This window comes from Vipera berus (assembly GCF_964194415.1).
Source record: "Vipera berus genome assembly, chromosome: 2".
Taxonomy (NCBI): domain Eukaryota; kingdom Metazoa; phylum Chordata; class Lepidosauria; order Squamata; family Viperidae; genus Vipera; species Vipera berus.
In genome coordinates this window covers 229,177,647-229,249,735 of record NC_138203.1, presented here as the reverse complement: position 1 = coordinate 229,249,735, position 72,089 = coordinate 229,177,647, and the positions used below count along the sequence as shown (strand labels likewise).

General features: G+C 43.4%; 1 protein-coding gene across 1 annotated transcript; it reads right to left on the bottom strand.

Annotated features, from left to right (window-relative positions):
• Positions 1-43,331: 43,331 nt before the first annotated feature.
• Positions 43,332-54,099, bottom strand: BARX1 (BARX homeobox 1). The gene is made up of 4 exons (XM_081316332.1): positions 53,699-54,099; positions 46,881-47,169; positions 46,143-46,227; positions 43,332-44,008 (listed from the first exon to the last, which is right to left on the bottom strand). Exons 1-4 carry the CDS (start codon positions 53,910-53,912, stop codon positions 43,844-43,846), a joined length of 753 nt encoding a protein of 250 aa, XP_081172458.1. The 5' UTR covers positions 53,913-54,099; the 3' UTR covers positions 43,332-43,843.
• Positions 54,100-72,089: the final 17,990 nt, after the last annotated feature.

The following is a 72,089-nucleotide window of genomic DNA, read 5'->3' as shown; positions in this document are numbered from 1 at the left end:
TATTGTTTCAAAAATTACAATATTCCTGGATAAATAACCATTGCTTACAAATGCCAACCCATAGTCTGAAACTGATGAGATTTATTTGCATTAATATGCTTTCATTAAGTCCTGAAAGAATAAAACTATTGTGCAGCAATGTTAAAAGCTTGATCGCTCTGTGTAAATGTAATCTTCCCTATAAATATATAACCAAAATTATGCAAAAAATGTCGTTCACTTGAAAAAACAAACATTTATATGATTTCAACAGTGAAATACTATGGAGCATATCCCACCTAGTGAGTCATAGATGAGATACTGCCTTGATTCATACTTTGTGCTAAGCCATGGCTTGTTTAATTATTTTTTTTCACTGAATAAACCCCAACTGTCCATAATTTAGTTCTTTGTTTTATTTATTAAATTGATTATGGCTACTACTCAAATAAACCCTGGCTGTTTTAGATTATTGAAATACCCAATCAAAATAGTTAAAACTTGGACTTGAATAATAACAGTAGTCTTGACTTGAACATAATAACAAAGATGATTAGGAGGCTCGATGCTAAAACATATCATGAACATTTGCAGGAACTGGGTGCGTCTAGACCAGGGGTCTTCAAACTTGGCCCTTTTATGACTTGTGGACTTCAATTCCCAGAATTCCTCAGCCAGGCACGCTGGCTGAGGAATTCTGGGAGTTGACATCCACAAGTCATAAAAAGGCCAAGTTTGAAGACCCCTGGTCTAGACTAACAAAGAGAAGCAGTCTTCCAATATTTGAGAGAAGAAGGGTAAATCTATTCTTCAAAGCACCTGAGGGAAGGACAAGAAGTAACTTATCAAGGAGAGAACCAACCTATAATTAAGGAGAAAGTTCCCAACAATGAGAACAATTAACCAGTGGAACAGCTTGCCTTCAGAAACTGCGGGTGCTCCATCACTGGAGGTTTTTAAGAAGAGATTGGATAGCCAGTTGTCAAGAATGGTATAGGGTCTTCTATTTGAGCAGGAGGTTCTACTAGAAGAGCTTCAAGTTTCCTTCCAATTCTGTTATTTTATATTATGATATTTTCTAGACCAGAGTTTAGATTCTGAACTGAACCTGGAAATCAGAAGATTGACCATGACTGGGAACAGAGGTAAAATAGACAATCAGTTTCAGGCTGTTATCATTTCCTGCTATCTCAAGGACATTTTAGCTTAGCCAGGGAAAAGGATCAAGACTGGCAGTGCCGTGGCTGGTAGATCCACTACCTCTTCTGGCATAACCTGATGCTCTTCTAGAATGCCCTCTTCCTCTTGGTCTCCTTGTCCCACTCACCCTGTCCCAGAGTCAGAGTTTCAATCCAGGAAAACCACTGGTCATTGAAGTTGATGTGGTGAAGAACAATGCATAGATATACTGTATGCCTGGCTCGTATGCCTGCAAGTTTAATTTGAAAAAGCAGTAGCCATTCTTCCCATTCTAAATCCTTTCCAAATGAAAATTGAGGTTGGGGGTGGATTCTGAAATACCATCATCAACCAGTATTAGGTAACTTTCTCTACATAAAGAAGACCGGGAAACGGAGGAAAGCAACCCCTAACAGCCTGTCCAAATTCCCCATTGCACATCTGCTACGAGAAAAGCTTAGCTTTATATCCTTTGGGTTGCTATATAAATAACTTTTTTTGAATGAGTGAATAAAAGAGACTGTGTGTGCACGAGGGAAAATAAATGTAATGTTAAGTGTTAATTTTGACACATCTGAATTCCTTGTTTGTGTGTGTGAGACAGTGTGTATACACCCACCCACACGCATAGTGTTGAGAGTTCATGAATATGGGAAGGAGGAAAAATACCCCATGAAGCTGAGTAGAACTTGTGGCTTGGACTCTCACTCTGCAGCACATAATAAAATGGGCTGTGTTAATAAAATGGGTTGTGACAGGCCATGGTGAGTGTGGTCTAACTGTATGTATTTAATAAAAGGGTTTACAAATGTGGTAAAAACAGGGATTTACAAGTGCAAAGCAGGTTTGGGTGGATATTCTCTAAAGGTTTCTGTATGTTAACTAGCCTGCCAGGCACAGAAGTCCTTTTCAGCTGGTAACATTTGCATGCAACATGATGTAATGAGACTTCCACGAGGTTTACACTTCAACATGAAACCAGGGTTTACTGGTTTACAGGGTTTACAAATGTTTATGTTAGTTCCAGAATGGAAGCCAAAACTCCTCTCCATTCCACTGGGAAGAGATATGGGGCATAAACCAAATAACATAATAAAGCTCTCCTATGGTACTTGTTTCCATATTGGCAAACAAGATTGAAGAAAATCTAAATGCAGCCTGCATTTATACTGCAGCACTGGGTTGGATACCTTCCCCACATTTTTCAGATTATCAGCTTTGGTGATCGTTTTTTATCTGCCCTGTGAATGAAAATTTGGATTACATAGAATGTACACTGAGAGCTTAGGCATCAGAGAGACAAATTCCTTCTGTGTCCAATCTCACTTGGCCAATAAAGAATATTGTATTCTATTTAGGTCTTGAAAGACAGCCGGTTTGGTGTGGTGGTTAAGGCAGAGCTTTTCAACCTTTTCACAGATTAGAATATGACACTTTTAGGATATGACAATATTCAAGTACTACCAGTGCTTAGCAAGGTGTCAAAAACTTGACTAAAAAAAGTGTAGGGGGATTTTGGGCTTTACTGGTTAGATTCATTTGTTGTTATAGAAATGGCTAATTTATAATATTATGGAAAAGTAAAAAGTTGAGGTTCAGTTTTAATGCTTCCTTCCTACTGCAACAGTAGAAGTCAGAAGTCAATGCCTTTTCTTTTCTTTTTACCTTCTCCCCTTCACTTTTCCCTTTTTCTCTCACCCTTTAGTCGCAAAAGCTTCTCTCTCACTCTCTCATTCACTCACACTTTGCTCGCAAAAGCTTCTCTCTTGCTCTCTTTCATTCACACTTTGTTCGCAAAAGCTTCTCTCTCACTCTCTCCTTCACTCACACTTTGCTCACAAAAGCTTCTCTCCCTCTCTCATTCACTCACCCTTCGCTTGCAAAGGCCGCTCGCTCACTCTCTCCTCACTGCTTTGCTCACAAAAGCCTCTTCTCTTCTCTCTCTTTCTCTGTGTATTATTTTTCCTCTCCATCTCCCACCAATACCTGCTCCTTTTATAGCTTCTCCTCTCTCCACCCTCCTCCTCCTCCTTTTCTCTTCCAGGTGCACTGGAAGCTCCAATCAGCATGCAGCCACGTGCGCTGATCCTGGGGCTTCTGCCGAACCCTGCAGCTCCAGCTGATCTCCTCCAGGCCTGTGTGGCACTGTTTTAGCTTGTTCTTTCCCCTGCCACATTAGGCTAGGGGTGTCATACCACCTGCCAGGTGCTAAAGTACCACTGGAGGTACGGGTGCTACCGATTGAAGCCCTGGGTTAAGGAACCAAGCTGGAAACTGGGAGAGCCTGAGTTATAGTTCTGTCTTAAGCATAAAGCCAGCTAGGTGACCTTGGACCAGTCACTGTCTCTCATCCCCAGGAAGCAATCAAGAGCAAACCATTTCTGGAAAACCTTGCTAAGAAAACTGCAGGGACTTCTCTAATCACCAGGAGTCAAAAGTGACTTCAAGGCACCTACAGTAAAATAAAAATGTCTTGGAAAGGTAGGTTGAAGCCAGAGGCCCTTATGGGAATTAGTGAAAACATGGCTTTTCCATAGGACCTAATTGTAGAGCCATCAATGTTTATATCATTTGATAGATTTAATGTGTTATTATCGCTATGCCATATTGTTTATAATTGATGTTTAACTAAAGCTTAATGAAACTGCATTGAACAACTTTATCTAAATCACTCCCCAAAAAATCACATAAAACAAAAATAAAGGTCGCTAGACTTGGATGGGGGATTACCAATAGCCTAAACTGGGAAGTAAAAAAAACAAAATCTTAGAAGTTGGCAATGCCAGAGATGTTACATACTGTATCAGCAGAGAAGAAGTTGATCATAACACAGATGAAGGCAAATATATGTGTCCCAGGATAATGTTGTAGGATCCAATCTGGGTTGTTTACTGGGACCAGAGTTTTAATCTTCCAAGCTTCCAGTCTCTTGCTGGAGCCCATCCTCATGGAACTTATCTCTCACCATTTTGAATGAGGAACAGCTGCAGCATGAGTCCAAAAGCTCAGAAGACTAAACCCCTCATCCCACCTTATAGGGTGGGAGCTGTACAAATTGGGGGTGGGGGGATGCTGTTCCAGAGAGCAGATTTCTTCCTTAACAAGGTGCCCTCCAAATGTGTTGGTTTAACAAATTTCAACTTTGTTGGCCAGCTTGGTTATATAACCATGAAATGGGTCTTTATGTTAAATTAGTGGTAAGACTATTTTTCATTTCTGTTGGAATAGAGGAAGAGAATTAGGGTAGATGGTTTGGGCTTTGAGTAAAGAAATAAAGTTGGGAAGTTTGCAGAGATGGGTAGGGCAGAGAAATACCAGTAATTTCCCCTAATCTAAAAGTAAATAAGTTGTGCACCTTGTCTAACGCTTTGTAGTCAATTAGGTTCTTAAATTGCTGTTAATCCTTTACAAGGATCCTCATGAATGAATCTGGAAACTTTGATCCGAAGATCATGGGATGTACCACTGAATTACTTAATGGAATCCAGCAGAAATTCCCAGCATTGGGAATGTTGAAGGAAGACATTCTACCACAATCTCATAGAAACTCTAAAGCATTTATGTGGGTAGAAAGTTCACAAACAGGCAATAAAACATTTGCAACAACCTTTCAGACTCTATCACCAACTTTAGTCCTATTGTTACAAAGAGTGAAAGAAAGATAATCCTACTTTCCTGGATTTAGAGAAGGTCTTTTCACAGGCCTGTGTTATTGTAACAAGAAACTATCAGAAACCTATAGGATCTTTCTAATTTTTGTTTATTCAAATTCAAGAAAATTGACAGTTTGGATGCTGAGTCTTGTGGATGCATTAGAGTAACTGCTAATCCTCCAACAATCTGTCAGATGTAATAAGATGGACTTGTCCTTTTCCTCCCTGCTTGCTTCCCCAGGCTGCTTCTACTTTAACTCATTAACGAATTCCAGCTAAACTTGTAGCTTTTTGCCTAGATTCAGATGGTTTCAAGCAATCTCTCTGTCACTTTCCCAAGTACTTATGGACAAGAAAGTCTGGGGAGAAATTTCAACCTATCAAGGCCTATTTATATTATCTCCTGATGGAAAATTGGTATGGAATGGCACTATTTAGTGGGACAGAGGTCCAAATTCCTACTGATAAGGGTTGTCAAATAATACCACATTTTAAATCTTCTTTATAAGTAAGTTCTTCTATCCCAAAGACTTCACAATGCCCTCAAACAATCCATAATTGGTATGGTATAATCATTATCCAAAGACATTGTTGGGGCTCAAGGTCCACAAAATTCTATATTCAAGCTGGAGATCACAGTAAGACATGGTCAGATCCAAGAAGTCAACCTTTCAGACACAGTAATCAGGAAAGGCTAGGAAAGAGCTACAAAAAAAGTTGTCCCACATGTGGTTCTAGTATCAGATTTAATGGTGTTAGTATTAACTCAGAAAGTGGGCTGCTTGGGGGAAATGAATAATTAGACAATTAGATGATCACCTTGGATTTTTCCCAAGCAACTTCTTTCTCCCTCAGGTTTCTATTTGGCATCACTAGACATGTTCTTTTGAGCTGGTGGCTGAACCACTATGTCAGGATCAGAAACCACAATCAAGGTCCGGTGCTACAAGGACAAGTTGTGTTGTGATTCTGATTACAACTTAATTTTCCTGATAACAGGAAAGCATAACTTCATCTGGTGCACCATCTTCCTCAATGAAGAAGTTTAATAAGGTATAGGCCTGCTATATCTAAGCTTCAAAGTCAAGATGATCATGGTGCTTATTCAGAGTTTTGCAGCATGTTGGCTTTAATAATATGAGATTAGTTTCATTACTGTAGTGATTTTGTTTGTGTGTATGTATGCATATTTTAAAGAAGGCAAGAATCATAGATTATTAGATAGGTATTAAGAGAATCTTCTACTTCAATACTGCTATAACTACTGAATTTGTTGTTTTTATAACAAAGAAATGAATCCAACAAATCTGTGAAGTTGTAATCTGCCTGGTTGCTACAAAAATGGGAGAGATAGTAATTTATACCTTTTTTCCAATTCAGTAAAAGATTTTTGAGAGGCTGCCAACAGAAAGCCTGAATTTCCCAACACTCTGTACTGGAGTAGCTGAGGAATTCTTAGCCATTCTACCCAAGACTTTTTTCCTTTAGCTCAACAATGGCAAAAATAAAAGGGAAGATGCCTTGAATATTCTTGCCCAAAACTAACAGTGTGATACAAAATGCATCAAATCTTATGCCAGTCCTGAAGAATAAGGCATAGTTGTGTGATTATATAACTTTTCATGTGATGAACGTTTTAATGAAAAATTTCTTTGTTAAATCAATAAAGCAAAACATTTAGATGTAAAAATAAGTATATTCAGAAAGAGAAAAAACAGAACCATAAATTAAAGCAATATTACATACAGAGCAACAAAGGAAACTAATAATCACATACAGAATTCTAAATAAAATCAACACAATCAGCCCAATTTAATTTATAACTATCTGAAAAAGATTAGTTTGAGAATCTGTTCAGATTTCATTGTAGAAAAAGTAGAGGGAGGGAGGTTTATCTAGGCTAGGGCTTCTCAACCTTTTCACCCACTTTTGTACCACTTTTAGGATATGGCAACATCCAAGTACCACCAGTCGCCTAGCAAGGTGTCAAAAACTTGATGACCAAAAAAAAGGGAAAAAGTGATGAAGTACAGGTAGTCCTCGACTTACAACAGTTCACTTAGTGACTGTTCGAACTTACAATCTCACTGAAAAAAGTGCCCCCCAAGCCACAGCCGAGCAAGACACCTACCTGCCTGCCTGACTGGCAGCGCTCTTCCTCCTGTCCGAGGTTTTCATTGTTGTGAGTATTTCTGTTGAGGATTGGCAGCGGGGGTGGGGTGTGTTTGGTCTTTATTCCCCCCGTCTGCTGGGTGGTTGCAGCAGGTTTTGGTCACTTCACATGACCCTGGGACACTGTGACCGTCATAAATATGCTGCAACATTCCAGCTGATCGGCGCTTCTTCTGGGTTCAGCAGAAGTGCCAGGATCAGCGCCGACTCCAGCTGGAGCCTGGTGCTGATCCTGGTGCTTCCGCTGAGCCCTGACAGCTCTGCAGCTCCAGCCATCTCTCGCTCAGGCTTGTGTGGTGCTGCCACCAGTTCAGCTAATTCCCCTCCCCCACTACCACTTTTCTAGGATGGTCGCGTACCACCTGCCAGGTGCCAATGTACCACATGTGGTACCCGTACCACTGGTTGAAAAGCCCTGTTCTAGGCCTCTTGGTTGTATATGGTTTTACTGCTGTATTTCCTCCTTTGCTTTTTTTGAACACTTTGTTACATTTTATAAAATGTGGAGAACGCCTAAAAATCTGCTTTTGGGAGGATACTAACAATTGGTTTGGCCATCAAGCTAATCCCTCTATCTGTGATGTCATAGATTTAATTAGCTGAAAAGGTTCTTTGAAAGACAGATAATTCAGCATGAAGTAAAAATAATTAAGTATGCCATGTCAAGCCACTCCTTTCCCCCCAGGAAAATCCAGGGTTTGTCACACCTAGTAAATATATCATTTTTATATTTAGATTGTTTGGGGGGGTTTTAATTAGGTTTTTTGAATCCTTATTAAAAGTCATTGGGAGTCTTCCTTTCCTTTCCTTTCCTTTCCTTTCCTTTCCTTTCCTTTCCTTTCTTTTCTTCAGTTTCTCCTAAATCCCAGTGTATGCATTCAATTAATTGCTCTTGTCAATTAAAATTAAGTTGTACTTATGCAGATTCTTAAAGCAATTCAAAAGTGATTTTTTGGTTTCATTTCAGCCATAGTGAGAACATATTCTGAATCCCATCTGTAGAAAATATATTATAAACAAACTAAATGCCTGTTCATTTTTCCTGAACAATGCAACATTCTTCTGATGTTTTCAATCATTCTTCAAATATGGTGTGTGGGGTGGGTGGTAAGGGGGGGAACAATCTTTTTTCACCCCATAAAACAGAAGGGTTTTTTTTTCTTTAACCATATTACATGCAGAAAAAGAAAAATGAAATCATAGGAACTGTGGTATACATTAAATGACTCATACGCAATTGAATTATATCCCACACATGAGGAAAAATGGTCTCCACTTCTATATATGAACCACAGCTCACAAAATACCAAATGTGGCCTCAGATGGCAAATCAATGTGTTCTTCATTACTATTACATATAGTGTTTTTACTGCAGCACAGTACTAACGTGGATACTTTCCTTGGGTTTGGGAGCACAAGAAATAGACCAGTCTGGACTGGTCTAAAGTGCTGGCCTAGAAACTAGGAGACTGTGAGTTCTAGTTCCACCTTAGATATGGAAAAACTGGCTGGGTGACTTTGGGCCAGTCATTTCCTCCCAGCCCAGCTCACCTCAGAGGGTTCTTGTTATTGTTATGGGGAAAACAAAAGGAGGAAGGAATATCAGGTGTATTCACTGCCTTGAGTTACTTATTAAAATAATAAAGGTGGGGTAAAAAAAAGATCACTTATATTTTATCCTGGAAGAAAGTAGAAAAAGTGAAATGGTTGCTCAGCCTATGTAGAAGAAATTTGAAATAGTCTATTTTGTCCTTGTGGCCCTTTAAAAAAGTGGCAAAGGTCTGGTCAGATTTTCAAGATTCCTAATATAGCATGCAATAATAAAGCTGCATTCTTACACCTGCAGTCTCTCTTTCTTGACCTGGCCTACCATGAAGATCTGACAGTTCACCCTTACATAGATGGTCTATCTAAAAGGCACCACACAGAGATGATTTCAAATGCAAGTGCATGCCTGACGGAATGAAACAATGATGATGCTTAATTGGGCCCATCCTGTCCACCTTCCCCCTAAGTCGAGAACATTATGAAGCTTAGGGTGATTTTTTTTCTGATGTTGCAATGGCTCCACATAGTACGAGGGAGAGAATTTAGTAGAACTCATCTTCCTTGCTGGCAAGAAATCCTGGGATTTGAAGTCCATACATCTTAAAAATGTCTAAGTTGAGAAACATCATCCCAGAAGTTGGATCTTTCTCAGGCACTTCAAAAGTGGCAAAGGGCAGACAAAGGGAACAGCTAAGAAGAAAGCCTTAACTTTGCTTCAGCAAAAATTCAATGTTATACTAGACAATCCATTACCCATTGGGTCATCATTTCAGAAAGATTTCCTTACCTAAAACCAAGAGATGACCTTGGATGAGCAAAAAGGAGACAGGGGGAGCAACCTCCTTATAGGAAGCTGGCAGGGAGCATTCAAAATCTTCCTTCCTTCTTTTCTTTCCTTCCTTCCCTGGACATCCCTTCACATCCCCTTCCTTCCTCCCCACCTGACAGCAGTCACTTTCCCGCATGCTAGCCTTGGACTTGCAACTTCCTGCTGACTTTTTCCCAGCAAATCTCACACAACTAAAGTAAATGGATTATCTAATATAGTGTTGACTTTTGCTAAATCAAAAACAAGGCAAATAAGTGGTTGCTGCCAGATTGGAGAATGAGGAAGAGGGGTGTGGAAAGGAAGGAAGGAAGGAAGGAAGGAAGGAAGGAAGGAAGGAAGGAAGGAAGGAAGGAAGGAAGGAAGGAAGGAATCTATTTTTATTTTTATTTTAATTTATTTTAATTCCATTTATATCCCGCCCTTCTCCGAAGACTCAGGGCGGCTTACAAGCTTAGCAGTAGCCTTCATTCTATGTATATGCCTGCTTATTAGGTCTTTCACACACACCCCAAGCGGCATTATTACAAAGTCAGCTTAATTGCCCCCAACAATCTGGGTCCTCATTTTACCTACCTTGGAAGGATGGAAGGCTGAGTCAACCTTGAGCCTGGTGGGATGTGAACCTGCACTAATTGCAGGCAGCTGGTGTTACTTAAGGAGGCATTAGCCCACTGCTCCACCAAGGCTATTTAATCATTTAAGCAGATTCTTTGTGATTCATCTTGTTTGCCAATGATAATTGGACATCTTGGATATGAAAAAAATAAGCTGAGCCTTCTTTTTTACCATTGATAATGAAGATGTTCAACTTGATTTGACTGACAATCCGTTCACTAAGATGCAAATAAACAACTAAGATATGAGTACTAGAATAATTTTGCACAAAACACTGTCAAGTGAGAAGAAAATTTGGCCCAAATGTCCAAATAAATAGAAGAAAGCACCCATGAAGAAAACCCATGAAGAAAACCAAGATCATGGCATCCGGCCCTCTCAATTCCTGGCAAATAGATGGGGAAGAAATGGAGGTAGTGACAGATTTTATTTTCCTGGGCTCCAAGATCACTGCAGATGGGGACTGTAGCCAAGAAATTAAAAGACGCTTGCTCCTCGGGAGGAAAGCAATAGCAAATCTAGACAGCACACTAAAAAGCAGAGACTTCACCCTGTCAACAAAAGTGCGTATAGTCAAGGCTATGGTCTTCCCAGTTGCAATGTATGGCAGTGAAAGTTGGACCATAAGAAAGGCTGAGCGCCAAAGAATTGAGGCCTTCGAACTATGGTGCTGGGGAAGACTCCTGCGAGTCCCTTGGACTGCAAGGCGATGAAACCGGTCAGTCCTAGAGGAGATCAACCCAGACTGCTCTTTAGAAGGCCAGATCCTGAAGTTGAAACTCAAATACTTTGGCCACCTAATGAGAAGCAAGGACTCACTGGAGAAGAGCCTAATGCTGGGAAAGGTTGAGGGCAAGAGAAGAAGGGGACGACAGAGAATGAGGTGGCTGGATGGAGTTACTGAAGCAGTAGGTGTGAGCTTAAATGGACTCCAGAAGATGGTAGAAAACAGAAAGCTTGGAGGAACATTGTCCATGGGGTCGCGATGGGTTGGACACGACTTCGCAGCTAACAACAACAACCCATGAAGGAAATCTTTGATCATATAACCTAAGTTTTATAGACTAGAATGTACACATAAGACAAATTTCTTGCATGTATAACATTCAGAATTTATCCAGGTACATAGTCTATACAAAGCCTTCCACAAGTATGAACCTCCTGCTAACCAGTTCATTTAAAGGAGGGCTGAGATAGTGCATGTGTGGTTCCTGAACAAATATGTGCCCTCTTGTGGTGAAAAGAAAACCTAATAAAGGGTGAGGGGGAGAGAGCACAGATGATTTTCACGTGATTTTGAGTTTACCACATGTGGGTGTATTTAGAAAAATGAGTCACCATGAAAGAATTGCAGGAAAAAATGGAATATGCTTATGCTACCACAGCACATGACATTTTTGTTCCATTGCCAAAAAGGCAATTGCCCCACCATACACTCTTGGTCTCCATATCCATCACCTATTATAAGCAATGTTCACAATTTTAAAATTAATGACAATAGAGTGAACCTAATAACTGGCACTTAGTTAAGTGCTTTCCAGCTGCATCACATGGCCTGCAGACTTAATGTGCTTTTTTGTTGGCAGAAATTGCAAACAAACTAAGAATATTTGCTTATTAAAGTGGGAAGAAAACAGAATTTCCAAATGCTAATATGTTGCCTGATGCAAACCAGAGTCCTGTTTCACAATGAATTAGCCAGCCGTCGCTTAAACTTAACTTGTTTCCACATTGTTTTGTTTATATTGACTGCATTTATGATGCTTCAGAAGTTGCCAGTAAAATATTTATTTAGCAGTTAAAGTGTTCTGCAAATGATTTTGCTGTCTCTAAAGTGAAATATTCTCAGCATCCTCAAATGGGAGAACTAGTATGGCTGTTAAGGAAGTCCCATCCTGATCAATCCTCTCAGGTTGCAAATAGCAATCATTTTATATTTGAAGTAGCAAGACTGACTCTGTGTGTGTGGTATTTCTTATAATTAGAACTAAAATTAGAGGCATCAAATAAGGAACAAATGCAAGTCTTGTAAAGGATCCTGTAACAATTTGGCCAAATAAATGTTCCTCCTAAGGAAGTATTGGTTAAGAAGGGTGCAGTAAAAAAAAAACCCTCTCTGAAGTAGAATTTGTAAAAACAGAGCACCAAATCTAATGATGAAGGACTGCAACTAGTATGAGACAAGAGACTGTAATGGCAATAACTGCAGTCCAGAGACAGGAAAAATTAGGTCCCAAACAGCATATTGAACACACACACACACACACACACACACACACACCCCTACAACTTTTTCCTAAGGTGTGTATGCACATATGCATAAGACTTTGAGCCTGTTTTTTTGTTTGTTTTTTACTTTTGTTGACTGCCTGGACAAATCCTTGTAATTTTCTTGCAGGATTTTGGAAGTGATTTCCCATTGCCTTCTTTCTAGGGCTGAGAGACAGCGACTGGCTCAGGTCATCCAGGATGGCTTTATGTCTAAAATGGGATTTGAACTTAGGGTCTCCAATGCCTTAATCATTACACCATACGGGTTCTCTTTTTTTCTAATAAAAGTCCCCTATATGGTCCGGGAAAAACATGCGGTAACAAACTTGCTCTGACCTTGATGCAAATTTTCAGCAAAACATGTTAATGCAGGAAAACCACATCAATATAGTTTACCGCATGTTTTCCATTGGGATCCTATCCATTTGTGCCAGTGGTTCATGTCACAGAATGGCAAAATTTCACTTTCTCTAACTTTAGTGACATTGCATGCACAGGATAGGAATAACAAAATAATGGGCTATGAAAAAAGTGAATTAAAAAGAAGAGACTGCTTGATTCTCTCTTGCCCCTGTCACCCAACTTTTAACGTTGTTTGTTTATTTATTTTAGTTTTGGTGTCTGGAACAGTTTAACTGCAACTTCACTCTATGTATGTCGAAAAGAAATAGCTTCGACCTTGAGACCATGTAGTCAAAAACTCAGTCACTTCAGTATTAGTAAAATAAAGGTGGCAAATCATCATCATCATCATCATCACCTTAAGTGGTAGCCTTGAAAATAAGATTCATTAATGCCTTATTCATTAAAAGCATCATATAAACAAATAATTACTTGTGTTTTCTTAGCACAAGTACTACAAAGTGAGTTAGTACTACAAATGGCACTATTATATCTTAACCTAGTTAAGTATATGAATTTAAGTATTTCAATCCATTTGAAGAAACATCTGGTTCCCAGTGTTAAAAAATAAACATAAAGATAAGCTGAAATAGCAGCTGATCTTAAATAGCATTGTTGTTGTTAGCTGCGAAGTTGTGTCCGACCCATCGCGACCCCATGGACAACATTCCTCCAGGCCTTCCTGCCCTCTACCATCTTCTGGAGTCCATTTAGGCTCACACCTACTGCTTCAGTGACTCCATCCAGCCACCTCATTCTCTGTCGTCCCCTTCTTCTCTTGCCCTCAAGCTTTCCCAGCATTAGGCTCTTCTCCAGTGAGTCCTTCCTTCTCATTAGGTGGCCAAAGTAAATAGCATTAAAACAACAATTTATCTAAGTGATCCTTCTCCCTCCCCATCCTAATCATTCAGTTGTTCTTGGATTCAGAACTTATTTTTCTCCAGTTTTAAAAATGATTTCATTTATTTCCAGTCCAGTTCTGAACCAAAAGATGTATTATGTATAGCCATCTACTCAGGGGACCACAATGGAGGCCCAATGTCCTCAGATCTTCCATCTTCTAGAAAGTCTGCATATCTATTCATACACACACACACACACACTTACCTGACTTGCTACTCCAGTAACAGCAATTTGGGAAACAACCAGAGTTGGAATGGAAACATAGGCAAAAGGTTTAGCCTGCAGTCCTAGAAAAATTAAACTAATTTCTCCAGCTGTGATTAAAATGTTACCTAAAGAAGCATTTGGGGGTGGGGGTAATTATCACTGAAGCAAACAGTGAGATACTGACTCCCATATTTCCAAGCCGGAATAGGAGATCAAACAGCATCCATTCTACTAAATCTTGTAATGTGAAAGCAACTATTTACATGACTCCATACAACTGTTTCAGTTGAATATTGTATCGTTGAGGGCGGGCAGTTAAATGGCTAACCTGGCTCCACCAAAGGATATTTCTGTGTGAAGTGAGAAAGCATGGAGGGAATGAAAGTGCTATTTCTAACCATGTGTGATGACAGATTGTCACCAGAAGATAAATGCTACAGTCTAAGAAGGAGATAGAAGCCAGTCTTAACACAAGCATGGCTACATCCCATTTCAATATTAGAGGGCAAACAACCACAAACTGCCTTATCCTCCCCAATCTTTGCCAAGATATTTTAAGAGTTTGATCTGTTTCCCCGCAGAGGAAACAGGTTACTTAGGCACAAACTTTCTTTGGCAAAATGTGTACACAAATAAAGATCTCCTAGAGGGAGCCCACAGTTTCTGCTCAAGAAAAGCAGTGTCTTATTTCTGTCATGCATCTGACATGGGTCTCTTTGTATGGACTTTGGAGAATATTTTATATAGTGTGCTTTTAGCCATACAGCTTTCCCCCAAAGTCAATATAATCTAATAAAACCCCTCCTGGAGAGACTCTGTGGGACAGTCAAGGTCATGTTGACCAAATGCCCATTAATAAAAATATCACTGAGAAAAATAAGTTATATAAACAGCGGGTCAGAGAAAGGAACCCTTATGGTTGTTATACTAGGAAAAAAAACCAGTTTTGTGCGCTTTTAAAGTAAGGAAATATAGCCATGGGCCAAAATATCTGGCGTGAAATTGGTAGCCTCCAATTTGAGGCTTTCTGGTTTAAATAGAATCTTTATTTTAAACTGCCCTACAAGGATCTAATGAATACTCATATACCAACAATGTAACTAACTGAAGTCTTGTTTGTACTTGACACATGATAGTGCTGGGAATGGAGAAAAAGTTCTATTTGTAGAAGTAAACTGGATTTGGTGTATTTTAAGAAAAGTAGATTTAGTAACTTTTTAATTAATTAAGTCAATTTAACTCCCCTGCAGGTTAGGAAAGGACGATTTCCAAATTATCTTACAAGTTGCATCACTATATTTGGATTCTGACTTGATGATTCAGAAACAGACATTTCCCCTAAACTGGTGCTCTCCAGCTGAACTCAGTTTGCAGCCAGAATCAGCTTGGTGAAAACTAATGAAAGTGAAAGAACATTCAGCCTATATTTTGTCCTTGGTAGTGCTGGAGGTAAATCTTGAGGCATATTATCTTAACAACAGAACACCTTTCTTTGTTTATTCCAGCTGTGTATAAGCAGGTTACCTCCTTGTGCAGTGATGGTGAACCTTTTAGATATCAAGTGCCCAAACTGTGACCAAAACCCACTTATGTACCGTCAAGTGCCGGGTGGGCATGGCCCATTGGGTGGGCATGGCTGCAGTGGTAACGGCAGACTGGGTAGGACTAAAAAGTTCAATCAATCAATTCCAATTTTGCGAGATCTTTTTTTTCCGCAAGAAGTTGAAATTGATTGATTGATTGAACCTTTTTTTTTTTGCACACGGAGGAGGAGGCCTAAAGCGAAAAGGTTTTATAAAACCCAGCTGAAGGCCTAGGACTAGGGTGACAGCACGCATGCCCACAGAGAGGGCTCTGCATGCCACCTCTGGCATGCGTGCCATAGGTTCGCCACCACAGTCCTAGTGCAAAAACTGCATGGAATCAGTACAGGTAATAGAATCTTCTAGGGCAAATATTCTACAGTTCTTTTACAGGAGAAATTGAAGAAAATCCTCATGATTTCATTGTGGTGTTCCCGCAGATAGTTGAGAGGTGGGCAGTGAATATGTTTACACCTTGTGTACAATAATATGCCCAACATCAACCACTTTCCTGGCTCCCTGGTTTCTCATACTTTTTTTTTAATCCAGGGTTGTCTATATGATTGATCAAAAGATCAATATGGCAGCCATAATGATGTGATTGAAGCTGTCCAATCCTTACGGACCTTGTATATGCAAAACAGAGATTAAACAGGTGAAGATATATAGAGAGATAATTAAATAATTTTAAAAGAATAAAAATATAGATTTTTTAAAAAAAATAAAGTAAAACAAAGTAAAGTAATAAGACAAAAAGGTACAAAGAAATAGAAAAGTTATATGAAGCAGTTTCCAATCTTAACAGCAATTACAATTACAAGTGCATTTATATTTTACACTTTAAAAGTTCTGTTTTAAATTATAGCATAATGTAAATTTCAATTCTTTCAGCCACACATTTTCCCTTTGTTCGATCAGTATATTAGATCCAAAGTTCTTAGTCCATTTTATCATATTATATAGGATACTTAATAAACTTTTATTCTGGTTTGCGCGCGCGGCGCCACCGGACGTGCAGAAAGAAGCCTCTCCCCGCCATCCGGTCTTTCTTCCTCAAAGAACCCTGAAAAGGGTCAAAGGTTGCCCTGGAGGGGCAACCACCGTGAGGAGGCTCTCTCTGCAATCGCAGAAGGGCGGCAGCCCTCCGTTTAATCCAGAGCAACTCCTCTGCCCAAAGAAGAAGAGATCGGCCATCAACATCAACATGGCCGATCACTAAGCCACTCCCTGCGGAAAGCCAAAATCACTATCAAGCACAACAAAGTAATCTGGAGAATTTGGGTGAAACCTTACCTTTCTTACTTCCCTAATTACTTCCTTGTGGGACTTTCCTGAAAATATTTTCACCCCCCTTCTTGAAAGATCGGCGACTGCCTACTTGGGGAATTAAAACCTTAAAGCCTCAAAAGAAATCAAATGACTAAGCTAAATAACTAAGCAACCTTATTTGTACTTTTGAAATTTTTGGGCCACTAAAATTTTTTTATTGCTTATTTCTGCGGGGACCTACTACCCTATTTACTGCTAAAAAATAGATTAATTGGATAAAAGCCTCATATTAGTCTGGAAAAGGATTTTTTGCATGCTATTGAGGACATCTTGTGGTGAAACCTGGTATAGCAAGTAAACCTTTTTTTTTTACTCTGAGATCTGGCTGTAACAGATTTGTCCTTGACATTATCTTTAAAGATAAAAATTGGGAACACCTGGCACTGAAAACAACCTTTAGGAATAGTGGAGGTGGACATTTATTGACTTTTATTAAAATAGCCTCCACTAAAGGCCTATCTGTAAAATACTAAAGAAATGGAAGAATATATTCCACCACTTGACCATAAACTCATACTTAATACAATTTTGGCAATGACTGCAGAAATGAAAGCCAGACTTAAAGACAAATCTGACAGCATAAACTCACCTAATGAGACTCTGACTTCAGTTGATGAAGTGACAACCCAAAAACTAACAGAGGATGAGGAAATCAACAACAAAATAGGGGACTTTAAAGAACAACAAGTACAATCTACTGAGAGCCTTGATGCCCAAACTTTGATTTCAACTATAAAACCTACAATTCAACAAACAACAGAACCTGAAGAAAGCAATACTAAGATGGAGATGCCAAAGGCCTTCAAGCACAGTACATTAAGACTTTAACCAACCAAAGAATGACAACAACACCAGACATGACCTCTTACCTAAGCCAGATGGAACTGAAAAGAGAAGAAGACCAACCAGATTGAATTAATGACAACTATACTATGCCGGACATGGAGACTGGATTTATTAGAATGAAAATTTAATGACTTTAAAGGGGTCACTCTCTTTGAAAAATTGATAACTGGATGGTCTCCCTGGATTCAAACAATGTGTGCAGGAAGAAAGGGAGACACATTTGAGAAGTTAAAGGCAATGATATGGAAGCCTGCCTGGCACAAGAAGAAAGCTAGAGTTAGATTTAAAAAATGGGTTTTTTTTCTGTTGTAAATGTTGGGATTTGTAATAACAAAGCTTAAATTTTCTTTTAATGGGCCAAGGGGAACTGTTAAAAGATATAAACTGATTTTATATTTAGGATCTAGATTTTTAAGACAATAAAAATTAACTACTAGAGCATAACTCTGAATTATTTAAAGAACTTGGAAAAACATACTTTGTTAATTATACATGAATTGCAAAGATGACAAATAGAATATGTTTTTGAAATATAATAAGAATAAAAATTGCTTTTAATGGGCTAAGAGGAACTGTTAAAAGATATAAACTGATTTTATACTTAGGACCTAGATTTTTAAAGGAATGAAAATTAGCTACTAGAGCATATCTTTGAATTATATTATAGAACTTGGAATGTCACAACAAAATATACCTTGTTAATTATTGATAATTACAAAGATGATAGATAGAATATGTTTTTGAAATATAACAAGAATGCACTTAAATGAACAATGTATGTATTTCAGCTATGATAACTACTATATAATGAAATAGGGGAAATGTGGGTTACCCTAAAATTAAGTTTCTTAGACACCATAGGCTAATCTGGAGCACTGTATTGAAATTAGATAAAATTTAAAAACAGGATGTGGATATGTATCTGTGAAAATGTATTGATAATTGTTTTAGTTGACTCTGTCACAACCAGAAATGTATTAATTTGACTTTGATATTATGATTAAGGGAATTGGAGAGGGAATTTTTGTTGATCTATCTATCCTGACCTATGTACAAAAAGATTTTGTTATTGGACTTTTGATTATCCAATCACCACATTGCTTCACAAATATTTTGGATGTAAAATTAGAAAATAAAACTTTTTTAAAAAAACTTTTATTTCAAAACATGATTAAATAGCAAAATTTAATACAATCTTAACAAAAAATGGAATCGAAATGAGTAAAAATTGTCTATGAAGATTCTCAGTCTTTCAGGTCATAGTTGTCTCAAAGGTGTTTTTTTTCAAAACGCAACTGGACTGTTTTTCCTTGAAAAAGAAGAATAAGATTTTTCACTTATCCAAGAAGTTGCCTCAGTTCAGTGGTGGGATTCAGCCAGTTTGCACCACTTCAGCAGAACCGGTAGCTAATTTTTTGTTACCCAGGTCCAGAATGGACTTCCGGAAGTAGCATCCACACAGTTGTTCATATATTTGAATCCCACCACTGCCTCAGTTCATCACAAGAGATGTGAAACGTCTTCTTCTTCAAGGAAAAAACAGTGCAGTTGTCTTTTGAAAAAACACCTTTGAAAGTAAAAAAATGGAGAGAGAGAGAGAGAGAGAGAGAATCAAAAGAAAAGAATATAATAAAAGAAATACGTAAAGAAATAATTTCCAACTTTCATCCAAAGTATAAACAAATTTAATAAATCTTAACCACCACCCCCATGTTCATGGTTTGCTCATAGTTTAGTTTCAAATTCTGTCTTGTGCTGTTTACTTATAAATAGGGCTTTTTTTTGTCATAGAACGCACCAGAACAGAGTTCCGGCGCCTTTTTTTTGACGGATTTTCCAGAGTTGCGTTCTTTTCCTATTGTTTCCCTTCCTATCTTCATTGGTTTTTGAAAATGCCCCGCTGGAGGTACGGTGTGAGCAGGGTCCCCTCTAGCACTGTCTGCCTCCTCTAGGAGGAGTCATGAGGTGCCAGAGCACCACAGCTAGAGCGTGGCTTGATTGGCTGGGTCGGACCATGTGATGTGGAAGCCGATGGTGGCAGTGGGAGACACATAAATATGGAGGCCATCTTTCATGAGAGGGTGAGTGAGGTTAAAAAGAGGCAAAGCGAGAGGAAAGAAAGGCAGCTGGCATGGAAGCTTGCCTGACAGTGAAATTTGTTGTTTCGGTTCCTTGGTAGTTCAAAGGCTGGGATGTCCATGAAAATCTCTTTTTAGTCTTTTGTACTTTATATCCAAACTGCAGAGGGGAAGAATAAGAATAAAGCCAATGTCTTGTGATTTGGGGGTATTATTATTAATAATAATAATATATATTAATTATGTATTGGTCAGATGTAAAGGTAGACCTACAGGATGAGCTTTAATCAGACCAATTTATTAAATTGGGTTTAACTTAAAGGTAAGTTAAAAGTAATCTGTTCACTGACAAAGTTTCAACTTTAATTTGTTTCAAGTCAATATCCATATTAAACACCAAATGTAAATTTTTCCACCTTGTTTGACAACTTAAAAATTATTCAATCTTTTACAAGCAACCAAATTTTGTTTTATTGGGCCAATTTCATTCCACATAGAAAGCTGACATTTCCACTCATTAAACTAAATGAGTATGCCAATGGTAAATGTCCCAAAAGATTAATAAAATGCCTTCTTGTAATTTAAAGCCACACAGTGCATAGTAATATTAATAATATTAACTTACTGTTGTGATTCAGGGTCAGCCTGTGGGTTCGTCAGTTGGGTCGGATGACTCAGATGAGGGGGAGGAGGGGGGTGTTGAAGAACTTGCTGATGATGGCTTTGAGGCTCCGCAGAGCCTCCAGCCAGGCCCCTCCCACCTGGTGGAGACCCAGCTGTGTGAGCCTGACAGCGTGGATGAAGATGACCCACAGCTGGCCCTGTTCAAGGACGCCCGACGCAGGAGGCAGTCAAGTAGGAGTAAACAGAGGAAGGCAATGGGGCTTCTCGGAAGGAGGGAGAGAGAAGCCACGTCCTGAACTCTTTATAAAGGACTTGTGTGGGGAGGGCTGGTTTGCTGAAAGCAACCGCTCAGATAGTGTTTCAAAGCTCCGGTATCTTGGTTCGTGTTTTGTTTGTTTTTGTAATAAATTTGGCAGACGTATTCCAGCCTCTTGCCGTCTGTAAAGGGGTTGCCTTTTCTGCAAGGCCGGTAGCAGGCTGGTACAGAACACTTACCTTGAACAAAATCCTAGTCTTTTAGATACACTAAAAATTGAAGGGCTTTTTTTTCAACTATAAAGGTAAGCCTTGTAGGGTAGACAAGGTGGGTTATATGACGTGTGTGAGTTCCAGCACCTTTTTTTTTTTTTACAAAAAAGCACTGCTTATACAGTAAATATCCTGTTATATCTCTTAAATCTTTCTCTTAACTCTGCATATAAAAACCATTGAAAACTAAATCCAACTGCAGTCAATTAATCTCTTATTTCATCTTATATTCTCCATGCTTTTGTTGTAACAACCTGCACTAAATCAACTATCCCTCTTTGCTTGCTGTTTCTTTTCTATAAACTGTTTCTGGTGCTAAGGCGCATAAAGGCATTTTCAGGAAAAATCTGGGATTATTCCACATTCTGCAACACATATATCCTTTAATTTTCCCTAATATTTCTTTTCTTTCCAAAGGATTTGCCAGAATTATCACCTAATCATTTGCAAATGCCCTTAATTCATATGTTTCCTTTGTCATTCTCTCTCCAAAAAGTATTTTATCTTGCCTTATGTCTCTTCAATACTTCCAAAGATTAATAACAATAGTGACAAGGGGCATCCTTGTCTTGTCCCTTTCAGTATCTCTCAAACTTTTATTAATTCTCTATTTATGATTATCTGTGCCTTTTGCAAAGTATAAATTTAACAGAATGCTCACCAAAGCCCATTATCTTCCAAAATTTAAAACAAAAAAATCCAGTTCAAATTGTCAAAGGCTTTTCTTCAACTAGGAAGATCAATAGAGATTGTTTTTCTTTATGATGTTTTGTATATTCCACAATGACCAATACATTTCTAATGTTATCATTCAAATGTCTTCTGGGTAAAAACCCATGTTGATCTTTATTCATGAAGACAAAGCCTTCTTTAGAAGATAAAATAAAGTCTTCTAAAAGTATTTTTATCATCTTGGAAAACAGACAGAGCTTTGATCACAGCATTACCATTCCTTTCTTGACTTTTTTACTACACCCAGTGATGGTATTCAAATATGTGAACAACCAGTTCTCTGTGTGGATGGCGCTTCTGGAAGTCCATTCTGGGCCTGGGCAACAAACAATTAGCTATTGGTTCTGCCGAACTGGTGCAAACTGAATCCCACCACTGATTACACCCTGCAGATATCCCTGCTTAAATCACAAATGAAGATATCAAGATGATATCTTGGGCTTTTAAAAAAAAAAGAAAAGAAAACCAAAACATTACTATTACTGCTCTACAAAAATCAGTAGAAGCTATCTCCTTCTGCTGTCTTGTAAATCTCAAAGCACTTCCTCTTCCTTTACTTTTACTTTCCAGAAAACTAGGAAGGATCCTCTATAACAGGGCTTTTCAACCGGTGGTATGTGTACCACCTGTGGTACACTGGCACCTGGCAGGTGGTACGTGACCATCCTAGAAAAGTGGTAGCAGGGGAGGGGAATGAGCTGAACCGGTGGCAGCACCGCACAAGCCTGATGAGAGATGGCTGGAGCTGCAGGGCTGTCAGGGCTCAGCGGAAGCGCTAGGATCAGCACTGCTTTCCAGCTGATTGGCGCTTCTTTGGGGCTGTCAGGGCTCAGCAGAAGCACCAGAATCAGCATCACTTTCCAGCTGATCAGCACATCAGGGCTGTCAGGGCTCAGCGGAAGGGCCAGAATCAGTGCCGCTTTCCAGCTGATCGGCACTTCTTCATGGCTGTCAGGACTCAGCAGAAGCGCCAGGCTCAGCGCTGCTTTCCAGCTGATCGGTGCTTTTTCGGGACTGTCAGGGCTCAGTGGAAGAGCCAGGATCAGTGCCAGGCTCCAGCTGGAGCTCGGCTCTGATCCTAGTACTTCTGCTGAGCCCCGAAGAAGCACCAATCAGTTGGAAAGCAGCACTGATCCCGGCGCATCTACTGAGCCCAGAAGAAGTGCCAATCACCTGGAAAGCAGCACTGATCCCGGTGTGTCTGCTGAACCCAGAAGAATCACCAATCAGCTGGAATGTTGCCGCATATCCAGGGTCTTGTGATTTACATTCAGATGCTTGGTAACTGATTCATATTTATGATGGTCACAGTGTCCCAGGGTCATGTGAAATGACCAAAACCTGCTGGAACCACCCAGCAGACAGAGGGGGGGGAATTAAAACCCAAACACCCCCCCCACCCCACCTATGCTGCCAATCCTCAAAAGAAATGCTCACAATGAAAACCTCAGACAGGAGGAAGAGCTCAACCAGGTGGGGAGGCAGGTGTCTTGCTCAGCTGTGGCTTTGGGGGGGAAGGGGCCAGCTTCAACCCCCCCAAATGCTGTCCTCTCACAAAAGCAAAATGAAAACTCCAAAAAGAAAAAACAAAAGAAAAAACTTGGCTTTCTTTCATTGTAATTCAGAAGGGAGGAATGGAAGGATTGGGGCGGGGGGGGTTGTTTGTTTCAAAGGAAGGGAAAGAAGGGATTTGTGTCTGTGGGGGTGCAGCAGGCGAATGGTGATGGTGCGCAATTTCTGCTGTTGTGTGGGCTGTCTTTTTAAAAGAGCAAAACAAGGCAAAAAATAAAAATCTCTCACTCCACCCCCAAGAGCTGGATGTGGATGTGATCTTTTTTTTTCTTGTTCAGAAGAGACACTCTTCTGTTTTAGTCTTTTTTCCTGGTCATTTTTTGGAGTTTTCATCCTGCTTTCATTTGGGGGGTGGGGTGAAGCTGCCCCCTTTCCCTCCCCCAAGCCACCAGCCGAGCAAGACACCTGCCTGCCTGCCTGCCTGGCGGCGCTCTTCCTCCTGTCCGAGGTTTTCATTGTTGTGAGCATTTCTGTTGAGGATTGGTAGCAGGGGTGGGGTGGGAGGTGTTTGGGTTTTATTCCCCCCTCTGCTGGGTGGGTGCAGCAGGTTTTGGTCACTTCATGTGACCCAGGGACACTGTGACTGTCATAAATATGAATCAGTTGCCAAGCATCAGAATGTAAATCACAAGACCCTGGGGGTGCTTCAACAGTCATAAGTGTGAAAAATGGTCATAAGTCACTTTTTTCAGTGCCATTGTAACTTTGATCAGTCACTAAGTGAACTGTTGTACATCGAGGACTACCTGTACTTTATCTCTTTTTTCCTTTTTTTTGTCATCAAGTTCCGACTGATATCATTGCAGGGTTTCCATTCACCTGTAACAATGAAAGCAAAATGACCGGCCGCTTGGGACAAGTCCAGAGAGTGCAAGTATCCAACTGCAATCCACAGCCACTGGAATGTGGAATGTCTGAGGGAGAAGTTTGACAGGCTGGAGATTGGGGAAGGACAGGCCACATGCCAAGTGATCTCAGGTGGGCAAGAAGACAGGTGGTCCTGTGAGCCTCTGCCACCTTGGCAAAATCCCAGTCCCATAGTGGGGGAACGGGCCACCTCCCCATTGCCGAAGCCTGACCTAACTTCGAGCCCAGTGCACTGGCGGAGTTGTGACTGCTACCGTTGCCATGTCAGTCTGGACTGACCCCGACAACAGGTTACTCCCGATTATTACCAGCATTCTACCACCCTCGATCAATGCTGATGACCCACTAACCCAGACCAGCACTGACACCCAATAAGCCCTGACCGCTATCAGTGTCATGCCAGTCCCGAATGCCAGTGCCGCCCAGCCATTCTAGATTGCCACCAATGCCCAGCTTACCCAACCCTTACCGGCACAGTGCCAGTCCTGATCACCATCAGTGTCATGCCAGTCCAGGGGCACTGCCAAGAGTCCTCCATAGAGGGGTATTTCAGCAACCCCAATTGCCTGGCTTACTGCAGGCTCTCTGGGATCGCCATCCTGCAGATCCACCTCAAGATCTACCTCAAGCCTACTTTTGATGGAGACCCCAAGAAAGTGACTGTTTTCCTGAACCAGGTGTGGTCTCATGTAAATTGTTACGACCAGGCTTATTTAGAAGAAGCTGAAATGACTGGTTCCATAGCCACAAATTTGGAAGGGAAGGCTGCAGAGTGGATGACTGCCTTATGTGAGGAGCAGGCCCCAGAGCTATGGAATTTCAATCCATAGCTGAGAGCCAGATTTGAAGATGAATCCCAGGCAGTACAAGCCGAAAAGGACATCCACAATGTGAAGCAGAGGGGTCGGCCTGCAAGAAAGTACATAAGAGAATTTTGAAGAGTGGCAGGATGGATCAGGCAGTGGCCCGAACAGTCATTGATCCACTACTTCAAAGTGGGGTTGTACCACAATCTGTTTCAGATGTGCATCTGCAGGGGGAATCCTGATCAACTCCATGATTGGTACTGTTTGGCTACAAATTTGGACATTAAACTGACCTGGTACCACAAGCCTGTTGTTTCAGGACCCCAACCAAGGTGAGATCCAGTACGACGCCCACCGTTGCAACACCATCCACCTGCCACAGTGAGCGGATCCATTAGCGTTTCCATTGGATCTCAAATCAAGTGCTTCAGGTGTGGACAACTTGGGCATCAAGCTCCAGACTGCCCAGTTCCTTTTCCTCCACCAAAAAGTGTGACCGCAGCTCCCACAAAGCCAAAGAGTCAACCTCAGCCAGCATGAGAAAAGTTGAATTGGGTCAGCCAGGGGCAAGTTGTACAAGTCACCTTTCCTCCCCAGGAGAAAACAAGAGGAACTAGCAGAATGCCTGCCCACACCTGATCCATATGACAGTGATGATGACGACCCGATGGTGAATCAGCCTATCCCACCTTTTGCCCTTTTGGCCAAACTACTGGTGACAAAATCAGGGGCTCAAATGGATTTGAATGTTTTAGTTGATTTGGGATGTACCCGATGTTTGATCAATCTCCCTACCCTACTAAAACTGCGCATTAGGGCAAAATTGCTGCCTCTACCCATGAGGTTCAAGAAGGCTGATGGATTTCTCATAGAAGAAGCCCTGGCCACCCACTTAACTGAACTAATGCACCTAGAGATAGGGGAGCATTGGGAGCTAATCCGTTTTCTGGTGATCCCAAAAATGACAAAAGCAGTGATTCTGGGGTTGCCTTGGCTTGACAAATGGTGCCCTATGATCTGGTGGCAGAATGGAGTGAGGGCTTTAAGATTAGCATCGGGACCTTCACCTTCCTCCCCAATCTATAACCCAGTTGAGAGCCAAGGGCAACCCCTGGAGACCTCAAAATCTGCTGTGAGTTTCCTGCCAGGAGAACCAATCATCCCAAGCGAATATAGAGAGTTAGCAAAAGCATTCAGTGAGGCGGAATGTGATGTCCTGCCCCCCCCAAACCACTGACTGCGCCATTGAGATTTTACCGGGAGCCAAATTACCTAAGCCAAAAATTTATTCGATGACCCCCTGAGAACTGAAATAACTGATAAGAACATCAATAAGAACTTAGCCAGAGGATTCATCCAGCCAGCAAAATCCTGGGTAGCCACCCAGTGCTGTTTAAGGAAAAGAAAGATGGGTCGATGAGGCTGTGCATTGACTATGAAGGATTAAACTGTGCCAGCATGGAGAATATGTACCCCCTCCCCTTGATGAAGGATATGTTAGCCCATTTGGCAAAAGGAAATGTTTTTACCAAATTAGACCTAAGAGAGGTGTATTACCAAGTAAGAATCAAGGAAGGAGACAAGTGGAAAATGGCTTTTAATAGCCCCTTGGGGAGTTTCCAGTACAATGTTATGCCTTTTGGCCTGCAGGGGGCCACTGCTGTGTTCATGTAATTGATTAATCAAGTACTGCATGATCACTTGTATAAGGGAGTTTTAGTTTACCTTCATGACATCCTCATCTACACAGAAACCATGGAGGAGCATGTCAAATTAGTATGTGAAGTGCTCAGAAAACTCCTAAGCACTAAACTTTACACTAAGCTCTCAAAATGTGAGTTCCATCAGACACGCCTGGATTACTTAGGATATAGTATTTCCAGTGAAAGCATTGAGATGGATCCAGCTAAAGTGAAAGCTGTGTTAGAATGGCAGCCCCCCCATGGACCCATAAACAACTCGAGTTTTTTGGGATTCGCAAACATCTATCGTCAATTCATCCCCTCCTTTGCTGAGATTGCTTTGCAATTACTGAACTGTTAAAAATGGGGAAAAACAGGGGGAAGTCATGACCCTGCCAGCCCCTGCCATGGTCCATAGAATGCCAGACTGCTGTTGAGAACTTAAAGAAGCTTTTTGCAGCAGAACCCATTCTCAAACATCCCAATCCTGAAAAATAATTTATCATTCAAGCTGATGCCAGCGATATAGCTGTAGGGGGCATTCTTTTGCAAAAGAACGAGAATGCGGATTTGCAGCCCTGTGCCTACACCTCCAAAAAGGACACTGAATGAAGGTGAGCAGTCTGGGAGAAAGAAGCTTTTGCAGTAAGGTGGGCTCTGCTTACATGGTGTCATTTCCTTGAAGGGAGTGACTTGCCTTTTGAAGTATGGACTGATCACAAAAATTTAGAGGCACTGAAAACACCCCCTAAGTTATTTCCTAAACAAGTTTGATGGGCACAATATTTTAACCATTTCAACTTCACATGAAAAAACATCCCAGGAGGGAAAAACTTCCTAGCTGACGCCCTGTCCAGACTGTCCCAGTACAAAAGCTGTCGAGAGGAGATTGTGAACTCCATCATTTTGCAGCCAGAATCAATCTCTCAAGTAACTACAGGGGGCCCATCACAGGCAAGGTCAACTGAACCTGAAAGCCCAATATTGTTGTTGTTGTTAGTTGCGAAGTCATGTCCAACCCATTGCGACCCCATGGACAATCTTCCTCCAGGCCTTCTTGTCCTCTAGCATCTTCTGGAGTCCATTTAAGCTCATGCTTACTGCTTCAGTGACTCCATCCGGCAACCTCATTCTCTGTCGTGATAGCCTATTAATGAAGAGTTAAAAACCAATTCCTGGTTCTTGGTAAATAAAACCACACTGACTTGTCGGGACAAAATGGCTTGGAAGGGGTCAAAGCTTTATCTACCTGAGACCCTTAGAGTTCAGGCCCTCCAACACAGTCATGATAGCAAACAAGCAGGCCACTTTGGATATCTAAAGACTTTACATTTAATTTGATGGCAGTTTTTGTGGCTAGGGCTAAAGAAAGATGTTGAGAATTATGTGACAAGCTGTGCAATTTGTGCAACAATGAAAAAATGTCCAGGTAAGCCCCCTGGATTATTGCAGAAAGTCACAGATCCTTCCCAACCCTGGGAAGAGATTACCATGGATTTTATTGTGGAATTACCTGAAAGTAGGGGTAATACGGTAATATGGACTGTGATTGACCTTTTTTCTAAGCAAGCTCATTTCATTGTCTGTACCATTCTTCCTTCTGCAAAGAAACTAGCAAGAATGTTTCTCAAAGATATGTATCAGCTCCATGGAGCTTCAAAGTAGATTGTTTCAGATAGGGGGGGAATTCACTGCCAAGTTCTGGAAAGACTTTCTGAAACTTATTGGGTCCATGCAGGGATTGTCATCGGCTTTTCATCCATCTACTAATGGAGCTATTGAAAAAGCCAGCTCTACAGTGGAACAATATATTAGATGTTATGTTGACTACCAACAAACAACATGGGCTGACCTCCTCCCCTTTCCTGAGGTGGCTTACAATAGCAGAGTACATAGCAGCACTGGACTCACTCCATTTAAAATAGCTACTGGTAGGGAATTTATTCCCATGCCTGAACTTTCTCAGGACCCTCCTGTTTCTCAAATTTTAGATCAATGGGTGACTTCTTGGAAAACCGTTTGGGACAACTTTCTTCTAGGAAAGTTACAGTATCTACTGCAGTGGAAAGGTTACCCACTATCAGAGGTCACCTGCGTAAAAAGTGCTGATGTAAAGGCTGATAGATTAATGTGTAAATTTTATGATAAACATCCAAATAAGCCTAGGGGTGATTCCTGACTCTAACTCCTTTTCTACCTACAGGATTTCTCTCTTCTTTAGAGGATCCAATTATCAACTTTCAAACGATTCTTTCTGCAGCCATCTTCACTTCGTTTTTGGTTGCCACAACAATGGGAGGGGGGAGATGTATTTTTCTAGTTTAGTCATAACAATAACTTTCCTGTGGGAACTAAGGTCAAGCTACATGAGTTTTGGCGGGCTGGAGCTTCTGCTGGAAAGCCCACCAAAGTAGTTAATTGGGCATTGTGATTTATGACATATTACAGGGGTGGGAAGTTCAACTTATTACATTGTAACCTTGGGGGGGGAACTTTCAGTCTTGGTTTCACCTTTGTTCATGCCGATACTATGTAGCCATTAAATGTGTTCTTTGAGGAAAGCAAATGCCTTCTTATTTCTACTGGTCTCATCTATCAGAACCATGACACAATGATTGGAAATGGATCAAAGAGAGAAGCAACTTAGAATTAAGGAGAAACTTCCTGACAGTGAGGACAATTAACCAGTGGAACAGCTTGACTCCAGAAATCATGGGCACTCCATCACTGGAGGTTCTTAAGAAGAGACTGGACAGTCACTTGTCTGAGATGGTATAGGTTCTCCTGCTTGAGCAGGGGGCTGGACTAGAAGATCTCCAAGGTTCCTTCCAGTTCTATTCTATTCTAAAGTACAGGGACTATTTCATATAACCTAGTGTAGCTCATCAAATGCTATTTGAACATCAATAATTCCCAATGTTGAGAGTTAAAACTTATTTATGGGTCTATCTGGATAAAAGTTAAAAAGCTAGCAACTTAAAATTACCCAAATGAAGAAAGTATGAGACAGGAAAAGGCAAGTGGTTCCTTAGCCCTCCAAGCTAGCCCTATTTTTCATCTTTATCCTATCCTGCTAAAGATTTATACACAGCGTACATAACACTCACATTCCTAAACATGCATTATTGGAGACTCTGAGGGCTTGAGGAGTTATAATTCAGGAAAGGGGTTAATGGCCTTTAAGCAGTCAATTAAATTGTGGGACACTTGGGAATATATATTATGTAACTGAAAAGAGGAAAAGAGGATAAGTGAAATTAGCACTTTAATGGAATGGCTCCCTGACTACTTACAACAGAATAGATCTATGCTAACCTATGGGACCATGTCTACAACTCTGTCTAATGTTTCAGCCTCAAGGATCCCTTCCTTCACCACCACCACCACCACCATCACCTTCTTGGAAGATAAGGAATCGTCATTGGCACTTTCCTTAATCAGTTTTGTTTACTTTTACTTCTTTTTACTTTGGTGGAATTTGCATTGTATGAGGTGTGGGACATTTTGAATATTTTCTAGACTTGGTGTATAGCCAGAATGGAAACCATTGGGAAAGAAATTAATTTTGGACATTAAATACCTAACGCTTCACATAAGTGGTGCTTAGAGTTCCATTGTAGAATACAGATGGAGACAAAGAAAAAATTACAAATATTTCTTTTACTCATTTTTAATATTTTGTTTTGTTTTGTTTTTTTGCTAGTATTGCAAATATGTCCTCAACATGTGTGAATGTTTGTGATGCCTTAAAATGGCCTAATTGTTGAAGTCTGCAGCAATTACAACTATTTTTATGGAATTCACTTTATGTTGAAGCAATATTAAATAATTATTATTGAGTAGAAGAACCTTGCCTCTGCATCTACATTTCAATAATTTTCCATTTGTAGTGTGGATACATGGTATATAACCCATATATTTTTGGGAAAGGTATTCTAATTTAGCAGGGGGAAATTTAATGATCCATAATATTAGGTAACACTGGACAACAATTTTTTTCAAAAGTTTTGCTTTCTGAAACAACTTTTGGTGATTATGATAGATCTCTTCAAACTGAACATAAATATAATTTCAGAATGACTGTATCGTGTAGGAATCTTAAAAAACATGAAATTAACTTTTAATGACTATAATGTATTTAATCACATAATGTTTTCAACATGCAGCTGAATTCAACAGGGCTAAAAGTTATTTTGCTGCTGATTTTCATTTTTACCCAGTGTCCCATGCATCTCTCTACAGGATCCAATAATAGTCAACCAGTATTGATGGATTCCAGTTGCCCTGATATCCCTTTTCCCTTGTGGCAATGTCCTGGTGAAACTTTTCACCATATTCATCACTGACTGAATCCAGATTTTCAGGAAAGAAATCCAAGTACGAATGCAGAATATGAATCCTCAATGACATGTTGCACTTCAAGCTGTAAGTGGTTTATCAACCAGCTGAATGTAGTCTGGTGCTCTGTACTTGCGAAGAAAATTCTCAATGACATCCTTGAATGCTTTCCAGCCAATTTTCTCTGGCTCCACTAACAGATCTTTGACTCGCTTGTCATTGATTTCTGGACCAAAAAAATGCCTTCCTTAATCCTGGCATTAGTCATTTTTCAAAACATCTGTCTCAAATAATGAAAACCTTCAACTTCTTTGTTCATTGCTTTCCCAATTTTTTTCATTAGTTCAACTTGTACGTGAAGTGGAGACAAAAATATCTTTTTCGGATCAACAAGTGATTCACGTGCCACGTTTTTCTGCCCTAGAAACAAATTCTTCTGGAACGGCCATTTTTTAAAAATATAATGCCACTCTTTTACATGGCTGTCCCATTCATGTACATAACAACAGTGCTGGGTATACCCAAGCTGCATTCCAAGAAGCAGAGCCACTACTTTTAGATCTCCAATTGGTGTATTGAATGTGATTTAACAACAATTCCATGTTTTTATATATTTCTTTTATGTGCGGAGCATAGCCAATAGGTACTGAAGGTGTGTATTGCAAAAACAGAATTCTATACAACAGAACATGATAGGTTAAGTTATAGGTTATTTTCATGATTAGCAGCCAAGTGAGTTTAGGAAGCAAAATCTTTGTTGTCCAATGTAATCATACTAACCTCTCTTTTCTACATTTCATTCTTATAATAATAATAATAAAGTTGGAAGGGACCTTTGAGGTAATCTAAAAAGGTAAAGGTAAAGGTTCCCCCGCACATGCGTGCTAGTCGTTTCCAACTCTAGGGGCCAGTGCTCATTTCCGTTTCAAAGCCGAAGAGCCAGCGCTTGTCCGAGGACATCTCCGTGGTCATGTGGCCGGCATGACTAGACGCCAAAGGCGCACGGAACGCTGTTACCTTCCCACCATAGTGGTCCCTATTTTTCTACTTGCATTTTTACGTGCTTTCGAACTGCTAAGTTGGCAGAAGCTGGGACGAGTAACAGGCGCTCACTCTGTTACGCGGCACTCGGGATTCGACCCGCCAAACTGCCGACCTTCCGATCGACAAGCTCAGCGTCCTAACCCACTGAGCCACCGCGTCCCTTTGAGGTCATCTAGTCCAGGGCTTTTCAACCAGTGGTATGGGTACCACCTGTGGTACATTGGCACCTGGCAGGTGGTACACAACCATCCTAGAAAAGTGGTAGCGGGGGAGGGGAATGAGCTGAACCGGTGGCAGCACCGCACAAGCCTGAGTGAGAGATGGCTGGAGCTGCAGGGCTGTCAGGGCTCAGTGGAAGCATGAGGATCAGCGCCAGACTCCAGCTGGAGCTCAGCGCTGATTCTGGCGCTTCTGAGCCCAGAAGAAGTCCTGATCAGCTGGAATGTTACAGCATCTCCAGGGTCTTGTGATTTACATTCAGATGTTTGGCAACTGATTCATATTTATGACGGTCACAGTGTCCCAGGGTCATGTGAAGTGACCAAAACCTGCTGCAACCACCCAGCAGAGGGGGGAATAAAACCCAACCCCCCCCCACCCCACCCCCCGCTGCCAATCCTCAACAGAAATGCTCACAACAATGAAAACCTCGGACAGGAAGAAGAGCACCGCCGGGCGGGCAGGCAGGTGTCTTGCTCGGCTGTGGCTTGGGGGCATTTTTTCAGTGCCATTGTAACTTCAAACAGTCACTAAGTGAACTGTTATAAGTCGAGGCCTAGCTGTACTTCATCACTTCTTTCTTTCTTTTTCTCTTTCTTTCTTTCTTTCTTTCTTTCTTTCTTTCTTTCCTTCTTTCTTTCTTTCGTCATCAAGTTTTTGACACCTTGCTAGGCAACGGGTGGTACTTGGATGTTGCCATATCCTAAAAGGGGTAAAATGGGTGGAAAGGTTGAAAAGCCCTGATCTAGTCCAAACCCCTGGTCAAGCAGGAAACCCTATACCATTTCAGACAAATGGCTGTCCAGTCTCTTCTTAAAAACCTCCTGCAGACAGGTTGTTCCACTGGTTAATTGTTCTAACTGCCAGGAAATGTCTCCTTAGTCTAGATTGCTTCTCTCTTTGGTTAGTTTCCATCCGTTGCTTCTTGTCCTGCCTTCAGGCACTTTGGAGAATAGCTTGATTCCCTCTTTGTGGCAACCCCTGAGATATTGGAACACTGCTATCATGTTACCCCTTCTCCTTCTCTTCATTAAATTAGACATACCCAATTCCAGCATCTGTTCTTTATATGTTTTAGCCTCCAGTCCCCTAATCATCTTTGTTGCTCTTCTCTGTACTCTTTCTAGAGTCTCAACATCTTTTTACATCGTGGTGACCAAAACTGGATGCAGTATTCCAAGTGTGGCCTTACCAAGGCATTGTAAAGTGGTATTAACACTTCACATGATCTTGATTATATCCAGTAGTGGGATTCAAATATGTGAACAACTGGTTTTCTGTTTGGATGCTCCTTCTGGAAGTCCATTCTGGGTCTGGGCAACAAAAAATTAGCTACCATTCTGCCAAAGTGGTGCAAATTGGCTGAATCCCACCACTGATTCTATCCCTCTGTTAATGCGGCCTAGCACTGTGTTGGCTTTTTTGGCAGCTGCAGCACACTGCTGGCTCATATTTATGTGATTGTCCACTAGGACTCCAAGATCCCTCTCACAGTTGCTACTGTTTAGCAAGGTACCACCTATACTATACCTGTGCATTTGGTTTTTCTTGCCTAAATGTTGAACCTTACTTTTTCACCATTGAATTTCATTTTGTTAAATAGCTCCCAATGTTCAAGTCTGTCAAGATCCTTCTGTATCTTAAGCCTATCTGATTGGATTAGCACTAGAAATAACATTCAATTGAACTTAGTCTCAGATAAGGACTAAGAGCAGGAAATCTAGCAAAAATATTGGATATTTTTAAAATATTGAAATGCTTATGAAATTTTCTTTACAGACAGTCCTCCCTTAATGATGGCAACTCCATCATTAAGTGACATGGTTGTAAGTTGAAAATCCATATGAACATGCCGCAAAGCAATGGCAGTTTTAGCAGGCTCAGTGCTATCTTTAATTGAGGCCTTCATATGATCACAACTTGCAGTTTCCCATTGATTTTGCTGGCAAAGAAGGTCACATATCACAATCACATGACTGCAGGATGCAGAAATGTCATAATCTCAGGATGGACACTGAGCACTGTTATAAGTTCAAACAGTCACTGAATGAGTGGTTGTTAAATGAGGATTATTTGTATTAAGTCCCTATGAGCTGATATCCTCCAGCAATGTTGGGACTTCAGCTTCTAGTAATCTCAGCCAATGAAGCAGCTGGCCAGAATTATATGAGCTCTAATCCTCCAGGATACCAATTTGGAAAACATTGTTCTACATCTTGAATGATGAGGATAAAAGTACTGAGAAACAGCCACACAAAGCTACAGGGTCACCACCCAACTGCAAAGAAAACAGGAGCAAGTAAAGTGGAGCCCGGCCTATCCACATCAACCTGGAAGTAAATTTCATTCTATTTAGGAAGATTGATTCCAGTGTAATCATGTATGCTGTTGGTTTGCCTTGGATAAATGCCCTCTATATATCAGGACATTTTCTTCTTTTGGAGCAAATCCAATGGTATTTCAGTTCAGATACTTCTACATAAATATGCATGGCTCTTCAGAAAATTAAAATAAAAAAATATGCAGGGAAGAAAACAGCATACATTTCACCTACTACAGTCTCTCTCTCTCTCTCTCTCTCTCCTCTACCTAACCCACTCTCTTTCTTATTTTCCACCAAGTATGTTTCTGCTTTATTATTGTTGGTATTTTTCCTTAGACAAGGAAGATAATTGTCTGTTTCCTCAGCCACACTATAATTTCATATCGAACAGGAAAAGGGGAAAAATCCATACCCACAAAAAGACTGAAGCTGAAATACCTTCCTTGAGGCTGGAGACTTTTTTTTTGTAACCTGAGAGTAGAGGCAGAAGATAATTTCAATGAAAATGAAAGATGTGGCATTCTCCTCAAATGTCTTTCTTTCTTTCCTTTCTTTCTTTCTTTTTCTTTTTCTCTCTCTTTCTAATGTTTCTGTCTCATATTTTGTGGGGTTTGAAGGAAGCACTCCAAAGAAAACCTGCCTTAACCTGGCAAAATAAACATGATTCCTGCCACCCTTGGGGGAAGAGACCCAGGAGTGATAGGGATTATCCAGCTGTCCCTGGCAGAGGAGGTGATCTGCTTGATTCAGGTTTCCACCTAGGTGAATGACTGGTTGCTAGTGCGAACCACTTGCCTACAGACTGGAAATTCTGCTGCCCTGGAAGGTCAGCCCTACAGACATAGTACTCCTGGAAGAAAACTCAATCATTGTGTCTTTTGGGTGAAGTGGAAATTAGGTAGATAAACAATGAACCAGCGTAGACCTCTCTCCATAGCTGCTGGATACTTCAATCTCTAACCTCTTGTCACAGGGAGGAGGCCTTACCAGTTCAAAGGATAGAAGATGCAGTTCTGTGAGCCAGGTGAAACAGGAGTCTTGGGCTACAAAGGTTCCAGGCTGGCTGGAGTTGGGGAAGGGAAGGGAAGGAGCTGGGGAAATCTCGCAGCAGCCAAGGAGAGGAAGGTTTGAGACTTTGCTTAATGAGACACAGGCTCCAATTATGTTACCTATCTCTCCAGAAAGGAGAAGATGACCAGTAGCAAGGTGGATAGTTACAGAGATGATGGAAGCACCATTGGAAGATCTGAATGACCATTTAGCGACAGTCCTGGGAAAAAAGATATGTAGCTGCTAAGGGTTGATGCCAATTTGATGGCACACAATTAAAATGAATGCAACACAGCAGGCAAGCTGCAAAGGAATGGATCATCCTCATGAGTGTGATTCAAAATGTTGAAAGCAAGAGAGAAATTTCCACTGCAGCCAAAGATATGTGCAGTAAAAGTGTTTCAGGTGCCAAAATCTAATAGACCTACATGAATCTGTCAGCAGCTGCAGCGAACATTCAGCTGCATTCATGAGAGAATTCCTTAAGAACAGTTTGAACATGTTGGCATAAATGTTGCTCTTAGAAAATGTTGGCATGTAATGAGAGCAGGTCTCAAAATCACACTCAAGAAGAACGGAAAATATCTAGGAAGCATTGGCATGCCTGGCCTAAAGATGCATTGTATGCATTGGCTTCATTTGTGAGAGATGTTGGATTGGGACAAACGTATTCCTGATTTACTCAGTCCATTTTTTTTTAGTTTGCACAACACCTTCATCCTTCAACTAGCCAGCATGACCCTGTGCAATACATTCTGTGAAATCACACTTGGCTAGTTTGTGGTTTAGTATATGTGGCATACCCAGTTAAATTGTTCCCCCAAAAGTCTCTGAATTCCAGATGGGAAAAGGAGGGTATCTTTTCAATGTTTGAGATGAACCAGACTCAAATAAATAAGAGAAATATGCTCCTTCAAAAAGAGGTTTATACAGGAAGCTAGCATGTAAAGGGAAAAAAATAGTTCCCCACAATGAACTTTTAAAAGATTTAGCTGCACTTAGCAAATCAATCGTGCTGTAGCTTAATGTGTTGTGCCAACGCAGCCAGTCTGGTCAGTTTATTTTTCTGTTTTGATAATCCAAAAAATTGCACTCATTCAATAAGTCACGATTCGGATAACTATGTCCAATGAACAGAGCCATAGACTGAATTCATGCTAAAACATACTCTATAAATCTTTTTACCAGTATGACAAGCAGATTAGAAAATGATCATGCTAAATATGTGCAATTGCCCGAGAGGACTTTTCTCCAAATTAATGGGAAAGTTCTTATTCTGCCCTCAGCAAAGACAACAGCAACTTTCCTAAAGACTTTATAAAGATCAAAAATAGTCGATACATGTGGGAGGAAGGGTGGAACGTGTTCATCTTTAATATATTTATTATACTAACACAATTCTAATGTAAGTCTTGTTTTGTACATAGGATTTACCCAAGTAACCATTTTTATTTTTGGAAACAAAACAATAACAAATAGCAGCTTACTAAATAGCATTTGGAAAGTCATCAAGTCACACAGAAATCATTCTCAGATAGATGTAGTTTTGTGAAACAAAAAGCTCACTCTTTTTACATGCTGTTTTTTGCACAAGGCTACTTTGTACCTGGGACTTTCATTCCATTCTGATCAAGCTACTCTGTTGCCATAAAGGTTATTCACATATTCAAGACCTGTTCTGGGGGATGCCAAATACTGTTTCCAACCTTGTTAGTTTCCAGTTTGGTATAATGATAAAAGGCACAAGGCTAGGAGTGAGGAGGCATGAGTTCTAATCATACCCAAGCAAAAAAGCCAGCTGAATTCCCTTGGGCTTGTCACTCTCTCAAATCTAGGTAGGAGGCAAGAGCAAACCACTTTGGAAACTTGAAAACTTCAGGCAGTGGGAGTCAAGATTAACTTGACAATTAGCAACAATGAAAGTGGAAACAACAGCACTCAGACCTCTTGGTTATTGCTCTCCCTTTGGCTTCCACCAAAAGGCTTTTGTACAAGCTTGCCCTTGTTTAACTGAATCAGGATTAATTCAATTAGCCCAATAAAACAATAAGAGCCGATTTGATGTAATGGTTAAGGCATCAGGCTAGAAACCCAGAAACCGTCACTTCTAAACCACCTTAGGCACAAAGCCAGTTGGGTGACCTTGGGCCAGTCACTCTCTCTCTCTCTCAACAGAACATGATAGGTTAATTTGCATGGGCTCAATTTGCAAAGTTACTAGGCAAAACGGGCTACAGCTTGATGTGCACTTCTGGTGCAATACCTACCACATTTTATTTCTCCTTTTTGCCCTACCAAAGTCAGGAGATTTCAGTTCAAGTTACAGCAGATTAAATAATCGCCTTAGTATGCTTTATGCCAGGCTGCCTTTTTTATTTGGGGCACAAATCAATTTCAGAACTTTTCTATCACTATCTGAATATTGTAATTATTATTATTACTGATTTTATTATTCTTGTCAGCGACTTTTTTCTCCTGCCCTCTTTCCCCTGCCCTCCATTCCATTGTTTAGTTTTGAAGAACCGGTTCATAACACTTATTATTGGAAGGTGCTTCAGTTGCTTTCAATGAAAATATATTAGAATGTGCTATGCTGAATTAATTACACATACTCCATAACCGCGTCAAACTAACTTTGCTGTTTGAGCTGTTCGACCCAACCCTCCAACAAGCCTCTTGCCAAACGTCTTCCTCCGAGGGCACATTTTGCTCAGAAATCCCTTTGGACCACCACCTTTATACCAATTTGCCCCTTCCAAGTGCCACGAATCAAGTGTCACTCGGTCCGTCTCTTCTGTGGAAAGCAGGATTCCATTCTACTTTCCTCCCGGCTTTAATGTGGCGCGCCTTCTCACGCGCGGGAACCGCCGGTCTGTTCTCGCCCAGCAAATGGCTCTGTTAATAATAAAGCGCCTTTAACTGTTTCTAAATGTAGTAAAGGGAATCCAAATAAAGATTCCCACTAACTAAAATGCGACAAGACAGATGTCCTCAGACAAAATCCGTTTCCTGAATTAAGAAATGTGCCTCCAATGCGCCCGGGAACAAGCGAATCCGAAGCGCCGCGGCTTCTGGCGGGAGAAAACAGGCGCGGTCGGACCGCCATTTTTTTTCTGGGCCAATCCTGCTCTAGCGACAAGTACGAGACAAAGGGCTTCTGGGCGACCTCCCGGGTCTTAGGCGCAGGCCCTAAGTCAGGGGTCGGCAACCTCGGCTCTTTTATGACTCGTGGACTTCAACTCCCAGAATTCCTGAGCCAGCATAGCTGGCTCAGGAATTCTGGGAGTTGAAGTCCACGAGTCATAAAAGAGCCGAGGTTGCCGACCCCTGCCCTAAGTAGAGAAGGCAGGCCTTTCCCAGGGTTAAGGCAGGAAAGGTAGCGCCTGCTGCTGCGGAAGAGCGCGGCGCTTTCTGAACGTCGATCCGGCCGGCAGGACGCAGCTCCTCTGCAAGTTCAGCGGCTTCCTCTGCCCATATTGGAGAAATCCCGAGGTCAGGACAGCAACTTAACGAGGAAAAACCATCTGGAGCGGACTGAAAGTCTGAGCGGGTCCAGCGCCCTCCGAAAGCTAAAAGAGAAAGTGTAGGTCCACACTCCAAGGCCTACCGCTTCGTTGCCACTTCCCAAGTCACTCGCGCGCTTCCTTGGAGGCGATCCTCCGCTGCTTAGCTCTGACGTTCAAGTCCTCTCGGGCCAGGGACAAATACGTGTCTGGGTGGATCGCAAAGCAAATTACGCTTTTAAAGAAAGACGACGGCGGCAGCTTACTCCAGACTTGACGGTCGCCAAAACGCAAGCTTCAAAGGCGACGTCTTTCCGAACCCAGCACCATCTTAGCAGCACAAGCTGCTAAGCTTGTAAGCCGCCCTGAGTCTTCGGAGAAGGGCGGGATATAAATGGAATTAAAATAAATAAATAAAATCTCCTGTTAGTCTTCTAACGACTTATTTAGAAGAATAGCCAGCTGAGGACTGACTGACTGACTGCTAAGAGGGCTGTTCGAACCCGCCCCGCTTTTTTTCCATTCTCCTCTCTCGCCTTCAGACTGAGCCCTGAAATCCTAAATCCTCCACCGAAGGGAAAGGTTACATTGTGTAGGGCTGCAGAAATCGGAATGACCTCTAGATGGCAGCCAAGGGGATATTTTCTCTCTCCCGTTTGCTGCCCTCTAGTCGTCGCCCCCCTCTTCGCAGTCTCGCTGCTGCCGTCCCACCCAGCCCCCGCCCTCTCCAGGTCTGAGCGACCTTATCTAGAATAGAGTTGGAAGGGGTCAACTAGTCCAACCCCTTCTCCAAACTTCTTTCTCAGCTAACCTGTTTTGAAGGCTCCTGCCTGAATAAAATTGTGGAAAGAGCGGCTTAGGATCGGGATTGTCAGTAAAAGTTTATGAATACATAAATGAGAGCACCGTGAAATTAAAGTGGGACATACCCCGAATAAATATTAAGCCTCCGTGTTTAAGATTAAGGCGCAAGTCCAAACAATAACCGGGGCAGACCCAGGCTAAGAGTTGATTTCCGCAGGCCTTCGAGTCCATTCCAAGGACAGCGCTAAGAACTGAAGCCCATTTCACGTGTTTACTCCCCCGCTGGTTCCGAGAAGTCTTCTTTTCCTTCAAGATAGGCTGCTCCATATGCAAACTGGGTTTAGATATTGGAGACGGAGAACCTGCAGAATGTCTCCGGAGAGGCTTTGCCAGCTTCCCCAAAACCTGGGCTGCTGTTGGAAGGATTATTTGGGGCTGGAGGTGGGTTGTGGAATCACCCGTCGCTTAGATTACCTAGAACCAAGGATATTTCAAGCCCACCCATTTCAAAGGGGGAAGATTAGACCGGAGGGGGGGGGGGAATTTGTGCCAGTCTCAAACTTCAGGTATCCGCGGCTACCGTCCCATGTTAAAATGTTAAAGTGGATCCAGTCGTACATCATTTGATTTAAACGTTAAGCGGCAGGCTAGAAAGCGGGAGGTTCCGAGTTCGAGTCCCTTTTTAGGCATGAAGGCATTGAATTGGGGCCAGTCTCTCACAGCCCAGCCCACCTCACCTCACCGAGAGATATTGTTGTGGAGAAAGTAGGAGGAAAGAGCTATTAGGTATGTTTCTTGCCCTGAGTTATTTATAAAATATATATATATATGTAATAAAGGCGGGATAAAAATAAATTAAAATTATATTCGAGAATTAACGACACACTACGGTCCTCCGAATATGCTAGATTTCCACTCCCAAAACACTCAGCTGCCATATTGAAGTCCGGCACACCAGACCAGAGAAGTTTGGAGTTAATGAAGGATAACCAGAATAATACGAGGAACTCGGTGGGCGGCATTTTGAACGTCTGCAAAAGAGAGGGAGGGAAACCGTGAGGTTTTTGTCTCTCTCTGTCTTATCCCAGCATGCTGTCGAGTTAGGATAAGCGAGCTGGGGAGCTACAGCTGAGAAACACAACCAGGGACCGGCCATGCCTCAGGAAGGCAGTTAGAACCAGAAGCAAACTGCAGCTCCTCCGCGAACAATACCAGGGCCGACCTTCTTCTCTTCTAGGCTCAAAGACGTTCACCTCTTTGGAGTCTTTATTCTCTGATGCCTTGTTGGGAGCAAGCCCCGTTTGCTCGGGGGGGGGGAGGCTTTCTGCCAAAGTACAAAGCCTAAAGTCTCCCTGAGGGCTTAGCACAGCGAGAACTTTCGCCCAACTTAGCAGAAAATGTTTTATACCGCGATAAATCCGCTGATCTCTGGCTTACCTTGGCTACTACGAAATACTTGGAAATAAGGGCCCCCTCTTTCTATAACTATAGAACCTATATAGGATGAAAGGATCCTATGCTCACGAGAGAAGCCAGCCTGGTCCCCCTGCAATTACACTTACTCCAGGAAAATGCAAGGGTTCAGCTCAGCTGCTTTTGTGTTTGTTTTAGGATTGTCTTGCCCTAGTTCCCAAAAGACACTCTGTGCCTTTCTCGGCTTTGCCCCGTGGGAGTTGTTTTTTTTTAAGGTGGGGGTAGGTTTATTGGAAGTAAAACTCAGGGTGAGCCCTTCTCTGGGCCCATTGGGGGCACAAAAGGATGTGCAGGCTCCAATCTCTCCCAAAACTTTGCATTAGACCAACCCACAAAGAATCCAAAAGGAGAGGGAATGTTGAAAGCCACCCAGGCTGTCTTAAAATGGGAAATAGGATTCCTGCAGGTTTCAAATTAGGCTACAGGACTAGGTAATGAGATGGCTTGAGGGAATGAGTGCCTTAATTCTGCTCCTAGGAGCTGGAAAGAAGAAACGGGAACTATCCAAGCCCCACCCCATTTGTTAAAAAACAAAACAAAACCAATTGCTGCTACTTAGAATCATCCATCTGGATATACAGTTCGAGCGGCCCTGTTAAAGTTTTAGGCGGGTTGCTAGTGATCGGATACATTCATACATTGTATCCATACATTCCACTACATCATTAGTTAAACCTCTTCTATAAATTCAATTAACTTGCAGTTTATCCATTAGACCATGTCTAAATGGCTTTCCATCGTCTATAATGAACTCTGCCCCTTGGCCACGGTGTGCTCTACAGACCATGAGAGCAAAGCGCGGAGACTTGGTTTTAGTCAATTCCCCATTTTTCCCCCAATTACTGTAAGTGAAGGTGACCAAAGCAAACGAAAGAATGGGTTCACGAACGTGGAAAGATAACCGCTAAAATTTACCGCCCTGCACTTAAAATGTGAAGCACCGCTGAAGCAGATTCTGCTTTGGCTTTACGCGGAAGTTTCAAAACGCTCAAAGCAAACCAGTTTTCGGGAAACTGACCACGTTTTATTCTCGAGCCGCCTGCCTTGCTGATTTCAGTCTGATGGCCTTGGGGCGTCTTCCCTCGGAAGTCCATCTCTTTCGTTTCAGGAAAAGAGAGAGTTCTCGTGACGATTATTACCCTAAATGCATTTATTTAAGAACAGGTTCCTGAACGCTATCAAACTGGTTTCTCACTGGATCCGAAGCGATCCCTTCTTAAAACAGCGGACGCTGTTAGCTTCTACTTCTGTTTAGTGGCCTTTCGGGGTTCAGAGCTCTCACCAGGTTTAGCGGCTCCGCTCAAGGGGCAGAAGGGAAAGGTAGGTTCCCAAACCGGTGACATTTCACTGATTTTTCAGAGCTGCACTTTAGGGCGGGGGAGGGAGGGAGGGGGGGTAACAGAGATATACCGGGTGAAGGCTGCTTGGATCTTGTTCCGAGGTTGTTTCAGTGGTATGTTTTGCTGAACTGCAGCTCCGTGGGTTTAATGAGAAAAGTCAAGTCTCCCACTAGTGGAGCGCGGCTCCCTGGTCCTCCTTGGCCACGTCCCTGCGCTTTTCTTGGCAAGGAGGCAAAAGCAGGCTCTCACTGTTGTTTTCCAGTTGTTGTTGTTTTTTTAACCTGGTCTAGCTTAAAGCCTTAGAATTTTCTGAACGCATCCCAATCGGAGTCTTACCGGCCCAGCTCTGAATCAATTCGGAGCAGCGCAGAGAAAGTTGACCTTAAAGCAGCCTCTTTAAAGCAGAGAATAAATAAGGACACCAGATCAGAGCTCGGGGCTGCGCGCCTTCTTCCTTCAGCCAAACTTCCTTTCGCAACTGCTCGGCTTGCCTCTGGATTCTCGTCTTGCGATCGGGCTGGTTTCCCAAGACCAGGGGTAGGCGACCTTGGCTCTTTTAGGACTCGTGGACTTCAACTCCCAGAATTCCTGAGCCAGCTGTCCACGAATCCTAAAAGAGCCAAGGTTGCCTACCCCTGCCCAAGACGAACTTCTTGCAGGCTTACCTCGGAGAAAGCCCCCTTGAGCGCAGCGGGGCCTCCTCGCGAGGAGGCCTGCGGAGGAGGACGGTGGCATTTGGCATAATCCCAGGAAAACGAACGCACGGCACGCCTGAGGCCCATCATTCATAAAATACTTTATTGAAATAAAATCAATATCTTTACGTTAACACAAACTGGTTGTAAAATGAGTTAGCCGGACAAGTTCGGAGACGCTCCCCGCCCCCTCCCCTCTCTGACAGAGCGCAGGAACAGCCACGGCCGAACCCCCAAGAGGGAGCGGCTCTTCCTTAGGCGCACGCAGGGAGAGGGCGGAAGGGCTCAGACGCCTAGGAAATCCTACAACGGAATCAACTGGGAATCGGAGTCCACCCTCACCTCCATCCCCGGATCGTCCTCGTCGCCTTCTTCCACGCGGTAACTTTCTTAAACGGCTGCCTCTGCAACCCAGGGCTTCAGTGGACCCCCTGATGTCTGCGCTCAAGGCAGGCGACCCGCGGGATAGTATTGCAAGCCGGCGGGGCCTCGTCGCACAGTGAGGCCCGTGAGGCTGAGGTTCAGTCTTGACGGCCGCAGGTCCCAGTCACACCCTTCCGGGCCAAGCCGGGAGGTTCGGGCGCCAGCAGTCCAGCATCCGCAATCCGGGCTTCAGATCTTTAGTCTGCGGGCGTGCGGCGCTCCCTTATTATTCCTGGATGACTTGGCAGGGAGAGTCGAGGTTTTCCGCGGGCTGCTTCTCGGCTTCCCGGACTCGCTCTTGCTCGGTCAGTTGCTCGCTGGTCGGGATGGAGTTTTTTTTCGGGCGACCTTTGGGCTTGGTGGGAGACTCAAGGCCTCCGCCTTGCAAAACCTGTTTTTTTTTTTTTTAAAAAAAAAGAAAGACAAGAACCCACGCTTAAAAGTCGCAAAGGGTCTGACTTAGACCAAATCCAAACACAACAATAGTTAACGCTAGGGAGCAAAACTCTGGGAGGGTTGGGAAATGCAGAATCGCCCTCGCCCCCAATGAAAAGACACCACTGCTGCTTAGCGCTGCGCAACAGGCCCGGCCAGCCGCCTGGCCTCTATTTCCGCCTGCGCGTCTTTGGGGAGAAGGTTCCTAAGTGCTGAAGTCGAGTTTGAAAGGCAAATTGCCGAGCTGGTCAGCTTCTGCCTAGCAATACACCTTGAAGCGGAGAAAAGTCTCTTTCGTTAGACTCCTTCCCCTCCCCCCCCGCTTGCCTCCTCGCATTTCAGGCGGGTGAAAAACAAAGGCGCCGTTTCTCGTTCGCGGCGCCCTTCAGTCAAATTCACTTCCACACGGATGTGATTCGAAACTGGAGTAAATAAGCAATCTCTTTATCTGTGGCAAAGGGGCTACGAGCGGTTACTTTTAAAACGACGAGAGCACAGGTTACGCTGTGTTCAGGTTCAGGACGTGCCGGTTAAAGGAAAGTGGCTGCCTTTCCTCCTCCCTCCGAGTATGGCTTGGAAAATCAGCTGCTACTCTCTAAATCAGGGGTCTTCAAACTTGGACCTTTTATGACTTGTGGACTTCAATTCCCAGAATTCCTCAGCCAGCTTTGCTGGCTGAGGAATTCTGGGAGTTGAAGTCCACAAGTCATAAAAGGGCCAAGTTTGAAGACCCCTGCTCTAAATGCTGGGCAGCATTTTGAAGGAAACCGTCTGCCTGCACACCGCCAGGACAGACGTTGCCTTTCAAACCAGGGAATTCTCCCTGAATAGAAAGAATGCAGCCGGATTAGTTACAGACTCACCTTCCTTCCGAAAAAGCTTTCTCCAACCGCTGCCCTTCAGCAACGTTGGGCCACGACTCTCATCATCCGGAAGGCGCTTCTTCAAGAGGCGAATGGACCTTGTTTGTTTGTTTGTTTTTCTCTCTGAAGACGTTTCGCTTCTCCTCCAAGAAACTCCTTTACAGCTGAAGAAGAAGCTTCTTGGAGGAGAAGGGAAACGTCTTCAGATGTCCTCCTGCTTGAGCCGGGGACTGGACTAGAAGACCTCCAAGGTCCCTTCCAGCTCTATTCTGTTCAAAGAAAAAACAAGATTGCCTCTTGAAAAAGCGCCTTTGGGACAACCAGAACCTGGATGGCTGGGCGAATGGATGAATCTCCGTAGACAATTCTTATCATCCTCAGCCAAAGCAGAAAGGGCTGTCTGGAAAATGGGATGAGACGTGGCCTTAATAGTTCTGGTCAGAAAATGTTGGATAAAGATGCTTTGGGCCTAATCAAAAACCACTCAGTTCAGTGGAATCTTCTTTTTGCCTTCGAGGCTTGCTTGGCTCCCTTCTCTAGATGAAAGCTCCAAGGCAGGAAAGCCCGCGTTCCCTAAGTCTCCTCCTGGCCCCACGTCTGAGATTTGAGCATGCCCTGGCTTCTGCCATGGGGTGGAGTATTGTTCATAAAACCAGCCGGCTCCCAGTTTATCGAAAGGCTTCTCCCCTATTTTTGCGAGGGACTACAAGCGGCCTTTCAGTCTTGGTCCTTGAGATGAGAAAAAATAGCTCTGCCCTGCCTGGATTGGGTGGCTCAGTCATCCAGGTCCTGGTTGGCCCAAAGGTGCTTTTCAAAAGGCAGCTGGACTTTCTTAAATTTTACAAAAACCCAAGAAAGTCCGTTTGCCTTTTGAAAAGCGGATTTGGTGGGCTACTTATGGACCCCGCAAAATCTTCCACAGCTTCCATAGGCGAAGGCTGGAGGCCTGGGCCCAGGAGGGGAGAAGAAATCCTGCCTCTGTATTGTATTCCCAGAAGAACTCCTCAGGCAGTCAGCTTGCTTTTCCAATGCAGAATACCCATAGTGGTTGGCAATGATGGGAGTTGTACTCCAAAGGAAGGGATCCCTGAGAGGAAGGATTGTAGCCCTAGGTCTATTTTTCCCGAAAACATCCCATTGATAGGAGGGTAGACTTCCTCTATTTGGCTGTATAAATAAGGGCTGGGTGAAAATTTCATAGCCTGAAGTTCAAAACAGCACACTTACTATTTTCTTCCACTTCATTCTTCTATTTTGGTACCAGGTTTTCACCTGCAATTGACTCAGGCCCAGGGATTCCGCCAGGTCTATCCTACAGGGAGGAGAAAGATGCATGGATTGCTGGTCCGTCTTAAGTGTGTCTGGCGCACTGAAGGCAGAGCCCTCGGCTCTCCTTCCCTCCCGGAGCCTGAAAAGAAGAGCCGAGCCGGGAGCAGCCCTGAGAGGCCGGCTGCTTCCAGGAAAGGCAAGACCCCAGAAGACTGGAGCACAGGTTGCAGTTTGATCAGCAGCTCCCCTGGCTACATTTCCTGCTCAGGAAGTGCTTGTCAGCTTAAGATCCCAGGAAGAGGTGGGTGAGTGAGTGAGTGAGTGGTGTGTGTATGTATGTGTGTGTGGGGTGGGTGGGCAGACAAACAGACTACCTTAGCTTTTTTCGTTAAGGTTCCCTTTGAGGAACCTTAATCCTCCTGACCTCCACCGCTCCCCCCCCCCATGCGAGAGAAGGCCCCGGTTTTCACTCAGGACTCCCTTGTCGGAAGTGCGGACACACACACACACACACACACAGACTTTCTCTTCCATGATACACTACTGGACCTCCCAGGCCCTCCTCTTGCAGATCTGGAAGAAATCTCTCCTCGAGGTAACCCCTCTCGTCATCTCTCTCCTGCAAGCTCGCACATCCACACAGTAAGCCCCCCCCTTCCTCCCCCCGCGGGACTCTGACCTCCGGGGGATGCCCACCTGTCGGGGGTGGAGAGATACTTCTGCTTTTCGAAGCGCTTCTCCAGGCCCATCAGCTGCAGTTCGGTGAAGACGGTGCGGCTCCGACGGCCTTTCTTAGCTTTACCACCCCCCTCGGGGGCTCCCGGCTCCAGCTTCCCGCGGAGGTGCAGCTCCAGCGGCAGGTGCGGGGATCCGGAACCGCCTTGGAGGCTGGAGCCGGCCGCCAGGAGCGCCGAGCTCAGACCCGAGCAGCCCAACGGCGCCAGCGGGAACTTGAAGACCGCCGCCTGCTCCGCCTTCAACACCGCTGGGGAGAGAGAAAAGCAGAGAGACAGAGGGATAACACACAGGATAGACGCTGGGTAAAAACAGAGAAATCCCCACCTCACCCCCATCCCGGTGTGTGTGTGTGTGTGTGTGTGTTAGGGACAGAGAGAGAAAAGAAAGAAAGAAAGAAAGAAAGAAAGAAAGAAAGAAAGAAAGAAAGAAAGAAAGAAAGAAAGAAAGAAAGAAAGAAAGAAAGAAAGAAAGAAAGAAAGAAAGAAAGAAAGAAAGAAGTGAGAGTGTGAAGGGCAAACAAAACCTTGGAGAGGCTAGGGCAAAACGAACCCCCCGTTTTCTATTTCACTTCAGGAAGGGCGGACTCTACAGACTGCTCTGAGATACGAGATAGCTGCGATCCTGACGCTGTCTTTACTCGCCTCCAGCTTTCTCGATGGGGCTTCTACGGTAGAGAGGCTGCGAGAAGGTGCGTCAAGCCGCCTGCGTTTCCTGGGACAGACACACACACACACACTCTCAGCCCTCTGCATTCCCCCCCCCGGGGCTCTGTCAGCCCCTTAGAAACAAGCTGAAAAGGGGTGGAGTGGGGAGAAGAGGGCAACGGCACCTTCTGGACAAGTTGGACTATGGCTGCAACCCAATACATCTGGAGGGCGCTGGTTGGGACAGATGTTTTTTTCAGTTAAGTTCGGTCTGGGATTTGCTGTGACTGGCTACAGTAATGGTAGCCTCTAGCCGGATTTTTTTTTTTTAAAAAAAAGGGGGGGAAGGGGGGTTGTCCGATTTCGGCAGGACTCCCCTTTGACCTCAGAAGCCTCTGACTGGTCTAAGCAAGAGTTTAAGGAGAGGCACGCACATTCTTTTTCCAGGTTTAAGAGCTGCCCTGTAGGAAAGAAACTCAGGAACAGCGATAACAAATCCAACCCTGCGGTGCCTTTCTGGGCTCAATCTGGTGCCTTCGCATGCGCGGGGTGTCCCTTCCCATTACCCCAATCTCTACAAGTCTCAAGGTGGTGGCCTGTTTAGTCCTTCCTACTGAGGAAGGCTGACATCAGGTCGTGGGTGGGGGTGGGGGTGGGGGTGTCCCAAAGCTGCAAGCACCACTTTCTAAAGGTCTTGGCTCTGTTGGTTAAGAACAGGATTTCTTTCTGAGGAATTGTGGTTGGCTGCAAAAACAAAAAAACAAAAAACCGTGCTCATTGCACGCAAATCCCTGCGCCGGCAATCAAAGTTGCAGGGACCCAGGGGTGCGGGCAAAGGAGCACCCTTGAGCTTTGGGGTTAAACTTGAAGGGCTCTGGGTTGAAGGTGAACGGAGCCCCCTTGCGAAGCCCCCTTGCATGCTCTTCGGGGATGGGAAGCGCTTCTTCTGGAACAGGGGTGGTAAGGACAGCGCAATCCCACGGATGCTGCTTGACCGCAAATTTCGAGGATCCAAGCCTCTTCGTTGGAAGCATTTCCAAGGGACTCAGCAGCCGGTAACTTCAAGGGAGCCCTTCCATCGTAAATCAATACGGTGAAATTTTCCATTGATTATGGAAATTAATGGTACCCTTCCAGGGTTGTAAATAAACTCTTGTGATGTCAGGAAAGCCTAGTTATTTCCAGCATGGAATTGACTCTGTTTTTGTTGAGGTTTTGGGGTTTTGAAGTGCGTCTGCAAGGCATTAAGACAGCGGTCAATATTGGCTTCCTTAAAGGTATTATTTTATTAAGCTGCTCCCAGAAATCATGAAATTCTTTCTTCCTCTTTCTTTTGGTCCCAGAAGCAACAGATTAGTCTTTTGGAAAGCAAGCAAGCAAGCAAGCAAGCACTGCTGCTAAAAAAAAAGTACCAAAATAATTTTCAAAAAATGCAGCTCATTTTTTAATTAGGCAAAAATGAGATTAGATTTTACCTAGTTTGGTAATGAAATGTCTACAAGAAAACAACCAAGCTCAGAGTGCACAAAGGACCCCACAACATTAAATGTGTATTTACCAGAATTTACAATGATATATGTGGAAATAGATAATCACGTATTTTCTTTCACAGCTATATATGCAACCTATAAATTTGATATTTTAAACTGAAGCATAAATCCTTTTACTGTAGAACAAACTTACAGACACAAGCATATATCATAAATATATGACAATTATATATAGTTCCAGTTGTGAAACTTTTCAGCTGCTTGTTAAGGATAGCTTTCAATTCTATTGTATAAATAAATTTAGAAATAATCAGAGCTGTACTGTGATATTTAGGTGAAATGAGAAATAAATTGCTTTTGGGTGCAGCAGGATATAAAAAGTATATTTTTAAGAACACGCAATTGTACACTTTTTCATTCAGTTGAGGTACAACTGAAAACATACAGATTTACTTTTCAATGTTTCACAATACTGAACCCTAAAGGGGCTCAAATCTATATTATTGCATTAAACCATGTTTCCTAATTTTGCACCAACCACTGCTATAAAATAATAAGAATATTCCAAATCCTTGGGAAGGCCTTAATAGATGGATAAATATGCCAATTCAGTTGCTGACCAGGCAACTGACCATATCAGCACACTGGGTGCTATACCAAAAAAATATTGAGCAACTGTTAGAAAATCTGCACGCTGATAAAATTTCCATTAGTCAATTCAGTTCAGCTCAGTTTGTTGGATTTGTAGACTAGTGCATCCATCAGTCAATTGCAAAAGGCTTGGATATACACATATACTAGCTAGCCCATACACAATGACATCCTGGGTTCTTGGGAAGAACTTGGAGGCCAACACCAGCTAAAGAATTGGCAGCTGTGACTTCACATTGTTGTAAACACATAACATCATAATAATACAGGCTCTATTCAAGTTCTCTAATTCAGTTCACTTTTATGTGCATTTAAAATCCCTGGAACTTGGAACACATCCAGTCTGAACTCTTTTGCCCTATTACTTAGTGCTGAGTCTTCTCAGGCAAGTTTATGCAGAAGCAAATCCCACAGAACTGAACAAAATTTGAGGAATTTCCCCCCAAGACTTCATACCGTAGAAGGAAGAAACCACGTTAGCTTCTTCGCCAACTTGCTAAGCCAACAGTAACAAAAAGCAAGGACACAATAGCTCAGAATCTTTTACATCTTTTGGAAGTCGGGAGGAAAGAGATAGCTCATGGAAACATCCAATCAATATCTATTTTCTTTCTTTTATTTAAAAAAAAGGGCAAGCTCTGGAGTGCTCATTGTTTGAAGGTCTGTTTGAGGGTCAAGAAGCCTCAAGGAAAGTTGAACATTAATTCCTGAACCCTAGTTCCAAAAGTTATTCCCTTCCTTATCCAGGCGAAATCCAGTCCTAACCCCAGCCTTCTTGGCGATATATCCTAAAGAACAGGCGTAGCTTAAAATCATTTCACGAAAATAAGTCCATTTTTACTTCCCCTGAAGGCTTCTGAAAGGCGATACTCAAGTTGACAAAGGTAAATTAGCGGCCCGGGGTGGGGGGATGTAAAACGGAGCGGAGATCCAGCCGGATTTGTTCCAGTGGGCAAAATCTGCTAATGTCTTGCTCTGGAATTTCCTCTCTGGATTCTCGCCATTGATTAATCCATAGCGAGCTGGAGAATCTCCCTGTAGACCCACAATCTTTCTGCCTTCATTGCTGAAACCAGCTTACAGCAATTCTTCCTCTCGCTATCAGTCCAATCCCTCCTTACCAGCAAAGCTTGGGGGGGGGGTGTCCTTAAGTAGAGCTCCTCTGCAAGCCGAGGAGCCTGTTCGTTAATCTCCAGTTCCCCCTTTGCTCTGACATAAAGACAGGGTGGAGAATTGTTGCAAGGATTTAGGGCTATGGAGTAAGAAGAGAAAATAGGTTCTGCGTAAAGCATATCCCAAAGCAGGAATGCAAAGGCCCTCCAGAATTGCTCTCAAAGACAGAACGTTTATCTAAGCACCTCCACCTATTCTTATCTTGTTAAGCCCGGGTGGAGCAGTGGGCTAATGCCTCCTTAAGTAACACCAGCTGCCTGCAATTAGTGCAGGTTCGCATCCCACCAGGCTCAAGGTTGACTCAGCCTTCCATCCTTCCGAGGTAGGTAAAATGAGGACCCAGATTGTTGGGGGCAATTAAGCTGACTTTGTAATAATGCTGCTTGGGGGGGGCGAAAGCCCTAATAAGCAGGCATATACATAGAATGAAGGCTACTGCTAAGCTTGTAAGCCGCCCTGAGTCTTCGGAGAAGGGCGGGATATAAATGGAATTAAAATAAATTAAAAAAAATATTTCGGGAGGTGATATTTTCAAAATGGAAAAAAAAGAAGATAGAAGAACATCACTTCTTTACAGTGGGTAGTCACTTTCGCGTTTGGGTTGTACAAATAATGTCACTGGAGCTAACCTTTTGGCAATTTGGCACTGTCCCCATTACTGATATAACAACAGGGCAGTGCTACATGTATATGTTAGCCGTGAAGAAATGGCCTTTTATCTGAACGGGCTTTTTCACTTGTTTTGCAGGCTGGTTGCTCTCACTATCCTTGCTCTGAGCAAAACCCGGAGCAACCTCCTCCACTGCGCGCTCCTCCCTCTTCCCCCATCAAGCTAAAAACGTGTTCTCGATGAGCAGCCCCCTCAAGAGAAGGGGCAGGGGCCGGTTCGTGGCTGCTGCAGGGTCATTCTCCAATTAGAACAAAGCAAAAGCAGGGAACAAGCGACTCCCCAGAACTGAGCCTTGGATTTCGCTTTTTCCAACCAAGGCTGGTCGGATTTCAGCCGGTTCTGGAGCGGCCCTTGTCTCTCGCTTATGATTGGCTTTGTCGCGGAGATGTAAGCGTGCGGGGGTCCTGATTTAGAGAGGACCCACTGAAATGAAACCAGCCCTGGTTCTCGGCTCCCAGCTGAATGGAGGGTGGGAAAGAACCCGATTACTGTTGTTGCATCTCAGGCTCACCTCAGAGAAATGCAACTACCCGCCCAAAGGATCGGACCTAGGCATCCTTGTGCTTTCCGGTTTCTCCTCGAGGTACAATTCACGGTTGGGACATGGGGAGGACCGGGTGATAAGGAGCTGGCAGCCAAGGAGACCCAGCTGAGAGTCTCTTAGCATCTTAGCTTTTCCAAGGCAACAAGCAGATCCGACGGACGGGTGGGAGTGCAACGGCCAGAAGGACACACACACACACACAGAGCCTACTCTCTCTCTCCCTCTCCCCCCCCCTCTCTCTCTCCTCCAAGCCTTGGTCCGGGCCCACCGGTTGTTCTTGAGGGAATGGCCTAGTTTGCCCTAAAGTCAGGGCCACCTTCTGAGGACTCCTCCAGTTCTTGGCAGGCCTCTGGGGGCCTTTTTCTGCAGCAGTCTGGGGGGGACCCGTAGCAGAGAAGGAGGTCAAAGAGGTGTTCCTTGAGAAGAAACCGGCCCAGGAGATCACAGGACTTTCAAATACGATGACCTACTCGGCTGCCCAAGCTTCCTCAGCATTCCCTATCCCAGCCGCTGCTCCAAACGTGATTTCCTTTTGCTGGTCCAGATCAATTTGAGAAGGGACCTCGTTCCTGAGAAGCCGCTCTCAGCTCCGCGTCTCAGAACTAAGGCCCGGCCAGACCGACCTCCTCGAAGTTGCCACCCGAGGGAAGTCTGGCGCAGCTCGGCTCAATCTGGCCGCTTTCCACTCCCCAGCTGGGTCGGGGGTCCTTGGACCTCTACATAAGCTTTCTCTGTTTTTTAACCTTTTCCCTGCAAGCTTGGATAAAGCTGTCAACTTTGGAGCCGTCGCTCTATCCCGAAAGTTTTCAGATAGAGACTAGAATGATCTTATGAGAGCCCATCCTTAGTGCCTTATTCCCAACAGAACTAGCCCGAAGCCTATTTTTTTAAGGCGGTGAGGGAGAGGCCGTGAAAAAGTTCAGATTTTCCATGGGCTTTGAATCAATGGCAAGGAAAATATTACTCTCTGTGGAAAAGAGAATGCTCTGAGGAATGAGGCTGTCCTCGTTTAAACCCACTAAGCGTAATTGGTCACTCATTTTCAGAGAGAATTACTTGGACGCTTCTTGTCTGTTCCACCGCGGCAGGCGATCTAAACTAAAAAGCCTCCAGGGGTGTTACCGGATCCTCCGTCCCAGCAAGGCACTAAAGACCCCCGCGGTTTCCCAAGATCGACTCTCAGCTGACTGCAGGGTCTCAGCTGTAGCCCAGCCCTCCCAGTTGAGTCGGGGGGGGGCTCCTGAAAAGAGGGGAGCTTCCGTCTCCAGCTGCAGAGAAGATAAGATCGGGGCGACACCCCAAAGGCAGGGTGCATGGGGGAGAGAGGGAGAAGGGAGCCGCAATTCCTCTCTAGATCAATGGGAGCCAAACCACTGATTTCAGGGCTGGGTGGGAGGAGGAACGGCTGGTTGGCGGGCGAATATTCTTTCCCGCAAGCGCTGTGAGCAGCCCCATCCTCTACAAAGGATTGATCTCCGCCTTAGCCCCTCCCTCCAAGAAGATCTGGTTTTTGCCCCCTCCCGCACACACACACACACACACACACACACACAGACTGGACAGGTCCACCAAGAGAGACAGCGCACAAGCGAAGAAAGACCTACCCAAGGGGTTGTGGTAGGGTCGGGTCGACAGTAGAGCCTTCACGCCAAATTTGAGCAGCTCCCCGGCTGGTGCCGCGCTCTTGGCATCCGGGTGATCCGTCAGGATCTCCTCGATCATAAAGCTCCGATAGCGATGCGACCGGTGGTCCACGAAAGGATCTGCGGGGAAATAGTGGGCGGCAGCGGCGGCGCCCAGATCCAAAGGGTGCTGCATTGTTTCCTGTCGGGAGAGTTCCCTTCCTTCTGCCAAGTCAGCTCCGCTACTCCCGACTCAGAGGAGCCTCTCATCGGGCGCTTCGGCCGGAACACTCGGAGGCCTCGGGCAGGCCGGGGCCATCCTCGCTGCTGGAGAGCGCCGCTCCTTTGGCTAATGCTCCGGGGATCTCCACCGACCGCCCTGCCACCAGCTGGATTCCGCCGCCGCTGCCGCCGCCGCCACCACCGCTGCCGCTCTTCCACCGTCGCCAGGCCAAGCAGGGAAGCCTGCACCCTCGCTTTGCTCGAAGGCGCGGCCTCGGAGAAGCAGCTTCTTTCTCCACCCCAGCGCCACTCCAGACAACAGCCTAATATAAGAGTGACGCTGCTCGGAGCGCAGGGGGCTTGGGATGTCGACGCGGGGGGGGGGGTGTACGGCGAGGGGCGGGGAGTACCTGGCAAAGCGCTCTTGATCCGGCGCGAAACCAAGCGGATTGGTGGCTGAGCTGGCCGGCTGAAGCGCGCCCGCCCCCTTTCGCAACTCCATCTACGAAAGAAGTCCCGGGGTCTGCCCTGCCTGCGGGCCAAGCGCCCGGACAGTCTCGGAGAAGGGAAGGGAGGGGAAGGGGAGAATGCAGCGGTGGATGCCGAGGAGCTGAAGGGGGATGACCAAGTCCTCACTGCTAAGGCCATAGATGAAAAGGCAAGGAAAAAGGAAGGGAGAGATCCTTCCTTTCCCTCCTCTATCTGCTGCCTGCTTGGTTTAATCGCCTTACAGACTGCCTCTCAGGTCCCCAAAGTCCCAAATGCTAAAACCAACCCCGGGCGCTTTGAACGGGGCATTTTACTCGGGTGCCTCTGAAGTACGAGGATGCGGTGCAGATTTATTTGGACTTGCGTTTAGAGAGAGCGCTTTAAAACAAGATAATCTTTATATTCTACAACTCTGTATTCGCCCTGGTGAGGTTATTCCTTCCACCTCCTCCTTTCCTACTTTTATTGGCTATCAAGAGAAGCTTCATTTGTGAGCGATGAGATGTAAGAATATGAGGGTTTTATTTCATTTGTATTAATATCCCACCTTTATTATTTTTCAAATAGTAACATACTGAACTTAGACAATACACCTTCCTCCTATCCCCCCCCCCGCAACAACTCTGTAAGGTGGGTTGGAGAGAGAGAGAGAGAGAGAGAGAGAGAGAGAGAGAGAGAGAGAGAGAGAGAGAGAGAGAGAGTCAAAGTCTCCCAGCTGGGTTCCATGGCTAAGGATGGACTAGAATTCACATTCTACCCTTTCCTAGCCTGGGTGCCTTAACCATTGGACTTAACTGAGGATAATGAGAATGTTTCTAAATGCGTGGTTGCTCATTTGACAGTAAAAAGATTGGTCCCATGAATAATCCCCGCTGGGTTTTGGTCCACCCATCCCCACCCCGGTTGAAATAGGATTCCAGAGTCAGAAGATGCGACGTTTGAAAACCAATCATCCCTAATTAGCCTTGGGCAGCAGAAACGACCTTGCTTACAGTACAAATGTTGCAGAGCTCATTGTATCTTTTAGGTTACCTGAGAATCATTACCTAATAAAGTGTTCAGGATGGTCAACAGTATCATGTAAGATTATTTGAACTTTTTTTGGGTAATGTTTAAGAAGTTGTGTAAGGCAGCAACCTAATACTCATCTGGAAATTAGTGCTATTCGACCAGTTGGAGCTGAGTAGACTTGGACTGCCCATCTTACTGAAAACAAAATGAGCGCCCCAACAAAATTAGACACTTCTGTGCCTATTTAACCAGAAGCATCTCCCGCTGGGTTAAAAGTATACAAAAGATCGAAAGCATTGAAGCAATTATGCTAGAAATGCCTCCAGATACAACAGGGGGGGGAAAGATTGCATTCCTCTCCTTCTTAGGAGTAGGTCGTTCTTTCCCCGAGTTTTCTGAGAAATATTTTGGGAAGGAGAACCAATTTAGATAAAAATTTAGAACGAAGGAGAACCAATTTAGATAAAATTCTGCCCTGGAAATGTATTTCTTTTGATTGGTTGTTAGAAAATCTCTCTCTCTCTCTCTCTCTCTCTCTCTCTCTCTCTCTCTCTCTCTCTCTCTCTCTCTCTCTCTCTCTCTCTCTCTCTCTTTCCCTCTCTCTCTCTCTCTCTCCTTCTCCTTCTCCTTCTCCTTCTTCTCCCCCACCCCACCCCACCCCTGCTTTCTCTTAGAAAATATTTATCCCAGAGCTAGTGAGCTTTTATGAACAGGCAACATTTACGCATGTTCCCTTAATACTAAGGGAATCGCTCTATTGCAGCAGTGCCGAAGGTGTCTTTCAAATTTAGGAAGAAGGAGAGCGAGCAGGAGGCAGAAGCTGCGCTTTGTCCAAATGTAGGTTAGTGTCCCTGCAAGGGAAGCCCAGCATTTCGAGGTAGTGAAAGAAAGCAGTTGAACCAAGAGACAACTTGACTTATCACAAGCTGGCCAATTTATGATTGTGGCAACGTATTAATTTATGGCTAGATCAAGCAAGGATTTGGGCAGCTCTAGTCAGGTATATCCAAGACTTCATTCCCGGGAGTTCAGGAAGATGGATATCTGCTGGGCATGCATATGATTGCCGGGCTGAAGACGTCCTTATGCTGGAGCTGTGTAACAGATAGCTGTGTTACTTCCGAAGCAGGAGCCTGTGGGGTCTTCCCTGCTTAGGACCATGCAGCGCATCTCATTGTCTCTTTCTTCAAACTATTTAAAAGCCTTTACCTTAGGTTGGATGCTCAGGTCGTTTGATAGTTGGCGATTATATTCTGCTGCTGTTTTAGGAAAGAGGTGGGGGCTATGCTTGGTTTCGTCTGTGCTAGAAATTGGATTTGTTTCCAAACGCTGGCCAATTCATTATGTTTTAATTCAATAGAATGCTTAGCCCACTTTATGATTAAAAACAACCCCAAAACAATACCCAAAGAAGCTTCTGAAATCAGCGTGAAACAATGCCCCAAAGAAGAGCCTATCACCCTGCCCCCCCCATTGAAAATGGCACTCCCGATTGAAAACCAAACGAAACCAACCCCATACCCAAAGTAAATTGAAAGGCCAAGAAGAAATGTGTCTGCAAGGGGATCTATTTAAAAAGAAAAACAGATATAGACTGATCAGTTAGCAACATCAGAACATCCTGTTCACACCCTATCCAAGAGTAAGGGAATCCCAGAAAAAGTGCCAGTTTCTTTGTGACCAGTTAACACGAGGTTGATAGACTAGAATAATCAGCCCGTCTCGCTGCGGCATTCAACTGTACCGCATTCCACGCGGTGTTGTTCCGTAGGATCTGTCCGCATTTTGGACAGCCTGCCTTTTGGTAGGGAGAAATGTAAAAGCCAATCCAAGGTTCTGTAGGGAGGTCATCAAAAGGCACTGTTAAAAAATCACGTTTTCTGCTTTTGGCCTTTCCAAAATATTATTCATCTGAAATTTCTCCGAGCTTCCATTTTCTTATATCCCGTTTGTTTGCTCAACATTTAAGCTAGGCGGGAACTGCTGAAGTTCTCTCAACCTTCTGTTTCCCTACCCCGGACCTCCAATTGAGGAACTTTTGCTCGGGAAGTATTTGAAGAACGGAGACACCTTGGTAAGATTGGACCGACCAGCTGGCGTTTTATCTTAGGGTACCATCCTTTGAGTACCAAAACCTACTCTGCTGACAACTGGAAGAATCAAATCAGACTTTATTATTCAAAGTGAGCGCCACCCAAATATTTGGATTGGGGTTTGAATCACCAGTTTCCAAGGGGCAACAGAGAGCAGTAATAAAAGGCTATGCAGAGCATTGAACTTCTGCTATAAAAATGACCAATCTGCCCTGCGCGGAGGGCCTCCGCTTTCATTCTCACTGTCCTGCGGCTCCCCCGAGATTGGCGCAGTCCTGCAGGGCGATCCACTGCCTGCCTAGCCGGCGTTCGTTTCGCGGACATTATATCAGGTTGAGGACAGGATAGAAATGGCTTTCCGAAGACGCCCCGTTGCCGCCTCTTCATTATAGTCCACAGAAGTCTCATCCGGATCCCCTTTTTAGGAGGAAATTGATTGCAGCCCAAGTCCTCCACTTCTTTGTCTGCCAGATTCGATTCTCAGAGATCTGGAAGAATTGTGGCGATCTAGCGGCCATTTTCAAAAACTGGTGTGGGCAAATGCTGGCCAGCGAGCATTTGGCAACCTTAGTCGTCTAGTTTTTCTAGTAAGTGGAGTCGCGCTCCGTGGAACTTTTCTAAAAAAAAAGGTGAAACATGAACAAGGACAGTAGTACCGTGTAATAGAAAGAGTTTTTGGTTCACAACTATTCTCTTCACTAGCCCTCCTTCCCCCTTGAAAATTCAAGTTGGGCTGGATTAAAACCGAAGCAAATAATCGACCTCAATTTCTTTCTGTCTTATGCAACCTCCTAATATAAGGCGGCAATCCGTAATTTAGTGGTCTATAATTTTGTTGGATTGCGGACCCGTCTGGGATGGTGAGAACGGTAGTCCATCATTTTTGGAGATCGCCAGGTATAGGGTGGCCCGTGCGATAAGGGTAGAAGGAAGCGGCCGTGAAGGAGCCAAAGCTGATGGTGGATTCACAACTGAGAGTGGGGCAGGAAATCCGATGGTGTGTTTAACCTGGGAAATGCTCCCATGGGTGGCCCTGGGCTCCTAGGAAATTCCTAGAGCAGACTTGGTGTCTGCTTGGGGTCACTTGCTGCTGTTACATAAATCCTAGTCTAACTTGGCCTGCACTTCCCTTTCGACTCGGTGCATTTCTGAGAGTCCCTCTGCACGTCTGACTGTACATTTAAGTTCCCCAGTGACCAGCACGCAAAAACAAAACAAAACCCAAGCCTCTACCGAAGTCTGGCTTGGCAGGAAGGATAATCTGACATTTTCAGCCCTGCCCTGTCCCTGGTTAAAAAAAGAAGAAGAAGATTTAAAAAATCCTTTGAAAATACCCAAGCAAAGAGCTTCCTTTGCTGTTTGGGTAGGAAGACAGGATTAAAAAAAACCAGGTTTCATTGGGCAACACCATCTTAAGGAGAGATGTCCGTGTGTTTGGGGGGGGAGTTTTCTCTTCTGGGGCACGGAGACAGAGGTTTTATTGGATTCATTTTACAGAGCAAAGAGAGAAGGGATTTCTGATCCCTGGGATGACACTCAGGGGACTTTTCATAGGAAATCACAACTTTCTTCAGCTGGGGTGTGCTAAGAGGCCAGTCTGGAAAATGGATTCAGTTCCTTTAACATGTTTTGTAGCATAGTCATCCATATTATTATTTCCCAAATATTTTACACTAAGTTCCCCCTTTCTATTACTTTATTTCAGAACCAGTCTTTGGAGGCATCCTGAGAAGTTCCAGATGAAGTTGTCATTTTATGTCATAGGTGTAAGGATCCAACTCTGTGGATACTTCTGACCACACAAGTCATGTCTTCCACAGTTCCCATCTTTCTTGATGTGGTAAGAGGACAATAATCCTTTGATAATATCTAATCAAAAGGGGGGAAATAGTTGTCATGTAATAATAATAATAATAATAATAATAATAATAATAATAATAATAATAATAATAATAATAATAATAATAATAAACCTTTATTGTCAAAGTACAACATGTGTACATTGAGATTAGCTGAGCCTCCCCCCACCCCATGCTCTCTCTCCCCAACACACAGTGACAACAAACCCTCCATCCTACCACACCATGTGAACCAACAACACCACACACCGGCCTCCCAAGTCAATTCTTCATAAGATTATGTCCCATTTGAAAGCCTAACAGCCCACAGATAAAAGCTATTTTTCAGCCTGTTGGTACGGCTGGCTATGTATACAGTTTTGCAGTTGAATTGGACTTAAATCAAGCCAAAGGCACCAAATGGCAAGCTTTCCTCACGCTAAAGGTATCAGTCTCATTTTGTTGGCGAATGATCATGAATCCTGAAAGCAAGAATTATGAAAGCTACGCACCTTCCGTGTCCTGCTGGCTGCTTTGGGCAGGGAAGAAGAGAGCAGAAAAGTCAAGTTTGCCTGCCTCGATCTTTAATCTGGTGATGAGATCCAGCCCAGCCATGTTATCAGTTTTACTAAAGCATTTTGCAAATACAGCTCCCTCAGTCATACTGAAGTCTAGGTAATAATCTGCCAAGATGATGAAAGTTAAAAACTTTATTGTGATTGGTTTAGTTTGTTGTCCCAAGAAACAAAAACATTGCTCCTGTTCTGCCTGCTCCCCATCTCCACTCTAGCTTGGCCAACCAAGCCTACACCTAGCTGAACATGATGACTCAGCAAGGATGGCTGGGCTGCACCAGCACCAGAGGACAAAGTGATTAAACCTGGAACCAGCCAGGAAAAATCCAATATAATGGTTAAGGAAAAGGCAATTCGTTGCCCATATTTATTGTATCATGCAAATATTTCTGGAAGTGCGTAAGTCTGTATCATGCAATAAAAATACTTTGTTATTTACATAGCGGCACAAAGATGATGTCTTTAAGATGCTATAAATCGCTAGTGTGGTCACACAGATTCAGTCAACCTGATTTAGATCTTTGAAAGTAAGTTCACCATGAGAAAGTAGAGTACCATTGTAAAAGTGCAACCACACACATTTCTGCTCAGACTTAATTCTCACTGATTAGCCTAATATTTTTATCTCTGCAAATTGTTTGGTCTTTTTCAGATTTCAGCCTTCCAGAGGGGTCAGACTGCTACTATAGTCCTTGCTGACTGAAAATTGTATGAGATGAAGTCCAAAACATCTGAAAAGGCCTGTTTAACTGGAGATCCAATTCCTTCATTCCAAGCAACCTTGCTAATTAATAGAAAGCACTGACTTAGGATCACAGGACTTCTCTGCCTGAAACACACTAGAGAAAATTCCTTCTAGACATAATGTTCATATATGGATTTAAGAATCAGCCAGACTTTGAAAACTGTTTGGAATTCCAATTTCTACTTTCTGGTTGAAATTACTCCCAGCTACTGATTACTGATCTCTCTGCAGGAAGGATTTGCCTGGTGCATGAGCTCCCCAGTCATCAAAACCCAGGTCATATCTATCCGGAGCACCTTAAGTCAGGATGGAGTTACTCTGAAATGAAACCCCCTTGAATCCTCTGAAGGGAAAATGACAAGATAATGCTAACAAATCTCCAATTGTTGTTTGCTGTTTAAATTGGGAGATAGTTTTCCTTCCCTTCCCTGTTTCCCCCCCCCAGCACATGCTGGCTAAGAAAGGTGCAAAAGGTAAAGGTAAAGGTTCCCCCCCCCCCGCACATGCGTGCTAGTCGTTTCCAACTCTAGGGGCTGGTGCTCAAGAAGGCTTTAATTTGGTATAAATCCCTGCCCACTTGTCCCCATTCTGAATCAAGACTACGTGAAAAGCAGACTTCCAAGAATGCCAGGAAAAGGAACAAAGCGTCTTGTTTTGCTGCTCCAGGTCACTTCAGTGACAATGACAGCTAGTGAAGTTATAACTCACTGGTAAGAAAATCCACCTTTCTGTGTGAGCAAATGTCATTGGCCGTGAAGGACAGCTTGGGAAGGAAGAAGGGAGAATTCAAAATGAACAGTCAAGCCACTTACATAAAAGTTTGTTTAACAGAGAGGTTTGTCTGGGAAGGAAGCAAGCAGAAGTCAGAGTGTCAGACAAAGCTTTTGAACAAATAGAACACACTGTACGTGGACTGGTCCTGAAAAGGGAATTATATTGATGCTCTGTCTCCACAGGAGCTTGAAGCTTTTCCATAGCCAGAAGAAATCCAACTGTAGCAGCGGGAGTTTAATTTTAAGCACTTTATGCTGGGGACAAGCTGGAGCATTAACCAGAGAAAGGTGGCGTATAAAGGGGGAAGAAGATATTACTTGACACTGACTAGTTCATCAGGGACTGGCTTCAGCTACCATCCATAACTGAGTTATCGAAAATAACTCGATAACAGGAGTTATTTTCACAGCTAGCCTTGATGAACTTGTTGAGGCATCCTTCAGAGGTCACAACATCAAAAGGTGAGATGATCTCAAGCTGAACTGGAGATTTTGAAGATGCGTCTGTCTAGTGTACAGTTTTCTTGATACTCTTCTCTTCAGGATCACTTAACCTGAAGAGGATCGTCTCCTTTTCAGGTTAAGTCTGACACCACTTAAAAGCAATATAGTTGCTTTTAAAAAATTACACAGGTGGCTGGGAAGTTATGTCATGGCAGACAGTTATTTTACAATTTGTATTTTGCCCAGTGCTTTTTCTACCATAGGGTGCTTACTATGTGAGAAAAGGAGAAATCGAAGATATATTCAAGAGCTTTTAGGGGAAGGTGAGTGGTGGTGGTCATGGTAAACTATCCATTTACACCCTGGCCAAAGAGTGAAGCCTCAGATAATTGTAAGAAGAGAACGCCTATAATAGTGATTCACTGGACCCCATTTATTTGCAAGGAAAGCTATTAAACTCCAATTAAAGTACCTGAGGAGGATACTGCACAGAAGGAGAAGACATAGGATCTGTGGTAGTATTAATCTGTGTAGTAATAACTTACATTTCTTAGTTTATTGCTGTTAACTTTAAGAGTATATTGGCTTCTGCAGAAGAAGGTCTACTTGTGTATAGTAGTATTTTTAAGTTCTCGTTGTGTGTGTGTGTGTGTGTGTGTGTGTATACACATGCATTCTTCATATATGTCTCTCTGTGTGTACATATGGCCTGAATATTGAGATGTTTATGATGTGCTGGCTTATTGTATTGTGTTGTTCTTTTTAATTAAATTTTAATTAATTTAAATTACATTGCATTTTCGGTACAAAGAAGGACATTTACAGAACTACTATAAGCAGATGGGGAAGGTACAATATACTACAGTTTTCTTAAAATATTAAATTATCCATCTCATAAGCAATTTATTTTGTGAAGCACTTGACAGATACAATGAAGACATTATTGGCCCCAAACGGCAACATCTTATGCTTGCTGACAAGTTAATAAGCCTACAGCCGTGTTCCCACGGAGGCTTCCATAGGTTCAAGTAGTGCAGGATTTAGGCTATTCTTTTTGGCCAACTGTCAGGTAAGCATCTTAGGAATGGAATGTCATCTTTAATTTTGTTCTGCTTAGCCCTTCTTTAATAATAAATGAATATTCTACATAGTTGTACAATTATTTCACTCCATCACAAATATCTAATTATATAGGTACTATTTTTGCCTCATTCAAAATTATTTATTTTGCACTAAAATAGAACACCTCCTAGAAATAAAAAGAAGCCATGTGCTTGAGGATTTAAAACAAAGCCAAACCAAACCAAACCTGGGAGACTCATTCTGCAGTCCCATCTTTGACAACTGATCCAGGAGTCACCCTTCAATTGGTAAAGAAACCGGGAACTTTCTTCCTAGTGACTGTGTACAAGAATACTTTTAGGAGATTCTCCTACTATAGTCAGAGCCCCAAAAGGCCAGCGGGAGTCCAGCTGAGCTGAAAGAAAACGGAGGCCTTTCAAGCACTAGCAATAGCATTCCGGTGCCTTAAAGAAAGATGTGGGGTAAAGTTGCTTAGACCTGGGACTTGGCTTGCACACAGGGGCTGATAAGGCCATGCTTAGCACTGTCGGTTTTGGCAAAAGGAAGCGGTGGAAATGGGCTCTCTCTTTCCCCCCCACCCATGGCGATAGCAAGACAAACCAAATTAGCCACTTTTCAGGGAGCCCAGAGGGAGACGAAAAAATTGTCTTCCCAAGTCATTCGAGGACCTGAGAATGGCACCACTGGAAAGAAGCGGGTTTAGCCCACGGCTGCCAAAGCAAGCCAGGATTCCCACCCAGCCCTTTTCTTATGGGGTCTTCCCGGCATGGAAAAGAGCGTGGATCGCAAAAGCGTCTCCAGCGCGCCCTTCCAGACTCTCTTGAGTTGTCACTCCAAACTCCACCTGGTGGCAATTTTAGAGCCGCCGTCCGTGCTCCTTTCCGGGCATTCTGGATTTGACCGGGCGCTCCCCCCCCCGCCGCCTCCCAAGGACGCGGGTTTAGTTTGCCATTCAGAAGATAAAGTCAGGGCTGCGGTGGAAGCCGAAGCGATCTCGAGAAGACGCCGAGCGGGAAGGATCAAGTTCTCTCGACTTAGGGGCAAAAAACTGGCCATTCTCCTGCAGCCCCTTTGCCGGTTCCCTCCAGCTGCTGACAGCCGCCGTTCACCAGGAACCCAGAACAGCCCCGCCAGCACATTCGGTTCGACCCAAACCGATCCCCAAAACCAGGGGTCTTCAAACTTGGCCCTTTTGTGACTTGTGGACTTCAACTCCCAGAATTCCTCAGCCAGCCAGCATGGCTGGCTGAGGAATTCTGGGAGTTGAAGTCCACAAGTCACAAAAGGGCCAAGTTTGAAGACCCCTGCCCAAAACAGTCGGCGGGGCGGGGCGGTGGGGGGGGGGGCGACAAGAATGGCTGCGATCGCGGCTTCCCAGATCCACTTTTGCAGCTGCAGGGGCCGCGCCGCCCATTCCTCGCCCCGCTCTTTCGGCTGGGGGTCCGGAGCAAAGGCTTGAGGGGCGCCCGTTGCCCGAGCAAGCCTCGCGGCATGAAGGATCCTGGCAGAGGGTCGCGCTTCGGTCCCCCTCCCCTTCTCAGGTTCCCCCCCCCTCGCCGCCTTTTTTTCTCGGCCTCCGGACGAGCAGACCGGCCGGCTGCAGCACCTCTGGGCCGCTGCGCTCGCCGAGATGGAGAGTTCTCCAGCCGAGGGCCGCTTCTCCGGCGTCCGGAAGAGGGAAGGGCTGCCCTCGGAGCCACGGAGGCCACAGGCGCGTCGCTGCCGCCCCCTTCGTGACCTGCTCCGGCGGATTTGGCTGCGGGTTTGCGCGCGGGGCGAGGTTCTGTCTTGGGATCTGATTTCAAGAAGCCATTTCAAGCCTCCAGCCCTGCTTGTTTCGTTTGCTCCGCTGACATAATGGGAAGAAATCGCCCGTGTCGAATACTTTTAAAAAGTCTGCGACTTTTTGGGGGTGGGGGGGCGGGGGAGAAAACCTCATTAAATTCTAAATTTCATATTTCTACCTGGCTGGGAGATTGGCCTCATTTCTTCTGCGGGCGTGAAGGGGAGTCGCTTATAACGTTGAGGTTAATTATACCTGACCTAAAGGTATATTGAGAAAGCAGCCTGTATCCTCAGGGAAAGAGGCCACCGTGCCCACGGCGAGCCCTCGCTCCGGAGCGCCTCAATACTAGGTAGTCCTGGGCAAATCAAACACGGCCCTGGACCGGTTTTGTGGACTTTAATTTTTTGACCAGATTTCAAGGACGGACAGTTGAATTCAGTCCGTGACACTTTCCACTGGTAAGTGGGAAAGTGCCTTGCAAGACGGCCTTCGCAACTTCGTTGAACTTGACAACTCGCCGCAAGAAACCGAGATGGCTGGACTCCTTCACACGCTTCCCATCCCACGTTCTTTGGATGTCTAAATCAGCTTGGACTGGGAGTACAGCCTCTCGTCTTCTCTCCCTATAACCCTTTCCAGGTTAGCCAAGTCAGCCAAGGAAACTTTCTATAAAGCGGCATCAAACTGGGGGAGAGACCATCGATGCCAATCTTGGGGGGCTTCCGTCAATCTGCCTTCATTTGTTCCCCACCGAAAGTTGGGTCCCCCCCCACACACACACACTCGTATATTCAGACAACCTAGAAGTCTAGAAAAAACAGCCAGTCTCCGGTTGCATTTCTCTTTCCATCGCCTTGCCCTTCAAAAATAAACTCATCCCCACCCGCTTTATCTCTGAACTAGAGAGAATCCTCTCTTACCACAGGATCCTTGGATGACAGAAGATCCGGCAAAGAAAGCTGGATAGGCCTTTCCTTTTGCCAGTTGGTTGCAAAAGGACCCCGAGAGAGCAAGAGCTAAAAAGATCAAAGCCTATAGTGTTGTCACTCACTTTCCCACCTGTAACCCAGAAGGATTATCTGCAGTTGCTTGGCTACTTTACAGGGTAATAAGGTGTTGAGCCTTCCAAAGCCGCAGGGCTTGAGAAGCATGCCGCTGCTTAGGAGGTAATATAAGAACTAATACAAAAGGGTTTATTTACAGCACCTTCCTGTTCATAACACCATAACCAGAAACTGTAAATAAGATCCATCGTTAAAACCCGCTTATTTGTTGAGCAGAACAAAAATCCATAATGCTTATAAATGATTTTAAGCTTATAGCAACTTTATATAGTTCCATTCGATCTAATAAAAGTGTTACATCTCCACAGATTTTTTTTTAAAAAAGGCAATCCCATACATTTAGCAGGAGTAAGTCAACAGACAGATTTAGGGCACTGAAGTAATTTTTGACTATCTTAGGCTAAAAGAGCTCTTTCCTCTCACGAAGTTGTTCCAAACAACTTTGAAGTTCGAAAAGAGGTTTGAAACTGCAGTCCTACTTACAAAACCCCTTAATTTTTAGGAAAACGAGCTAATTCGGAAATCAAATGAAGTGTGTTGAATTTCTGATATCTAAGCAGGATTCACATTTTAAATCAACCAAAGAAAATCAAGCAGCTGGGAAAATAATTCCGGAATGAAAACTTTAAAGGTGATATGGGATTGGAAAGGCTGAATTGAAATGGTCAGTCCTCCTCCACCACTAAAAAAATACATCTTTAGCCAAGGGCTATTCCAGTAGGCCATTTCCTCGGTTTACAGAGTTTTCTAGTGTTTCTAGTGATTTTAAAGACTTGCAGTTTTATCCTATTGGCAGAGTGACGGCGAGATGGTGATGGTGGTGATGATGATGATTAAAATATGCTATGAGTTTTCCCTACTGTTAAGTGCTCAGCCTTAAAAAAAATGCAAATGTGAAATTTGTGCCCTCATGGCTCATTCTTAACCTGCCTATATTGATTCTGTGTGCAATCATCTCAGTGTCCAGACGTTCTGCTAAATAATTAGGAAACAAAAAGCTAAAAAAAATCTTGTATATGGTAAGGCTGTCCTTGGAAGATGCTGGAATAAAGAGTGAAGCACTGTTTTTAATACTAAGACTAAAATGCCTGAAGCCTGCCTCACTTAGAGCATGGGATCAAGCAGAGGTAATGTGGGACACGGACACAGTAGGAAAAGGATGCTGCAGGGGCATGTCCAGGCTCTATGAGTGGAGTATGCAGGGTGACATTAAAATAGAGGATACAATTAATCAGTGGAACAACCTGCCTCCAGAAGTTGTGAATGCTCCAACACTGGAAGTTTTTAAGAGGAAACTGGACAGCCATTTGTCTGAAATGGTATAGGGTTTCCTGCCTGAGCAGGGGATTGGACTAGAAGACCTCCAAGGTCCCTTCCAACATCATCATCATCATCATCATCATCATCATCATCATCATCATCATCATTATTGTTGTTGCTGTTGTTGTTGTTGTTATATATTCTGACATTGTACGCTCTAGAAATGAGGGGAATAATAGAATTACCCCCTAAAAGCATTACACAAAACTGTGCTTTGTAAATTAATTTACATATGGTTGGGTTTCTCAATCCCACTAACCATAAATCATGGATTATAACTAGCGGTTACTGCAATGTATAAATTCAACTATTATAGGTATAGCAATATTAGAAGCCGCAACTGTAGGTAACACTGGATGATATTATCCATACATCAAATGCTTATTTAACATGTAAAAGTCACCAGCCTACTAAGTCCATGCTCACAATCCTTGACAAATCATCTATTTTAGACTTTCCCAACCTGGTCCTTTTTCAGATTTGTCAACAGCAGAACTCCAAAATTTCCCAGCTTGATGGAATTATGAAAATTGTTACCCACATTCTCTGGAGATCTGATACATTTGCATTGTGTTAATTAAACCTTGAGTACTGCAGTTTGCTTCCAGATTACCCTAAGACTAACTGCTTAAGCTATTTACCCTGACATTCTTTACATTAAGCTACATTTGGCCACTTAGATCCTCAGGTACATTTCATATCATATAAATGATGATCCTGCCCAGCTCTTAGGTTTGGTAGGAAAGGCCTTACTTTCTGGCATACAAAAGGGGACTTTCTCCTGCAGTGCTCTCAGACTACAAAACACGCTTCTTTGGGAATGGCATGGTGGAGGGGGGGGACATTTAATCAGTACTGTAAACCTTTTTATCCAGGATTTTAACTACTAAAGAATTTTAAGGGCTGTTTTATTGTTAACTTGTATGTCTGTTTTAAACTTTTTATATTCTGAATTTTAAACAATAAGTTAGACACCTTAAGTACTCACTAATGAGTATGATTTCATAAAACACTTAAGTAAGTAAGTAGCTAAAATGTGCTTGAAACCAGTGGGTCTATACTACAGTAGTATGAAGCATTAAAGATTTTAATTAAGACAAGTCTTCCCCAATCTGGAACCCTACAAATGTATAGGATTTATAGGATGTAGGACTTCTGAAATTTAAGGCCCAAAACTGGGGAAGCTTGAATTTAGATAATATAGGACAACGCAAACAGAGAAAGGGAAGGAAAACAGAAGATTATATTCTCCTCCTTTCTTTCTAACATTGCCTATTTCGGCATTCTTCAGTCTAACAGTTTTGAAAAGTATTTAGAGTGCCACTCCCAAAATTCTTAGCTAGCAGATTACTAAGGAATTATTTATGGCAATGATAAAAGACATGATTAGTTCTTTGCTCATTTCTGAGGGAACCTAATCCTCATATCTGTTGAAATGTAGTAAAAATTATTCAGATCAAAATTTGTTTTCACTCAGAAACGTGATTGACATTTAAGTAATATTCCATGCTATTCCCCACCCTTCCTATATGATTCAGTTACATTTTGGACAATCAAGGTATAATTTAAGATAGGACTCAAATATATCATCTGAAATTGTGTTTTACAGTTTCTAAGGAGAACTGGATAAGGAATCAAGTGAAGAGGCCTTTCCCGTTAATAATCATAGCAACGAAAGACTGAGAAGGAACCTCTCTGCTCACAGGTCAGATCTGGACCAGGAGTCCTTCTCATCCAAGCTGTCAACATCTTGTTTAAGGCCAAACTATCCTCCCAGCAACTAGCAAGGAAAGTCAATTTAGTTTTGTGCTAAATCTCCAAGATGCCTGGAGCCCTTTGCAGTGGTTTCAAAACAATGCATGCATGAGAGAAATGCCCTTACCTTCTATGAACTCTTCTCTCCCAAGCCCTAATCTAATCTAATCTCTAATCTAATCTAATCTAATCTAATCTAATCTATCTAATTTTCCCATATATTGTGACATTTTTATTGAAACTACATTAAAAGGTGTGGAGAATTTGTATTTTATTCTGTTGTCCTACCTACAAGTAAAGGGACATGGTGGCTCAGTGGTTTAGGATGCTGAGTTTGTCTATCAGATGGTTGGCAGTTTGGCGGGTCGAATCCCGAGTGCCGCATAACAGAGTGAGCGCCTGTTACTCGTCCCAGCTTCTGCCAACCTAGCAGTTCGAAAGCATGTAAAAATAGGGACCACTACGGTGGGAAAGTAACAGCGCTCCGTGCGCTTTTTTTTTTATTTAAAAAGTTTTACAATACATTTTAACTTTAATCCCCCCTCCCCCACCCCTATCCAACCCTCCCTATCCCTCTCCCCCACTCCCTCCTCCCCCCCCCCGACTTCCCAGAGCTAAATACAGGGCATAAAATCAAAAAACAAACATAAACACCCCTATGTTATCAACAATAAACTATAAATTCTATCTCTCTCTAGCTCATATAAAATGAGTACAAACAATATTAATATTACAAATAAAGTAGAAAAGAAAAAGAGGAAAACAGAAAAAGAGCTTTACTCAAAATAAATTTTCTTAATCCCAGTCCTTATTCATATTAATTTCAAAAAAAAAAGAAAAGAAAAAAAAACTTTCACCTGCTATTTGCATTCTCCCACCTTTCTCTAATTTCCAAACAAATTCTCAGTTACGCGCCAAAAGCGCCTATCTCTGTTAATCTTAATAATCTCCGACCAAACTAAACTATGATCAAAAATAGTTCTTGCATGTATCACGCCAAATGTCTCGCAGTTCCAAATCATCCTTAAGTTCAAATAAAAGTTCAAATAAAAAGAGTATATAAAAAAAAGATTTAGGCAATCTCTAAGACAACTTGTTGTTAATTAGGAGCTTACCATACCCATTCTTAGTTCAACACATACTTTAAGTCCATAACCCTAATATACTTTTCTAGCAAGCAAATAACATCAATCTTAAATTGTGTAAAATATTAAAAAAAAACTTTCTTTCTCCTCTATAATAATTTTACTCCATTGACATTCTAATCTAAAAATTTAATCAGCAATCTTAACGCCCCAAAACTTTTGGAGCACCTCTGTCATGACCCCCAAAACTTCTTTGGACCGCTCTCCTCCCATATCTTCACTGTAAGCACACTTTGAAGATTCCATAACTTTCTGCTGGTCTTGCTCTTGCTCTCGTCTCGCTCTTCTTAGGGCGGCACGCGTCATCTTCTGGCCTCCTGCAGCAACCGATGAGACTGTGACTTGATCCCCTCCAACACCATTGTCCTCTGTCTGTCTATCTGCAACATCTTGAAGCTTTCCCACACCGTATCCTTTTGCAGCTTCCAAAAATGATAGGGGGGTTGCTTTTAACACATTACTATAAAAATCACGTGCCTGAGCCACAGTAACCAAACGATGTCTTTTACCTTCGTGCGTCGCCACCAATCCAACTGGAATCTCCCATCTAAACTTAATATCACGTTTCTTAAGTTCCTGTACTAGAAATGCAAAATCTTTCCTTCTCCTTAGGATCTTCGGAGGGATCTCTTTTAAAACCAAAACTTCTTGCTCAGCCACTACCAAATTAGTATCATAAGCAGCTTGAATGACTTCATCTCTAATTACTCTCTTTGTAAAATAGACCACCACATCTCTGGGTAACTTCCTCTGTCTTGCAATCCATGAATTTACACGAAAAACTTTGTCCATATTTCCCTCAATTTCAGATGCTGACTGGCCCAGTACCCCTTCCAGAGCCTCAGAAATCAGCTGCTTTAAATCTTCTTTACCATTCTCCTTTAAACCCCTAATTCTAATAGCATACTGCATCTGATTATACTGAACAAGGCTCAATTCTTCGTCCATTTTATCCCTTATATTTTCATTTTCTAATACCTTTGCTTCTAATATAGAGTTCTTTTGACTGAGGTCCTCCACTTTTATATCCAGCTGTAACACACATTCAGCTACGGATTCAACCATAGACAAGATGTCCACCCTCATTGCTCTCAGCTTCTCTTCCATCTTCTTCTCCAATTTCTCCATTTTCTCCTCCATTTTCTCCTCCAGCTTTTTCAACTTTTCATCCATCATATCAGACATCAATTGTGCATGCTTTCCAAGAGCGTCTTGTAAATCCTTAAGCGTCAATACCGGGGGAGATGCAGGAGGAAGCAAAGCTTGCAATGAGGTCTCTTGCACCAGGGAAGACCCCGCATTCCGAAGAGCTTTAGAAGTTTTAGCCGCCATCTTCCCCCACTTTCACTTATTACGCACTTTCACTTTAAAGCTATAAAATCCATTGAGCTAGAGAGTAAAAATAAAGAGTCCACTTCACCTTGACCTCCTGTACCGCTCTGCCTGCATCTTGATAATCAAAAGTATTTCCTTTTGGCAGGGGTGGTTGCTAACGCCTGGCTCTGCTCCAAAAATCCCAGAGCAGAGGCACTGCGCAGCTCGGAGCAACCCAGGCTTCGGGGGGGCTCATCCTTCAGCCGCCCAAGCTCTCAGCTCAGGCGGCCCGGAGAGCTCAACCCCTACCTGGGGCCTCACCCCCTCCTCTTCTCCCGAGGAGGGGGCTTCAAATCCATCTAAACAGCTGATCGACGCTGTTTACGATGGAAAAACACAGCTGCGGAGCGGGCAGCCCAAAAACGGCTGTCTTTCAGCGTCGCGTCGCCACCGGAAGTCGCGCTTTTGACATCTAGTCATTTGGGTATTGCTTACTAACTTTTGTGAAGCTGGGCATTATGGTGGGTTTATCTAAATCATGGCTTATGACTTAGTTTAGGATGCAGAGAATGGCAACAGCGGTGCTTTAAAAGGGTGCAATGGTTCCGGGGCCCATAAAAAGGGCTATATTTTAGGAATCTTATTTTTGTTATCAAGTGGAAAGTGGCAAATTATGATGAGGGAAATCATGGCATAGTATAATGTGTGAAGCAGAC

Excerpts from the sequence above, each read along its gene's own strand:
- BARX1 (XM_081316332.1), bottom strand. The coding sequence starts at position 53,912 with ATGCAGCACCCTTTGGATCTGGGCGCCGCCGCTGCCGCCCACTATTTC. Across the intron at positions 46,228-46,880 it reads TATCTCTCCACCCCCGACAG|GATAGACCTGGCGGAATCCC; the intron begins GTGGGCATCCCC and ends TCCTCCCTGTAG. Across the intron at positions 44,009-46,142 it reads GAATGAAGTGGAAGAAAATA|GTTTTGCAAGGCGGAGGCCT; the intron begins GTAAGTGTGCTG and ends AAAAAAAAACAG.